This window comes from Panthera pardus, unplaced genomic scaffold (assembly GCF_024362965.1).
Source record: "Panthera pardus isolate Hobbes unplaced genomic scaffold, ASM2436296v1 HiC_scaffold_3, whole genome shotgun sequence".
In the NCBI taxonomy this organism is placed as follows: Eukaryota; Metazoa; Chordata; class Mammalia; order Carnivora; family Felidae; genus Panthera; species Panthera pardus.
Window position 1 is genome coordinate 37821375 of NW_026526876.1, and position 60948 is coordinate 37882322.

The following is a 60948-nucleotide window of genomic DNA, read 5'->3' on the forward strand; positions in this document are numbered from 1 at the left end:
TCAATGAAAATAACAGCTCTGATTGGATTCCTGACAAACAAGCTTTGCTTGGTGGGGGTGGGGGTGGGGTGGGGGGCGGATTCGAGGACACACGCTCCTAATACCGCTTAATCATATTTAACTTATTATATGGTTGGGCTTATTTTGAAAAAAACAAAATGAATGACAACGTCTTAATAAGTAATAGTAACAAGAACAGAATGGTACTAGAACGTGGCTAGATGTGTCAATGGAGTCCAACTGGAAACCCAGAAACGACCATGTTAGAATTCTACCATGTAACGAAGGCAGCTTTTCAAATTAAAGGGCAAAAAAAGATGGATTAGCCAAGAAATCCCATGGGACAGCTGTGGAGCTACGTGGAAGATAGAAAGTTGAATCTGTCCTACAGCTCATACCAAGAGAGATTCCAAATTGATTAAATATCGCATATTTTTAAGTGCCAGAGCAAAAAAAAAAAAAAAAAATCCATGGAGTGAAAAAAAAGCAATCCTAGAGTATAAGACCTTTCTAAATACGTCACAAAACACAAAGGCCAGAAAGGAAAGACTACCCACGTAAAATACCCAAAATTGTTCAATGTTTTTATGGCAGAAACCCACCAAAGGCAAAGGCAAATGACAAAGAACAAATTGGGAAAAAAAATATATCTTCAGCACGCATTAAAGTCAAAGGTGTGCTTTTATTTGCAAGCGCCTGTGAATCAATAAAAACGCCTAATAAGCCAGGGCACCCGGCTGGCTCAGTCGGTGGAGGGTGTGTCTCTTACTCTGGGGGTTGGGAGTTCGAGCCCCAGGCTGGGTGCAGAGATTACTTAAATAAATAAATGTTTGAAAAAAACACCTACTTGGGAATGCAAGCTGGTGCAGCCACTGTGGAAAACAGTATGGAGGTTCCTCAAAAAAGCTAAAAAGAGAACTACCCTACGACCCAGCAATTGCACTACTAGGCATTTATCCACGGGATATAGGTGTGCTGTTTCGAAGGGACACATGCACCCCCATGTTTATAGCAGCACCATCCACAATAGCCAAAGTATGGAGAGAGCCCAAATGTCCATCGATGGATGAATGGATAAAGAAGATGTGGTATATCTATACAATGGAGTATTACTTGTCAACCATAAAGAATGAAATCTTGCCATGTGCAACTGCGTGGATGGAACCGGAGGGTATTATGCTAAGCGAAATTAGTCAGAGAAAGACAAAAATCATATGACTTCACTCATATGAGGACTTTAAGAGACAAAACAGAGGAACATAAGGGAAGGGAAACAAAAATCATATAAAAACAGGGAGGGGGACAAAACAGAAGAGACTCATAAATATGGAGAGCAAACTGAGGGTTCCTGGAGGGGGTGTGGGAGGGGGGATGGGCTAAATGGGGAAGGGGCATTAAGGAATCTACTCCTGATATTATTGTTGCACTATATGCTATTTGGATATAAATTTCGATGTAAATTTTAAAAAAGAAAAAAAAATTAAAAAAATAAGAAAAAAATGCCTACTAAGCCGATGGAAAAATACACAGCTTGCTACAGATTAAATCCAACAATACTTTCAGCCATTAAAATATGTACTCAGTCCCACGCTTAAAAAAAAAGCACAAATGTGAAATACATTCATATCAGAAAGGATTGGAGGAGGAGTGGGGGGAAGGCACTCTTTGAAAAAATTTTTTAATCTTTATTTATTTTTGAGAGAGAGAGAGAGAGAGAAACAGAGTATGAGCGGGGGAGGGGCAGAGAGAGAGGGAGACAGAATCCGAAGCAGGCTCCAGGCTCTGAGGTGTCAGCACAGAGCCCGATGCGGGGCTCGAACTCACGAACTGCGAGATCATGACCTGAGCCGAAGTCAGACACTTAAACGACTGCGCCATCCAGGTGCCCCAGGGAGCAGGCATTCTTATGCCTGGTGTAAATTGGCATAGCCTTTCTGGAGGTAGTTTGGCAATATCTATCAACATTTGGGATGTGTACTCCCTTCGGGCCAGCAATGACACTTCTAGAAGTTATCATGCTATACTTATATCTGTGTGAAATGACGTTTGTTTGAGGTTCTTTATTGCAGCAAAAACCTGAGTAGTGGGATGCATTGGTTAGATCAAGTGGGGTCCATCCATATAATGAAATTCCACGCAGTGGCATTCTGAAGGAGGGAAGGGGGAAAACAGGAGGAGATTTTTTTTTTTTTTTTATGCTGGTACAAAATGATTTCCGAGTTATAGGCGGGTACAGAAGAGAGGGAAGGGTAAGCTACCATGTCTGTAAAAAGGAAGAGAAGAAAAAAAATGCATCTACATTCATTGCTGGATTACGGAAAAACGAACAAGACGTTGGTAACATTGGTTGCCTCCTGGTTTCCTCATTGGGGGACAGAGATGGGAAGAAATTGTTTCATGGTATAACGTTCGATATATTCAGAATTTTGAACCGCTTGGCATTTTTTGAATATATTATGTATGTATTCAAAGTCTACTCTATCCAAATAGAGTCTATTCAAAATACAAACTGAATTACTATTTAAGGGTAATAGCATGAAATATCCAGGGAGAAGGATTTAAAATATTTGCCTAACACAACTATCTCAAAAATAAGAGAATTAGTACAAGAAAGTCACATAATTTGTTTTTGTTTTTTGGCTTCAGGTTTGCTTTAAAGACAAGGTGTTATTTTTAGGTAGAAACTTCCACAATCTTATCCCCCTCCCTTCTGTTAACAAATGATCACATACATCTTTCTTTTACTGGTTTTTGTACATTTCATATGTAAATTTCTATTCCCACCCGCATGTGTGTGCGCGCGCACACGCATAGAGCATTGAGCGTGGTTTTGAGCTGTTCATAAAAGTTATCGTACCTTATGGTATGAAGTTCTAGATTCTGACCTTTTGTCAACCTGCGGCTTGTCTTTTGATTTTGTTTCTGGCGTCGTTTGTTATGTGAAAGTTGTATCCTTTAATGTAGTAGAAGTGATTTTTTTTTCTAGCTTTTGCTTTTTGTGCTTTGCTCAAGAAACTCTTCCCTACCTTGAAGCCATAACGATATTCTCCTGTATTTTTTTTTTTTCAAAGTTGTAGGTTTGGCTTTTCACATGTAGATATTTAATCCCCGCGCAAATTATTTTTATGTGTGACATGTGCTGGGGATCTGATTTTTTTGTATATGAATAGCATATTGTCCCCACACCATATATTAATGAGCCTATCTATCCTCCTCCTCCATGGCTTGTGTGACCAGTCTGTCACATACCAAGTTTCATATATGCAGGGGTCTGAATCTTGGCTTTGTTGGGTTGCATTGGTCTGTTTCTCCTTGGGCCAATCCCATAAGACTTCAGTAAGCTGTATAATAAGTTTTACATCTAGTGGGGATAAAATCTATACTTCAGGGGGCGCCTGGGTGGCTTAGTCAGTTAAGCATCCGACTTTGGCTCAGGCCAGTGATCTCGCAGTTTGTGAGTTCGAGCCCCGCGTCCGGCTCTGTACTGACAGCTCGGAGCCTGGAGCCTGTTTCCGATTCTGTGTCTCCCTCTCTCTCTGACCCGCCCCCTCTCTGTCTCTCTCTGTCTCAAAAATAAATAAACATTAAAAAAAATTTTTTTTAAATCTATACTTCAGGATGACTGTACTTCGTTTGCACCATTTTCTTAACTCTTCTTGGTGTTTGACTTTTCCATTAGAATTTCAGGATCCTCTCATCAAGCTCCTCCAAAATCCCTTGAGATTTTGATTAGCATATCATAGAATTTATAGATGATTTAGAGATGAGTTGGCAACTTGGTAAAGTTGAATATTCTCAGTCACGAATCTGGTGTACCTTTCCATCTTATGGTTTCTGCGATAGTCTCTTCATAAGCTCTTCAATAATTAATTTATTTTGTAATTTTATTCGTAAAGAAATTGCACACATTTTGTTGGATTTAGTCTTAGGTGCTCTATGTTTTTTATTGTTACTGTGAATTGAATCTTTTTCTTCTTTAAAAAATTTTTTTTAATGTTTATTTATTTTTGAGAGAGAGAGAGGGAGTATGAGTGAGGGAGGGGCAGAGAGAGAGGGAGACACAGAATCTGAAGCAGGCTCCAGGCTCCGAGCTGTCAGCACAGAGCCCGACGCGGGGCTTGAACCCATGAACCGCGAGATCATGACCTGAGCCTAAGTTGGACGCTTAACCCACTGAGCCACCCGGGCTGTCCCTGGATCTTTTTCTTCTACCTCTTGATTCGTTGTTGCTAGTATACAGGACAGCAGTGTTTTTTGTTTTTTTTTTTTTTGAGAGACAGAGAGAGAGAGCATGCAAGCGGGGAAGATGGGCAGAGGGAGGGAGAGAGAGAACCTTAAGCAGGCCCCATGCTCAGCAGAGACTGTGACGTGGGGCTCGATCCCGTGACCGTGAGATCATGACCTGAGCCAAAATCGAGAGTTGGACGTTTAACTGACTGAGCCCCAGGACATCAGTGACTTTCGAACGTTGGACTCATAAAAAGCATCTTTGCTGCCCTCTTATTGATGATGTGTTTAAACACAGTCTCTTAGATAAGTACTGATTTTTTTTTGTCCCTTCCTTTGCTTTTAATTCTTATACTTTTTTTTTTCTTGTCTTACTCCATTTGGCAAAAACTTCCGGTATAGGGTTGAATAGTGGCAGTGAGTCCTAGAGGGTGATTTGACTTGTTCCTGAGCAATCTAGTGCTACACTATTAATGTTTGCTGTGTGGGAGTGGTAAATGTATCAGGCTAAGAAAGTTATTTCCTTCTGTTTCTATTGCCAAGGCTTTTCCTGTTTCTACCTTCTATTTTCTGTTTTCTTACTAAGAGTTTTTATTATGGATGAGTGTTGGATTTTAATCAGATAATTTATCTGCATCCGTTGAAATAATTTTTCTACTTTAATTGGGTTCATGTAGTGATTTACATTGGGTGATTTTCTTTTTTTCTCTTTCTTTCTTTCTTCCTTTTCTTTCTTTCTTTCTTTCTCTTTCTTTCTTTCTTTCTTTCTTTTTCTTTCTTTCTTTCTTTCTTTCTTTCTTTCTTTCTTTCTTTTTTTTTCTTTCTTTCTCTTTCTTTTTCTTTCTTTCTTTCTTTCTTTCTTTCTTTCTTTCTTTCTTTCTCTGAGGGAGAGAGAGCACGTGAGTGGGGGAGAGGGGGAGCTGGAGAGGGAGAGAGAGAATATTAAGCAGGCTCCACACCCAGCATGGAGTCCAACGTGGGGCTCGATCTCACGGTTGTGAGATCATGACCTGAGCTGAAATCAAGAGTTGGACCTGTAACTGACTGAGCGACCCAGGAGTCCCTGATTAATTTCCTGCAGCGGAATATCCTCACGTTTCTGGAACAAACCCATTTCTTTTTAAACTGTTTTATTCTATTTATTTATTTCAAGTAATCTTGATGCCCAATGTGGGACTCTTGATCTTGGGCCAAGAATCACATGCTCTACAGATTGAGCCAGCCAGGCGCCTCTGCAACAAACCCATTTTTTTTTTAAAATATAATTTATTTTCAAGTTAGCTAACATACACTGTGCTCTTGGCTTTGGGAGTAGATTCTCATGATTTATCGCTTCCATACAACAGCCAGTGCTCATCCCAACAAGTGCCCTCCTCAGTGCCCATCACCCGTTTTCCCCTCTCCCCCACCCCCATCAACCCTCAGTTTGTTCTCTGTATTTAAGAGTCTCTTATGGCTTGCCTCCCTCCCTCTCTGTTTGAAACGACTTTTTCCCTTTCCCTTCCCCCACGGTCTTCCGTTAAGTTTCCCAAATTCCACATATGGGTGCAAACATGTGACATCTGTCTTTCTCTGACTTCACTCAGCCGAATACCCTCCAGTTCCATCCACGGCAACAAACCCATTTGGATGGCAGTGTGCCATTTGACCAAATGCTGAATTAAATTTGCTACTATTTTGTTTAGGATTCTTGCGCCTGTGTTCAAAACTGAGACTATCTTTTCTGGTAATGTCCTTGCCTGGTTTTGTTATCTATATTATACAGTCTCATAAAATGAGTTGAGTAGCTCTCCTTTTTTTTTTTTTTAAACTAATTTTCTGAAATGAATTGTAACAATACAGGAATTACAGGTCCCTTGAAGTTTTTTTTCTTTTAGCTTGTCTGGTCCTTGTGTCTTTTTTCTTTTCTTTCTTTCTTTTCCTTTCTTTCTTTTTTTCTTTTTGTCTTTGGTCTAAGTTTGCGGGGGACGTGTTTGGGGGTTAAGGGAAGGAATGTGAATGGGAAGAAGCGAGAGAAAAAGGAGAAATTTTAAAATATCAACACCCTGTGTCTTTAGTGCTTATTGATCTGTATGTACATTGAGTCCGTTTTTAAGTGTTTCTATAGGATTATCCATTTGATATAAAATCACCAATTTGGGGTCATAAAAGTTGTTCATAGCATTCTCTTTTGCTTTTAAAAATATTCTAATACATGTGAAGTCACGTCCCTCTTTTGGTTCTTACCATTTATTTTCTATAATTTTGAGTTGTTTTCATATCCAAATATTTTTATTTCACTTATGCCTGATTTATTTCATATTTTCTTTTTTCATACGTGTGAGTCTGTTATTTCTTGCTTCAAAGATTAAAAAAAAAAATGGGGCACCTGGGTGGCTCCGTCGGTGAAGCGTCCGACTTCGGCTCAGGTCATGATCTCACAGTCCATGAGTTCAAGCCCCGCATCGGACTCTGTGCTGATAGCTCGGAGCCTGGAGCCTGCTTCAGATTCTGTGTCTCCCTCTCTCTCTGCCCCTCCCCCACTCATGCTCTGTGTCTCTCTGTCTCAAAAATACATAAACATTAAAAAAAAGAACAAAATATTAAAGATTAAAAAAAATTTTAACGTTCATTTTTGGGAGAGAGAGAAAGAGAGAGAGAGAGAGCGAGCATGAATGGGGGAGGGGCAGATCGAGACGGAGACACAGACTATGAAACAGACTCCAGGCTCTGAGCTGTCAGCACAGGGCCCGATGTGGGGCTCGAACCCATGAACCGCGAGATCATGACCTGAGCCAAAGCTGGACGCTTAACTGAGCTACCCAGGTGCCCCATATTGCTTCAAAATTTTAAGCATTCTCATTTTAAATCGTTTTTGGATTCCTCTGTTATTGCCAGTCTGTCCGGAATGGGTTCGTCTCTATGTGGTCGATCCATGGTGGACTCATTGGCTGTTGTTCATCCTAATTTTTCTTTGGGTGTTTTGTAATTTTTGTGGGTGAGCTCATCCTGAGTAGGAGATTTTGCTTGCTTGTTTTGTTTTCTGTCTCCCTTCCCTCTCCGGACTCTGCCTCATGGTGATATTGGGGTTATGGAAGACCCAGTTTCTGGGCCCGACGGTGGCGTGGCACAGGTCATGGCTGGGGGGGGTGGCGTCATTTCTGTTTGGGCCCAGACGTGTGTGCAGGGCTGATAGCCGTCCTGGGGTTCCTTGCCGGCAGGGAGTAGGTGGTGAGGGATGGAGGGTGTGCAACTTAGCTCCATTCTGTGGCTTCTAGCAACAAGCCCGGCTCTGGGGGCGCCTGGGTGGCTCAGTCTCTCAAGCGTCTGACTCTCGATTTGAGGTCGTGATCTCAGCGTTTGTGGGATGGAGTGCACCACTGGGCTCTGTGCTGACATCGCGGAGCCTACTTATGACTCTTTCCCTCCCCATCTCTCTGTGCCCCTCCCCCCAACACGCACAAAATAAATAAATAAACACTAAAAAAAAAAAAAAAAAAAAAAGCCCGGCTCTGGACCCGCATGTCCCATGAGACACCTTAATTCGGTCATCCCTCAGAATCAGCCTCCGCCGCTGCTTCTGGTTCCAGAATGCAGCAGGCCCCAGCTCCAGCCCCGCTCAACTGCTTTTTATTTCTGTTCCTTGGGAACTAACGTGTGCTTTGGAGCATGGCTATATCTTTGTATCTTTATGATGGCTCTATATTGGGAAAACTAAGGAATCTCGAACAGAAAGCTACGCCACCAACTTAGCCAGGAGTCCCCTACCTTGACCACATCCTACAGTAATTCGTGCCCCGGGTTCTCTCTTTCCCGCAGAACAAAAGAACCAGAGGTGTCTTGTGGGCCAAGGAAAGGGAGGAAATGATTCATTTGACAGGCCCTTGAACACGATTTACTTGACCCTTTCCACCGCTCACTTTTCTCTCACTCCCTCAGACCCGAGGGGAGCTGACGTAATGGTGCAACAGGTGTTTACAAAAGGGGTTTCTGGAATGATGACGTCTGTCATTCCGAGAAGGAGCGCTGCAGTAGGGATCTGGAGCTGTCGCCCACAAGCCATGGGCGGGGTGATGGCTTTCAGCATGTTTTTATAATATTTTTGCTTCCCTTCCCTTATGTTCATCTGGGTTTTTTTTTTTTTTTTAATCTTAAGTTCCTCAAATGAGTGAAGTCATATGATGTTTGTCTTTCTCTGACTAATTTCGCTTAGCGTGATACCCTCCGGTTCCATCCACGTGGCTGCAAATGGCAAGATGTCATTCTTTTTGATTGCCGAGTAATACTCCATTGTATAGATATCCCACATCTTCTTTATCTATCCATCCATCGATGGACATTTGGGCTCTTTCCATACTTTGGCTATCGTCGATAGTGCTGCTATAAACATGGGGGGGGCATGTGTCCCTTCGAAACAGCACCTGTATCCCTTGGATAAATGCCTAGTAGTGCAATTGCTGGATCGTAGGGCGGTTCTATTTTTAACTTCTTGAGGAGCCTCCATATTGTTTTCCAGAGTGGCCGCACCAGTTTGCATTCCCACCAGTGGTGCGAAAGAGATTCCCTCTCTCCGCATCCTCACCAACATCTGTTGCCTGAGTTGTTCATGTGAGCCATTCTGACAGGTGTCAGGTGGTATCTCATGGTGGTTTCGATTTGTATTTCCCTGAGGATGAGTGAAGTTGAGCATTTTTTCATGTGTCGGTTGGCCATCTGGATGTCTTCTGTGGAGAAGTGTCTGTTCATGACATCCACCCTTTCTTGGCCAGAGAGGAAGCTCAGAGACCTGGTGACCATCGCCACCAAAACTTTCCTCCGTCCCCACAAGCTCATGACCATGCTCCGGAGCATTCGGGAGTTCTACCCAGACTTGACCGTGATCGTGGCCGATGACAGCAAGGAGCCCCTGAAGATTAAGGATGACCATGTGGAGTATTACACCATGCCCTTTGGGAAGGTGTGTCCCCGGCAGATGGGGAGGCATCTGGGTCCTGGGACCCAGAGTCAGTTCTTCCCTGGAGGGGGCTGCCTGAGTGGCCTTCCCAAGGAAGCCCGATTCTGGGGGGGAGGGGGTGGGGCTCTTCTCTGAGCCCCGTTGCTGACTCTACCTTCACAGAGAAATCGGGTCACTCTTACTTTTCTGCACTAACGAGGTGATCAGTCCGTCTTTCCTCACGCTTGGTGTGGACATTAGTCTTTCTAAGTGACTTGAGGTGTTGGACATCCTAAGGATTCCTGACCTGCAGATTCAAGAGCAGAGAACCTCGTGATCCCTATGATTCCACCCAAGCTAGAGGCACTCTCCCTCTCTCCCTTTCTCTCTCCTTCACATACCCTTTCCTGCAAGGACACACAGAAAGAAAAGGGGATGATATATACCATAGCGTCCTACCCTCCAACACTTTCCAGGCACCAGGAGGGAAAGTGGAAAGAGAGTCACAGAATCAGGCGAGAAAGGACTCCGGTCACCCCACATTGGCCCTGGGACCAACGAAGGGCTTCCTGGCCTTTTTTTTTTTTTTTTTTTAACGTTTATTTATTTTTTGAGACAGAGAGAGACAGAGCATGAACGGGGGAGGGTCAGAGAGAGAGAGGGAGACACAGAATCGGAAGCAGGCTCCAGGCTCCGAGCTGCCAGCCCAGAGCCCGACTCGGGGCTCGAACCCGCGGACCGCGAGGTCACGCCCTGAGCCGAAGTCGGACGCTCCACCGACTGAGCCGCCCAGGTGCCCCTCCTGGACTTTTCTTCATATCAACCTCTGATTCAGGGAGTCCCTGTCCTTCCTCCCGTTTGGGGTGCAGCCTGGCTGTTGGGAATTTAGCAAGCTCCCGGGGGATTCTAACACGCGCCCGGGGCCGGCAACCTCTGCTCTCCCCTCATTCCACCCGCAGGGCTGGTTCGCCGGTAGGAACCTGGCCATCTCTCAGGTCACCACCAAATACGTTCTCTGGGTGGATGATGATTTTCTCTTCAATGACAAGACCAAGATTGAGGTGCTGGTGGATGTCCTAGAGAAAACGGAACTGGACGTGGTAAGGCTGAGATGCCGCTTTTTACCCGCCCCCCCCCCCACTGCAATCTGTAGAGACAGCCAAGAGAGGGAAGGGGAAGGGGAGGGAAGAGAGGTAGGGGCAGGGGAGGGAGGGCTCCCGGGAGGGCGAGGGGCTCATGCAGGAGATGGGTAAGCCAGCACAGCTCGGGTTGAGAGCGCCACACCGGGGATCAGGAGGTGTGCGGCCTCCGTCTCTGCCTCCATATTTACTTTTCTTTGAGTACATGACCCCCCCGCCCCACCCCTGCTCCGCTCCTAACCCTTGTTCTATCTTTAAAACGGTGTGTTTATGGGATCACTTCTAACTTCCTCCCTGGACCGGTGTGAGGGGAAACAGAGCAGTGCTCTCTGTTGCTGTCACACGCCATTGATTTGTTTTATTGTATTATTATTATTATTATTATTATTTGTAAACACTTTTATTGTTTGTTTATTTTTGAGAGGGTCCGAGCTTGAGTGGAGGAGGGGCAAAGAGAGGGGGGAGACACAGAATCGGAAGCAGGCTCTGGGCTCCGAGCTGTCCGCACAGAGCCCGACGCGGGGCTCGAACTCACGGACCTGAGATCCGTGATCTCACGGATCTCACGGATCTCACGGTCGTGAGATCACGACCTGAGCCGAAGTCGGCCGCTTCACCGACTGAGCCCCCCCAGGCGCCCTTCTGTCACACATCATTAAAAAAAAATGTGAAGGGTACAACGTTTTTAAAAGCGTATGTAGCCTTATTGAGGTTAAAAAAAAGAGGAAGAAGGAGGAGAAAGAAGGGACGCCTGGGTAGCTTAGTCAGTTAAGCATCCGACTCTCGATTTCAGCTTAGGTCACGATCTCAGGGTTGTGAGATCGAGCCGTGCGTCAGGCGCTGCTCTGAGCGTGGAGTCTGCTTGGGATTCTCTCTTTCCCTCTGCCCCTCTCCCCTGCTCTCTCTGGCTGTATTGTAATTTAGTCCACTTAAAGCTCAGAGGGTCTATTTGCTGAAGGAAGAAGGAAAGAGGTGGTGATTCTTCTCTCCTTTCAGGGTGGGGGTGGGTGGGTGGGGGGGCCAGGAGCAGAGCAGGGGAAGGGAGGCAGCTCGAGACCCAAGGCCCCTTGCAAGAGGGCCGGCAGTGGTGACTCCACAAAGGGGCCCTTGTGCACGCAGGCTGCTGCGGGCCTGCACCCAAGCGCTGCTCCGCCTCGCGGGAGGGAATGACTTACCTTCTGGAAAGAGCAAGCTTGCTGTAGGGTAAGCAGAGCAGACTTGTCTGCCCTTTGGACATGGTGCTTTCTGCTCCCACCAGCGAGATTTCCTGGGGTGAGCAGGAGTGAAAAGGTCAGGGGCGCCTGGGTGGCTCTCTTGGCTAAGCGTCCGACTTCAGCTCAGGTCGTGATCTCCTGCTTTGTGAGTTCGAGCCCCGCATCAGGCTCATCTGCTGTCAGCCTGGAGCCTGCTTCGGATCCTGTGTCTCCCTCTCTCTCTCTCTCTCTCCCCGAAATAAACATTTTTTAAGAAGGAAGGAATGAAAAGATCAACGGACCTTGCTGGTGTGTGGAAAGGCATGTTGCGACAGCAAAAAGAGTGAATCCAAGGGATAGTATGAAGGGTAGATACGGAACAGGTGTGATCCTTGTTTCTATTTTTATCTTTTTACATTTCTAAAAATGTTTATTTATTTTTGAGAGAGAGAGAGAGAGAGAGACAGAGCGCAAGCAGGGGAGGGGCAGAGAGACGGCGAGACACAGGATCTGAAATAGGCTCCAGGCTCGGAGCTGTCAGCCCAGAGCCCGACGCGGGGCTCGAACGCGGTAACGGTGAGATCATGACCTGAGCGGAAGTCAGATGCTTAAGCCAGGCGCCCCAGGCGTGATTCTGGTAACTGATGTGGTTTGGAGTGTTGGGGTTTGGAGCCGATGGGCCAAGAAAGAATTCTTGAGACACCTTCGGTGCAAAAATGTGTTTTTATTATAGCACAAGGAGGGGACCCTTAGGCGTTATAAGTGTGTGAGAAGCGACTGGTTATATGAGAGTTTCTGTCCTCTGGAGAGGAGGGTGGCATGAGGGTCCCAGGAAATTGACTCTCTATGTTTCTGAGATTACTTTTTTCTTGTAAATCAACAGAGTTGCAAACTGAGGGGGACTCAGGTCCCGCAGGACTGTGATCTCTATCGATTAACCATTTGTTTTCGCCTCTCCTTTGTTCTTGGGCAGGAGTGCCTGAGGAACCTCGTGCACATCCCACCGTGGCTGTGGGGGTGGGGGGTGGGGGGTGTCAGCTTCTGCTTTGCCCTCAGCCTGCCTTTTGCTCCCTCATCAGTGACTGAGGTTCAGTCCAGGAAGGCTTCCTGGCAGAGGCAACCTGAATATCAAGTCTGCGTTCTCTGACGCGCGTCTCTCTGCCCACGGGTCAGGTAGGTGGCAGTGTGCTCGGGAACGTGTTCCAGTTTAAGCTGTTGCTGGAGCGGAGTCAGAATGGGGACTGTCTTCACCGGAGGCCAGGCTCTTTCGGACCCCTGGATGGCTTCCCCCGCTGTGTGGTGACCAGCGGCGTGGTCAACTTCTTCCTGGCCCACACAGAGCGACTGCAGAGAGTTGGCTTCGACCCCCGCCTGCGGCGAGTGGCTCACTCAGGTGGGGAAGAGCTGGAAGGGTGAGGAAGGTTCTGGCCTCTGGACTTGACCTCAGGAGTCTGTTCTTTCCAAGGGACATGCACCACCGATCGTGGTCCTTGCCTGCCACGCTGGGCCTCTCTCCCTTTTCCCCCAGACAAGGTCTCTCTTGCCTCCCTTCTCCCCCCTCGTTTTGCCTCTTATCCCCCAACGGCTGCTCCCATGTGAGACGCCCTCCCCCTATAGGCCGGTCCCCTCCCTCGTTCCCCTCTTGCTCCCTCAGTTCTGGAGTTCATAGTTCTGTCCCGCCAGAAAGCTGATCTGTGTCTCTCTGTGTCTCTCTGTGTCTCTGGCCACATCCCTGAGAAACGTGCTTATGAATTCCTTCGCACTCATCAGCCTGGCAGGTGGCTTTGCATGGGCTCCACCTCCTGAGAGGTATAAACTGTGCCCCGCCCCCCTGCCCGGACCCTGGGATATGGCCCTGGGGTCTCTCTAGCTGATGTTCTCCCTCTCTTCACAGAGTTCTTTATTGATGGGCTCGGGAGCTTGCTTGTGGGGTCGTGCCCAGAAGTGATCATAGGTCACCAGGCCCGTTCTCCAGCGGCGGACCTGAAGATGTACAGCACGTTCCGGACCAACACCCACAACCAGATCCGGTTCAAGCTGGCTCTCCATTACTTCAAGAACCATCTCCAGTGCTCCACATAAAGGTGCCCGGGCATCAGGAATGCTCTAGACGTACCCGTCGTGGGACCCAGAACAGCGGGACTGGTGCTGGGGATACCCAAGTATAGACTCCTGAGAAGACAGATGTTGGAAAGAATAAGCCAGCGGGTGAGGCAGATGGGTCAGGCTCAGGGACGAGAAATGCCCGTCAGAGCCTAAGGGTCGTTAGAAAGGGACCAACCCCCGACAAGGGCAATAGAGGCACATCAACAACAGTCATTATTTGTTTGTAGGACGCGTTACCAGTTAGGGACACACAGCATCTCGCATCGTCTCATTTGACCTCATGCAAAAGAGTCCATTGTGGGTTGTATCCTTGGTTGAAAGGGTGACTGCTGGGGTTTTGAGGGTTATTCGGTAGAAGTTATATCATGGTCAATGGCACCACTTCCGGCATCCACAAATGTTTATTTGTTGTCACCCTGGGGGCTCCGATAATGTGAATGACGCAGGGTCCTTGCCTTCAGGAGGCTGCAGCCTGGTCCAGTCGAGTCCGCTAAGCGGAATCGTGCAGCCAGGTTTGGAGAAGCGGAGGAGGAAGGGTGACCAGTGCCTGGGCAGCTGAGGAAGGTTCTGTGAAGTGAGCTTGTCGGGAGGCTGGAAGCCGAGGGGATTCAGGCAGCAGTGGGGGGGGGGGGGGGGACAGCGCTGGAGTCCACCGTCCGCCAGAACAAAGGTTTCCCTGGCATCAGACTCACCACCGCAAGGACACATTTCCAGAACACCAGGGATTGAACTCCGACCCCGTGCTAAGCAAGGTGCCGTGGTAAACAGAGTAAGTGTGATGGCATTTCCGGGCACTGGACACCAACTGCTGACCACTCAAGTCCCTCGTCGTCTGCAGAGAGGAGCCATCACATGTTGTTGAGGAAGGCTTTTTCTGTTATCTCAGGAGTCAGCAGATTCCCCAAGTGCCCTGCCGTTAGGGTTTCCACTCCTTCCTGCGGAAGATCGTCTAGGGTGGTTCAGGATTTCTGAAAACGGGGCTGTGGGCTGGGTATAAAACGTCATGAAAAAGGTTTTGGTGGTCCGATGATTTTGAAAAATACTGCAAGACGTAGCTCCCTCTTGGAAAGTTGCGATCCACATTAGCACACGTGAATTAGCGTGTCAGTTCGCTAATTCACGTTAGCGTAGGCTCTGAGAAGTCCTGCAATAAAGAAAGCAGGTTAATTTTGTTTAATTCGGGCTTGCCTGGGTATGGATATACGCTGGCAATCTTTTTTTTTTTTTTTTAATTCTCCCAAACCCAGAATTGAACGCATACCTCGTCCCGTTGTGTAGGTCATAAAGATTCTATTGCAAAAGCTGTGACAGCTTTAACTAACAGGGACAGTCATTCGGTGCTGGTCCATGCACTTGACCTCCAATAACATAGCTATATAGGAAGACCATGTTGGATTGTCCCATCCAGCCCTGCCTTTAAAACCAGGCAAGAAAAGCCACTATCTGGAACCTTTAGAGAATCCTGTATATCACATGTGTTTGCTGACGAACATCTGGGCATCTCCGTCACTGGGACCAAGTGCTCTGTTACTCTCGATACTCACTCCTGGGACTAACAGCATTCAGGCCCCGGGGAAATGCTTCTCCACACCTTATGTCTTCAAAAGACGGCTGCATCCGGGGGCCCAGTGAAAGCCTGAGGCCGTTCTTTGGATGCAGGTAAGACTTGAGCTGCAAAATGCTTAGGTAAAAGAAAAAGACGAAAGGTTTAATTTGTTAAATTCTTCCTCTCAGATCCCACACAGAGCAGGAGAGTCGTGGTTCTAAAAACGCTAAAAAAATCAGCGTAGTTTTCACAACTGCACATAGTGTCTTCTGGGACATTTAAAAAGAATAAACCATTTGTACTCTTTAGTTTAAAAAAAATTTTTTTTTAAATGTTTATTTATTTTGAGAGAGAGAGAGAGATAGAGTGTGAGCAGGGGAGGAGCAGAGAGAGAGGGAGACACAGAATCTGAAGCAGACTCCAGGCTCTGAGCTGTCAGCACGGGGCCTGATGCGGGGCTTGAACCTCAGACTGCGAGATCATGACCTGAGCTGAAGTCAGACGCTTAACCGACTGAGCTACCCAGGCACCCTCTCTTTAATTCTTTTATTTTTTTTAACGTTTATTTATTTGTGTGACAGAGAGAGACAGAGCATGAATGGGGGAGGGTCAGAGAGAGAGAGACACAGAATCCGAAACAGGCTCCAGGCTCTGAGCTGTCAGCACAGAGCCCGACGCGGGGCTCGAACTCACGGACCGCGAGATCATGACCTGAGCTGAAGTCGGCCGCTTAACCGACTGAGCCACCCAGGCGCCCCTAAATTGGGTTTTTAAATGAGCTTTTGCCCATCATCATTTTGATTTTGCCTTTTAATCTTAATAGATCATTTTGAGCATTTACAATTTTTTTTTAAGATCTCTTTTTTTTAAAAAGCAATCTCCACACCCAGGGCCCAAACCCACAACCCTGGGATCGAGTCAACATGCTCCAGCAACTGAGCAAGCCAGGTGCTCCAATTTTGAGTATTTCAGAAGAAAACTCATTTTCAAAACATGAAAAATAATTTTAATTTAAAAATTGTTAACATTGGCTTCAGTTTACCCTTAGGGTAAATTTCTTGCAGTTTGAACACAATCATCTTTTATTTTTTCAATTCCTTGGATTATTGCGACTCAGTGTGCACGTCTGTAGATTCCTAAAGAGCATGTGTCAAAACGTAGTCAACACACTGCGTCCTTCGTTGAGAAAGTCTTGCCACGGAAAGCATCAGCTCATCTAAAGCAACGGGCCGAAGGATCTAGATGGTTTTAATTCTGATGCAACCTCCTTATCTCAAGGCAGAGAGGTAGCAAAGAGCTCGCAGACCAGACCTCAGGGCATACTTTGGATTAAGGGTTGACAAAATTTTTGCAAAGGACAAGATGGTAATTATTTTAGATTTTGTGAACCACTTAAGGTCTCTATCACATATTCTTTTTTTTTTTTTTCCATAACCCTTTAAAATATAAAAACAATTCTGAGCCTGTGGGGCCAAAACTAGACCATATAGGCTGTCTTCGGTCCATTGGATATAGTTTGTTGACAGTTTAGCACTGTCATTGGCAAAAAAACAAACCAAGACAAAAAACCGAGGTGCCTGCGTGGCTCGGTCAGTTATGTGTCCAGCTTTGGCTCAGGTCATGATCTCGCAGTTCATGGGTTCAAGACCCGCATCGGACTCTGTGCTGACGGCTCAGAGCCTGGAGCCTGCTTCCGATTCTGTGTCTCCCTCTCTCTCTGCCCCTCCCCTGCTCGTGCTCTGTCTCTGTCTCTCTCGAACATAAACATTAAAAAAATTAAAAAAAAAAAACAAACAAAAAGCCCAAAGTGCCATTGGCTACAAATCACGTGAAAAATGTCGATTATAAAAACATAATTAGTGAATTTCCACAAATTCCAATAATTTGTGGAAACAAAAGCAAGAAAGTTACATTATGTGGCATAAATATATGATAAATTATGAATTATATTCATTATCTATCTACTTTTTCTTTTTTTAAATGCTTATTTATTTTTTGAGTATGTTTATTTATTTTTGAGAGAGAGAGAGTGAGACAGAGCATGAGCAGGGGATGGCCAGAGAGAGAGGGAGACACAGAATCGGAGGCAGGCTCCAGGCTCCGAGCTGTCAGCACAGAGCCCGACGTGGGGCTCAGCCCCACCAACCGTGAGCGCATGACCTGAGCCGAAACTAAGGGTCGGATGCTTAACCAACTGAGCCACCCGGGGGGCCCCTACAATATTTAAATATTGAGACAGCTATTTAATTTGTCCCAGGCCTGCTTCCAGAAAAATGTCTGCCTTCCTAAGTAAATATTGCATTCAGGCTATAGGAAAACACAGTTGTGTGCTTTCACGGAAATGAGAGCGTCCTGCAACGTCCTTCAGCGGGGACTATTCTGACATGCTGTCCTTGTCGTGGGTATGTTCCAGCCGGGCACATTTTTTCCGCCCCCGTCCCAAGATCTGGAACCGTTTACTCCAGCAGGGAAGAGTAGTTCAAACGGAGCTCTTGTAGGGTGTTTGCCTAAACTGCGAGCCAACTTTCCAGGCGGATCAACTACCCGGAGACTGTGGGACTCCACAGCCTGGTCAAAGTGTATCAGACCAAGACCGTCAGGCTCCTGCACCCACGGCCGGTCAGGCTGCGTCTCTCGGAATTTGAATCGGTCCCGCAAAGCAAGGCTCTCCGGGTGGCCGGACGTCAGATGTCACGCACGCAGGAGCTGCGGACGTGCCCCTTCCGCCGCGTGGACTGAGGGGCTGAGAAGGCCGGCCTGCAGCTAGAAAAAAAAAAAAAAAAAAAATGCAACGTGTGCTCAAGGAGAAGCTGAAATGAGAGACGCCTGCCAGCCTTCTGGTTCTTTCCCGAGGTCTGGCTACAGTCCTGCCCTGGGATTTTGTGAAACGCTATACCCTTATAATTCTTCCTTTTTGCTTAACCTAATTTGAGTTGGCTCCTGTTACTTATAACCACAGTGTCCTGAATCATACAACCATCCTGTTCTCAAACCAGAAAAGCATAAACGAAAAGTCTTCTCCTTGGGTGGTTTGGAAGCGGAAATCGGGTCACAGACACTAACGGGCACACAGGCCTCCCTCGAGCCTTGAATTTCAGACACGAGCAAGCAGCCCGGACCAAAGCAATGACACAAGTCTCCTTCCAGGGCAGTGAAAGAAAGTGAAGTGTCCTTTACAATGAAGTGATGGTGAAGGAGGGCAAAGGTAGTGAAGGAATCCTTCCGGATACTTCTGCGAGACACCAAATGGCAGGGCAAGCTGGTGCAAATAATCGTGTTGGCCTGTAGGGGGAGCTCGAGCCTGCTCTCTCCGTCTCCCCTCTATCCGCTGATTCCCAGCGCCTTGCTCAGGAAAATTGCTACAGTAATGACTTTCAGAAAAGAGGAATTTGTTGGCAACCGTGGTACTTGCTTGTTTGTGAGGGTGTGTCCATTTCACGTGGGTAAACGACATGGGGCTGGGAGCTCTCTCCTCCACCCTTAGGAAGGTCCCTCCCCAACTGATTTTGATTTTTAATAGCCCAAAACCATATATAAGCCACTACGAAAAGGTTCTCTAAGAGGGCCACCTGGGTGGCTCAGTTGGTCAGGCATCTGACTCTTGATCTCAGCTCACGTCTTGTTCTCAGGGTTGAGAGTTCAAGCCCCGTGTTGGGCCCCATTCAGGCCTCTCGTTGGGCCCCATGCTAGGAGTGGATCCTACTTAAAAACAACAACAACAACAACAACAAAAACCCGGATTATCTATTAGAATGCTTTTACCGACAAGCACCAGAAACTTGACCCAAGTTGAAACTTGTCTTGAACGGTCTCATATACAGCTTGAAGCCTAGAGATGGGGCAGACCACAGGTGTCCTATGATCGGGAGGGAGATCAGGGAGTCTGAACCCTGGCTGTTCAGACCATCTGGCAACTCCAAGTTCTTCCCTCTCGTAGGAGTCCCCTTTTCCATTATCTTCCATATCCCCGTCTGAGGTCCTTGGGCAGGGTGACCCTTCTGTGGCCTGTCAAAGCTTTAACTGCCCACTCCCTGTTAGGCAGGTGTGCGCCTGCCTGGGACTGGCCCCAGGAGGTAAAACTCATTAGCAGTTATCAGTCAGATTTTTAAGGAAACGGAAATTGCCAGTGAAACCTTGTTAGCTACTCCGTAAAACATAAGAGGTTTTCTGTCATTTCTAGTGGATTCCAGACGTCTTGTCTAGATGTAGTCTTTGAGACGGGGAAACTCGTTCTGGTAACCACAGGTCTCTATGCTTCGTTTATCCTCTGGCACTCAGTTAAATGGCTTCTGCCTTGAGGCTATTCAAAATCTTCTGTCTAAGGTACAGAGAGACTATAATCTGCTCTTTGCCCCCAGCTGTTTCCTCTTTGTGAGCAGAAAATATTTATTTTTTAAAATTTTTTTATTTAAAAAAATTTTTTTAATGTTTACTTTATTTTTGAGACAGGGAGAGACAGCATGAACAGGGGAGGGTCAGAGAGAGAGGGAGACACAGAATCTGAAACAGGCTCCAGGCTCTGAGCTGTCAGCACAGAGCCTGACACGGGGCGCGAACTCGCGGACCACGAGATCATGACCTGAGCCGAAGTCGGATGCTTAACTGACTGAGCCACCCAGGCGCCCCATGTGAGCAGAAAATATTTCAAACATCACAATGTACTAGGCTGGTCTTTTGCTCAAACGGGTCTCCTGCGAAGTCTCTGGTCTCTGTTGGTGCTTTCTCTCGGGGTCGAGAATTTAGCTTTCCCCCGCCCTGCAAGGCTCCAAATTATAGGATTGCCAGTAAGCTTGGATGGTATGCCACCCTTAAAAGAAACATGTTACACCTGCTTGAAAACAGGGCGCCTTCAGCCTGAAACTTGTCTTCCTTTACAGGGCCATCCTAAAAGCTACCGCATGAAGTCACTAATGGATACTGACATCCTGATTTTTCCTGCCAGTTCCCATTCTCAACACTCTTGATAAGCACATAGTCTGTGCTGAGGACACCAGCAAGTTTCAGGCACACCAGTCTTCCAGAGGTCACTGTCTCTACCCCTTCTCTTCCGCTCTTCAGTTAAGGTTTGTGCCTTTTACTTTATGTAAATAATATCTCAATAAAATATCATTAAAAAAATTAGACATATATACTATTATGGAACAATCCTCAAGATGTGGTGCTAAATGAGTAAAACAGAGTACAGAACAGCGTTTCCACTTCTCAAAAGAAAAGGAGGGGCGCCTGGGTGGCTCAGTCGGTTGAGCATCCGACTTCGGCTCAGGTCATGATCTCACAGCTTGTGAGTTCGAGCCCCGCGTCAGGCTCTGTGCTGATGGCTCAGAGCCTGGAGCCTCTTCAGATTCTGTGTCTTTCTGTCTCTCTCTGCCCCTCTCCTGCTCACATTCTGTCTCTCTCTCTCAAAAATAAACATTAAAAATTTTAAAAAAAGAAAAGAAAAGGAGTATGGGGTGTCTGGCTGGCTCAGTCAGTAGAGTTTATGACTTGATCTCAGAGACATGAGTTCATGCCCCACGTTGGACACAGAACTTACTTAAAAAAAAAAAAAAAAGGAAAGAAGTATGCATATTCACGTATATTTGTATAAGAATAAAATATCTCTAGGGGCACCTGGGTGGCTCAGTCGGTTAAGCATCAGACTTTGGCTCAGGTCATGATCTCATGGTTTGTGAGTTCAAGCCCCACGTCGGGCTCTGCGCTGACCGCTTGGAGCCTGGAGCCCGCTGCGGATTCTGTGTCTCCCTCTCTCAATGCCCCTCCCCACTTGTGCTCTGTCTCCCAAAAATAAATAAAAGTGAAAATAAATAAATAAATAAAATGTCTCCAGAAGAGTATCAGAAGTTGCCTCTGAGAGCAGAAAATTATAGTGAAGAAGTTTTATCTGTGCATTTACTTTTGAATTTTATATTGTGCTCGTGTATTACCCATGTAAATATTTTAAGCTTTTGAAGGAAAGAAGAAACAAGGTTTTTAGGTAACCTGTCATTATTATGTTAAGTGCAAAAGCGGAACATGAAATTGTACAGTGAAGATTATGTAGAAATGCATTTTAAAAAGGGAAATGAAAAAAAATCCAATGTCAAAGGTGCTTGTCGGCTCAGCTGGAAGAGTGTGGGGGCTCTTGATCTCGGGGTTATGGGTTTGAGCCCCACATTGGATGGAGAGATTACTAAAGAAAATAAATAAAAAACAAACAAACAAATAAATAAAAGGGCTTGTTGGAATTGTAATTATTTTCAAATCTTTCGCCATCCTTATCAAAATAACACCCGCCATCTTCACAGAGTCTAGAACGAACAATCCTAAAATGTGTATGGAACCAGAAAAGACCCCGAATAGCCAAAGCAAAGAGAAAAAAGAAAACCAAAGCCGGAGGCATCACAATTCCGGACTTCAAGCTGCATTACAAAGCTGTAATCATTAAGACAGTATGGTACTGATACAAAAACAGATACTCAGATCAATGGAACAAGAATAGAGAACCCAGAAATGGACTCACAAATGTATGGTCAACTAATCTTTGACAAAGCGGGAAAGAGTATCCACTGGAAAAAAGACAGTCTCTTCAACAGATGGTGTTGGGGAAACTGGACGGCGACATGCAGAAGAACGAAGCCGGACCACTTTCTTGTAACACACACAAAAATAAACTCAAAATGGTTGAAAGACCTACAGGGGAGGCAGGAAGCCATCAAAATCCTTGAGGAGAAAACGGGCCACAACCTCTTTGACCGTGGCCGCAGCAACTTCTTACTTGGCATGTCTCCAGAGGCAAGGAAAATAAAAGCAAAAATGTACTATTGGGACCTCATCAAGATAAAAAGCTTCTGCACGGCGAAGGAAACAATCAGCAAAACGAAAAGGCAACCGGCAGAATGGGAGAAGATATTGGCAATTGACATATCAGATCAAGGGTTAGTATCCAAGATCTATAAAGAATTTATCAAACTCAACACTCAAAAAGCAAATAATCCAGTGGAGAGATGGGCAAAAGACATGAATAGACACTTTCCCAAAGAAGACATCCAGATGACTAACAGACACATGAAAAGATGCTCAACATCACTCATCATCAGGGAAAATACAAATCAAAACCACAATGAGATATCGCCTCGCACCTGTCAGAATGGCTCACGTTAACAACTCAGGCAACGACAGATGTTGGCGAGGATGCGGAGAAAGAGGATCTCTTTTGCATTGTTGGTGGGAGTGCAAGCTGGGGCAGCCGCTCTGGAAAACAGTATGGAGCCTCCTCAAAAAGTCAACAATAGAACTACCCTATGACTCAGCAATCGCACTGCGAGGTATTTATCCGAAGGATACAGGAGTGCTGATTCGAAGGGACACATGCACCCCCATGTTTATAGCAGCGCTATCGACAATGGCCAAAGTATGGAAAGAGCCCAGATGTTCACTGATGGATGAATGGATAAAGAAGACGTAAAAAAAAAAAAAAAAAAAAGAAAAAAAGAAAATGTGGCGTATATATACAATGGAATATTATTCGGCCATAAAAAGAATGAAATCTTGCCATTTGCAACAATGTGGATGGAACTAGAGGGTGCTGAAATCGTTATTACTCTGTATGTTAACTAACTTGGATTTAAATAAATAAATAAATAAATAAATAAATAAATAAATAAATATCTTTCTACTTGGGGCGCCTGGGTGGCTCAGGTGGTTAAGCATCGAACTTTTAAAAAATTTTTTTTTTTTTAACGTTTATTTATTTTTGAGACAGAGAGAGACAGAGCATGAACGGGGGAGGGTCATAGAGAGGGAGACACAGAATCTGAAACAGGCTCCGGGCTCTGTGCTGACAGCTGACAGCACAGAGCCCGACGCGGGGCTCGAACTCACGGACCTCGAGATCATGACCTGAGCTGAAGTTGGCCGCTCAACCCACCGAGCCACCCAGGCGCCCCAAGCATCAAACTTTTGATTCCGCCTCAGGTCAGGATTTCACAGTTCTTGCGATCCAGCCCCGCGTTGGGCTCTGCGCTGACAGCACGGATCTTGCTTGGGATTCTCGCTCTCCCTCTCTGCCCCTACCCCGCTCACATCCGTGTGCCTTCTCTCTCTCAAAATAAATACATAAACATTAAAAAATCTTTCCACTTTAACTGCCTTTTCTACAGTTTCCATTAGAAATGCTTTACCTTTTTTAAAATTAAAAGAATTGTTTTTAAATGTTTATTTTTGAGAGAGAGAACGTTGAGAGAGGGAGACACAGATCCGAAGCAGGCTCCAGGCTCCAAGATGTCGGCACAGAGCCCGACGCGGGACTCGAACCCACAAGCCATGCGACGATGACCTGAGCCAAAGTCGGACACTTAACTGACTGAGCCACCCAGGCGCCCCTACCTTTTCTTTTTTTAAGTTTCTTTCTTTATTTTGACAGAGACAGAGACTGCGTGAGTGGGGGAGGGGCAGAGAGAGAAGGAGAGAGGGAAAATCCCAAGCAGGCTCCGCACTGTCAGCCCAGAGTCCAACATGGGGGTCGAACTCACGAAAGCACGAGATCATGACCTGAGCCAAAACCAAGAGCCAGACGATTAAGTGACGGAGCCACCCAGGCGCCCCATAGAAATGCTTTACCTTTAACATCTGAAATGATAAGGTAATTATTTTAAAAAGAGAAAGTGAAAACATTCGAGAAAAGGATAAAATGTGGATGCTGCTTTGTTCACAGAAAGTAAGCAGCCAGATTACCCCATCAGAGCCTCAGGAACGCGAGGCCCAGAGCAGGGGGCTGGGCAGGAGGCTCAGAGACTCAGGGCATCACGGGTCACCTTGCACGAGGTGGCACTTAAACGGCTTGTCTGACATAGCTGGGGCTCCCAAGGCAAAGTAGGGGATTCGTGGCAGGTGTCACCTATCCTGGGCGCAAGGACACAGAGAGTCTATTCTCCAAGCCTTCACGAGATGCCGTGTTTGGGGGGTCACGCATGATGCATTTACGTTAAAAGAAACTAGTTATGCTGGGGCAGGGAGATTACATATCGTCTCTGTTTTCTCTGGTGTCTCAAAAAGAACAAATGTGATGTTAAAGGAAATGTAGCTTCTTCCTCCCCAGTTCTCCTGGGCCCTCCCGAGGGGGTTCTGTGAACGTGTTTGGTATGGCACTAGCCACATTTAAAAACCAGCAAGTCCTGGACCCTGCCCCCCAAAGAGTTCACAGTCCAACCCAGGGGAAGGAGGGGGGGAGGGAACATGGGAGAGACTGAGCCACAGAACACAAGTACCTATCATCCCAGCAAGTAATGACACAAGCTGTAAGGGAGATGATGCTTTTCTGCCACTTGACGAATTCACGAGTGGGGATTTCAGCGAGGGTGTCTGGCTGGTAAAAGTTTTCAAGCTGAGGAGGTGGAGGGAAGCGGAAAAGAAGTAGGGAATAGGAGGAGGGTGAAGTCCTCCCGCCGGACAGAAGGAACCATCTCCTGTCCACTTCCAAAGGGTATAATCGCAACTCTTTAGGGTTTCTATAGTAGCTTTTGAAAAATTAATTCCAGTACACGTTCACCGGTACAGAAGGAAATAGATGGGAAACCAGAGATGCCAAAGTCCTTTGATATTTAGTCAATTCGATACTGTCGCTCCAGCCTAATAAAGAGACACCCTTATCTCACCATAGAAACTCAACGGGAGTTTGGTTCGTTCCTCAAAATGGAAGATCTTTAATGTTTCTTCTGACAATATACAAGAGTTATATTTGTTCAAGGAATACAGAAAATCGTAAACTAGGAGAAAAGAGCCTCATCAATTTATTCCCCAGGGCTCTCTGTCAACAGCAGACCTTTTTGGATCTGGGCTCAGCAGATTTTTGACCCAATGCAACACAAAAGGATTCTGGGTAACTTACACAGGAAAGGTACTTTGCTGGAAGGAAGTCAGATAGCTCTTAGCATCAGAGAAGCAAACTCAGGAAAATGGACAAGAACCAAGGGGAACTAGGCAACCAGGAACGGCCCCAAGGTCAGGACCCTGGGCTGTCTGTCTCGGGCGCCACTTCTGGGGCCAGTGGGCATGGCTGCTACCACTGACCCCGAGGCACTGGGTGTCACAGCAACTGCCAGCTACAGGCCAAGTTCTAAAACGTCCCCGTTTCTGGGCATCCGTCCCTTTGGATTCTAAGTCCAGCAGAGCAAGCTAAGTACACACTCACTGTCACTCTGGAGAGCGAGTGTATCTGTCTTGGAGCACAGCCGTGCTATCAGCCAGACCCACACAAGGCTGGATCCCTCAAGACAGGCAGTCAGATGACACAGGGCAAATCAATCAGTGGCAAATGTCTGTCACACACACACACGGACACAGCTTTTCTGCTTCTATGTAAGTGGGCATTCTACACACGAATTAGTAAATAGATTTTTGTTTGGGTTGGGTTTGTTGAGGCCTGTCGCTCTTTTCATGTCAATACAACAAATCAAAATAATGCAACAAACCAAAACGATGTCAATGCAATAAAAACGCATCCCCCCAATACCTGCACAGCATTCATCGTACAGAAGCTGTCAATATCTACTAAACCGATTTTCAACTGACGGACTTTTCTCTTCTGCTCTTTCCCATGCTGAACATCACCGCCGAGAACACCCCCGAACACTCCGCCGCACCGGTCTTAAAGTAGTCCTTTAAGGATAAAGTTAACAGAAGTGAAACCGCTGAGCCAAAGGTTCTAAAAGGCTATTCAAAAGTTGACGCGAAAAAGCCCAGGAGCCAGTCTGCCTCCCGCGGACCCCAGATCCACAGGTTGAAAGGAACTACCGCTGCCCCCACGGGGGTCCCGCCGAGCAGGACGCGGAAGCGCCTGATCCCGGGTTCCGCCGTCGCCCCCGAGTTCCGGTAGGAACCCCGGGCTCGCGTGCGCGCCCGGGCTTTGAACCGCCGTCCCGCCCCGTGCCGGGCCGCTTCCCTCCCCGCTTGGCCACCGTGGCCCGGGCAGAGGGCGCCCCGTGGAAATAAATAAATAAACAAGCCCGCAGCCCAGGCAGCGTGCGCCAGGCTTTCCGCTCGGGGCAGGGGCCGAAGCCGCCCCGCTCCGCCTTCTCCGCCCCCCAGCCCGCCGTTCTTCCGGCTTCCCGGGGGCGCACGTCAGGACCCCCGGAGGAGAGCCGAGGAGCAGGAAGAGCGGCGGCAAGAGATGACACCGCGGGACTCGCAACGTCGGGGGCCGCGGAAGCCCTTGCTGGTCCGCTTCCGCCCACCCGAGCGGTCTCGGGCCCGGAGCCCAGCGCCCAGGCCGGGAGAAGCGGGCGTCCGCCGTCCTTCCCGGCAGGCAGCTCCGCGCGCCATGTGGCTTGAGAAGCCTCCCGGCCGCCTAAAGCAGCCAGCAGGTCCCATGGTGTAATGGTTAGCACTCTGGACTTTGAATCCAGCGATCCGAGTTCAAATCTCGGTGGGACCTCACCAAACCTTTTGGTTTTGCAATTTCTGTTTTGAGGACTGCTGGCGGCGGCGGCCACCTCGGGCGGGGTCGCTACCCCCGTGACCTAGGGGATCGCGGTTTAGGGTCCCTCCCCCTCTCGTTTCACTGCCGGCCTGAGGGTCGCAGTGCGCATGCGTCAGAGTCTGGGCGGAAAAGTGGTGGTGGTTGACCGAATGTGACTTTACCCTGGAGGGGACGGCGGGGAAACCCGAGGGACCCTGGGAGCCTGCTTCGGGCGGCAACCTGTGGGTCTAGGGGGACACCCCACCCCCACCCCCCAGCCAAAGCTGCTGGGAATCCTTCTTCCTATCGGCTAATGTGCAGTGTGCGCTCAATCACTGCTTTGTAAACCTGGAATGAAATGCCGGGCGGTGGCGAGGGACGCGGGAAGCAGTAACGGGCTGGGAAGTAGGGTGTGTGTTTGGGGCCAGTCCGCCTGGGAGTCGGTCACAGAGTGAAGCGGGTCTGATTGGTTGTCTGTTACTCAGGCAGTGAAGTTGTCCGTGTTTGCTCATCAGGCCGTGCCAGCGGGTCAGAGGATCTCCGCCGGCGGTTTCTCCCCATATGGATGGGGTGTTTCGCCCTCAGACGGTTAGAACCTCAACCAACAGGACTGAGCACGTCTATTGGCGAATCTGTCCGGGATCGGTATTTTGGGCGCCGGCCAGACGCGCGGGATTTGCAGCAAAGGGTGTGCCTCCGGGATGGAAGGGAAGAGACGCGCCTGGAGTGTTGTCTGCTTCGAATTGTATCTGGGTTTTGAGAGCTGCGTGGCCCTCTGGGATGAGAGACGACGGAGCCCAATGACGCATTTGTGATCTCCCTACAGGGTGATTGGCACTGTGGCTGTCCGCGGCCGCCCCTTGGGAGGGTGCCATGGAAACAGAGGATCCTTGCCCTGCTCGCGGCCCTGAGCACCTCTCCTCCCCACCCCTCCCGCACACTGCATAAACGTTTGAATGGATTTGTGTGTATGAGCGATCCCGGCCTCAAAAATATCTAGGTATGAGAGGTGGGAGGGCTTACTCTACCAGATATTAAAACTTACTATCATCAACTATAAACTAGGAATTCAGATAGCGTGGTACAGGTGCAGGAGAGACAAGCATCCCAGTGGAACAGAATAAAGGGCCCAGATACAGCCCCACACGTACTTGGACAAGTGATTCAAGACAAAGGTAGGACAACAGAGCAGCAGGGAAAAGAATCTACGTTTCAATAAATGATTCCGGGGGAATTGGGCGTCCACATGGAAAAATAATGAAATCAAATTCCTCCCAACTTACACTAGACACATCAATACATTCCAGGTGACTCATAGACCTTAACGGGAGAGGAAAAGCAGTAAAGCTTTTGGAAGAGAACAAAGACTATCTTCATAACCTTAGGGTAGGGAAAGTCCTCTTAAGACACAAATATTTCTAAAAGCTTAATATATGTCACCATATTAATATGATGCTCTATGTTCTCCCTGTCAAAAGACCCCAATAAGAAATTGAAAAGGTAAAGCACAGGATAAGAAGAGATCTTGTAGGACCCCCTCATGTATGACTCTTTGTGATACATAACTGGCAAGGAAATTGTATCTAAATTATTTAAAGAACTTGTCATAATAAGGCCATAAAATTAAAATTTAAAAAAATCGGTAAGAAGAAACACAAACAACCTAATAGAAAAATAGCAAAATACTTGAACTGGCACATCACAAAAAAAGGAAAGCCAGGGGCACCTGGGTGGCTCAGTTGGTAAAGTGTCCGACTTCGGCTCAGATCGTGGTCTCACGGTTCGTGGGTTCGAGCCCCGCGTCGGGCTCTGTGCTGACAGCTCAGAGCCTGGAGCCTGCTTCAGATTCTGTGTCTCCCTCTCTCTCTGCTCCTCCCCCTCTCATGCCCTGTCTCTCTGTCTCTCTCTCTCTCTCCTTCAAAAATAAATAAAAACAAAAAAAAAAGGAAAGCCAAAATAACTGTTATAGGGCCTCCTGGCTGGCTCAGTCGGTAAAGCATGTAACTCTTGACCTTGGGGTTGTGAGCTGGAGCCCCAAGTTGGGTGTAGAGATTACTTAAAAATAAAATCTTAAAAAAAGTAACAACATACATATATATATATATATATATACATATATATGAAAAATATATGAAAAAAATTTTCACTAATATATATATGAAAAAATTTTCATATAAAATTTCCAAAAAAAATTTCACTAATATATATATGAAAAATATATGAAAAAATAACAAAATACTAATATATATATATATATATATATATATATATATATATATGAAAAGCTGCAAAGCATCATTAATCATCAGGAAAATGCAGATTAAAAGCTCCACGAGATACCATTACGCACTCACCCGAATGACAATGCTGAATATTAGTAAGGATAGGGAATGTGAACCCTCAGAGAAATGTAAACTGGTAGAAACTAACTTGGCATTAGCTACTGACACTGAAGATACTCCAATATCCTGTGATCGAGCAATTTCAGTCTTGGACATAACCTCCACCGAAATGGGCGCGTTTGCGTACTTGGAAACGTGTATAAGAGCGTTTGGGCAACATGATAGCAAAAAATTGGAAAGAACGCAAATGTCCGGCAGTAGAATGGGTAAGTAATTGACAGGCCGTACAATGGAATATTATCCAGCAACAAAACGGATGAGTCTTAAAAAAAAAAAAAAAGTATGGAGCGAAAGAAGGCCGATCTAAAAGAATAAGTCATGTAGGACTCCATTAAAAAAAGGTGCTAAACAGGTAAAACACAACTACCATATATCGTTTAGAGTTGCAAACTTAGATGGGAAAACGATTAAGCAAAGCAAAAATTCCCCCGTAAGTGAGGATACCCCTGGGGAAGAGAGAGGGCCATGATTGAAAAGGGGCCAGCAACAGTCTTCTGGGGCTATTGGTATTATTATTATTATTTTATTATTTTAAGTAATCTCTATGCCCGGTGTGGGGCTTGAACTTATGATCCCAAGATTAAGAGTCACACGCTCTACCAGCTGAGTCAGCCAGGTGCCCTGGTACTGGTATTATTCTATTTCTTGTCCTGGGCGGAGGTTACACAGCCTGTTCGCTACAAAAATCTGTTAAAATGCACAATAAGTTATTCATCATTCTGAATGTGTATTGTATTTTGACATTTAAAAAGTCAAAAAAAAAAAAAAGGGGGTACCTGGGTGGCTCAGTAGGTTAAAGTGTCTGACTCTTGATTTCGGCTCAGGTTATGAGTTCATGGTTCGCGAGCTCAAACCCCGCGTGGGGATCTGGGCTCACAGCATGGCACCTGCTTGGGATTCTCTCCCTCTCTCTCTGCCCCTCCCCTGCTAACTTTCACTCTCACACACACTAAATAAACAAACTTAAAAAAAAAAAAAGTCAAAAAAGTACTTATCTAGAGACGTGTTTCTGCCCTGGTCACGGATGAGGAATCTGAGATCAAGAGTTTGCCCACAGGGGCGCCTGGGTGGCTCAGTCCGTTAAGCGTCAGACTTCGGCTTGGGTCATGATCTCTCGGTTTGTGGATTCGAGCCCCGCATCGGGCTCTGGGCCGGCTGACAGCTCAGAGCCTGGAGCCTGCTTCCGATTCCGTCTCCTCCTCTCTCTGCCCCCACCCCCCACCCCATGCTCATGCTCTGTCTCTCTGTCTCTCAATAATAAATAAACGTTAAAAAAATTGAAAATAAATAAAAATACCAAAGTTTGTCCACAGACTGGGAGCTTGGGGAGTCACGAGAGCGATCCTTCCCACTGAGCCAGCCCAAGGGCATTCAGAGGATCAGGTTCAATTCTAGGCATTGCATGAAGACATTGATGAATTTCCCCCTGCCACTAACTGGCTGAGTGCATTTTCGTAAGCATTTCAAATCCTCTGAAGTTGTAACTCTGTGAGGTGATGGATGTGTCAATGAAGCTTACTGAGGTAGCCATCTCACAATCCATAATGATAACAAATCATGATGTTGTACACCTTAAACGGACACAATCATAGATGTCGATTACGTGTCAATTATCTGGGAAAAAAGATTCGGAGCCTCACTTGTAAAGGAAAAGGGACGACGGTGCCTTTTGCATAGCAGTGTGGCAAGAACTAGTAAAATAGTAAGCAAAAGCCCTTTTCTCTGCTTCTGAGCCAAGACAGGCTCTATAATAGTAACTGCTAGAAAGACTATCAGAATAGTGAGGATTCCGGAAGCTCAGATCCTTGAGCAAAGAACACAGGCTTATATGGGGAGGAAAACAAAACTTGGAGGGTAGCAACAGAGGCGGAGAACGAGAACGTGCGGGTGGAAGTTAGAGGGACAAGAGGAAGAAGTTTCTAACAATTTGAGCTGTTCATCCACAGAACAGGCTTGAGAAATTCTGAGCTTCTCATGCGTGGTAGTCTCCCCGGCGCGTTCGAAGGTCTTTGTCACCTGGAGGTGTGGGAAGGTTTCTAAAAGTGGGTCTTGATTTCACAACTCACTAATGGCTCTTAACCTATGCTTAGTAAAACACTAGCTCCCCAGCCCCGCCCCAGACCCCTCTGTCCTTCCAGATTTTCTGAGAGCCTCTCCCCATTTCCTTCTCGGAGCCTCTCTCTCCTCCGACAGTCTGAGGAGCCCTTTGCAAGGATTTTATTCCCACGAAGGGCCCCCAGAGGCAGCGTTTTTCAGAAGGTAGTGACTGTAGTATGTTGTCCTTGACCAGAGGGACCAGGAGCGGGCAGAGACCAGGGCCACCAGGGAAGCCAGGCCTGTGCCTAGCCTGGCCTCCCCCTTGTGCTAGATTCCCAGGGCGATCGGTTTATTACTGTCTTTGGCTATTGGTTTACACGTGGCATGATGTGTCTCCAACGCTTCTCACAATGCCTGGCCCCCAGAAAGTCTATAAATGCCGGGACACACGCGGTCATTTAACACCCATTGTTGTGTGCCTGCGATGCTCAGGGTGCCGGGAATACAAAAGGCAAAGACTTGACTTCTGCCCTCAGGGTGCTTGAAAGCTGAGCGGAGACACTGAGGACAAGAGTATAACATGAAAAGGAACAGGCCGGGGAGTAAATGTGGACACAAAGGTCAGTGAAATCCAACCAGGGAATAGCAAAGCCAGAGGGGCCCAGGGGATGCTGAGAAACGACTTCAGAGTCACCTCCCCTCCCCCAGCTTCTAACCTCAAAGATGGTGGAGGAGGAGGAGGACAGGGAGGAGGACGGTGAGGGTGCTATTTTGAACCCTATGTTAAACTCTGCTCCCCACCCCACCCCCCCTGCTTCTAAGGCCTGGGGATCCCACCCTGGGAGTCTCTGGTGAACGTGGACTATGGAAGGAAGAAGACAGAGAATTTAAGAATTCTTCAGCTTGACATTCGTTGAGCAGGAAATCAGGAGTCCGAGTCCCTCTCTGCCTCCCTTTTCTTGACTTGGTGTCATTTTACTGCTCAGGGTCATCAGAACTTCAGTGGCCCGCTCTGTGCTTGGCCTCCTCGCACCTTGGCCTTCCCTTCTTGGTCCTTTTCATGGCCCTTCCTCCTCCTGAGTCGCTGATGTTCTCCAAGCTCCATCGTTGGCCTCTTCCCATCCTGCCCCACGCAGCCATCCCGCACGGACTCACCTCCTCTTTCCATAGAATCAGCCGCCACCTCCCAGTGGTTCTCAACAGGGTACGAGGGGAGGGAGGAGAAGCCGAGGGGAATCACCTAGAATCATTTGGGGAGAAGGGCGTTCCCACTGGTGACACCACCATTCGCTCGCTCAGTCATCCCAGAAAGAAACTTGAGGTCATCCGTGAAAGTTACCTTGCCGTCCTGCTGGGAGTCGAGCGACCTCCAAGCCCTGAAAACGTTACCTCCCGAGTATCATTCCAATTCATCACCTCCTCTCCGTTCTTACTCCGATCCCCCAATTCGGGTCCTGAGCAGGTCTGCGTACCTGGATCCCCGTGGTTCCCCTTTCTCTGGGAACCGCCCTTCTCAGAGTGGCCCAAAAATCAGCAGGGAAAGGAAACTCCTTCCTCTCTGATTCCTGGGGAGCAATCAAGGTTCTGGTCCGATGATCAAGGTCTTAGAGCCCAATGGAGGGACTGAAGACAACGGTATCTGGGGAGGGCCGTGTAGTTGGTCCACTTAGACTGAGTTCAAGTGGCATGAGATTTACCAGAAGGCCGCCCCTGCAGAAGAGGCTCTTTATAACCCCACAGACGGGGGGACCCCTGGGCCGACGGGGGCTCATGAAACAAAGCAGCCAGAGAGGCAGGAATAGAGGCTGTGTTGCACGTGCCGTGGCTCTGGAAGATGCTAACATCAGGCGAAGCTGGGGGAGGGGGACACGGGAACCTTCTGTACCACCTGTGCAAGTGTTCTGTAAATCTCAGGCAAGGGGCGAATGCTCTCAGGATTTGCTGATCTCACCGTGTGTCCGTCTGTCCGTCCTCTGGACCCTGCCGGCTTTATAAAGCGAAGGAGGGGTCCGGCGAAGCCCGGGCTTGGTGCCAGCTGGGAGACACTTGGCAAAGACGAGGGGCGGTCACAAGACGGCTGCTTGCGCTCTGAAGTGAACCAGTCACGACGCACGGGGCTTTTCTCTCATGGGTGTGAACCCCCCGGATCTACGGGACTGAGGCGGGGACGGGGGGGCTTAGATGACACCCAGGCCTCCCCCCCCCCAGCTCATCATCATGCTCATCGCTGACCTCGTGAAGGTTTGGGCATGCGGGGAAGGAATGCGGCCACCAGGGCACCAACTAATAATTCCTTTGAGGCTGATAACTCCTCGGCCCTTTGAGGCCCCTTCTGGCACAGGGAAAACAGACAGGAGGGGGGCTCGGAGCGGATGGCTTAGGGATCTTCTGGTTGCCCCCACACCTCGGGGTGGACCGGACAGGTGTGGGAGGAGCCAAGAGCACACCCGGGGCACCTGGGCAGTGTGCCCTGAGAGCAGGTGCGCAGGAGAAGCTGCTACTTTGTGCAGAGCCCCGTCCGGGGTTCAGACGCCCCAGGAATAACGGTTAGAGTCACCCCCTCGACCGAAGACGCCAATCAGTGAGATTCCGCCTGGCGGTAGCAGAGCAAGGACCGGGCGGGTGGGAGAAGGCAGCCACAGCCACAGGGCCTGTGGCCCTATCGCCGTAGCCCCTACCTGCTTTTCCTTTCCTACCGCTAGAACCTTCTGGAGTGTTCACCCTCCCCCCCCCCGCCTTAAAAAAAGAAGAGTTCTTGGGGCTCCTGGGTGGCTCAGCCGGTTAAGCGTCTGACTCTTGTTTCGACTCAAGTCGTGCTCTCACGGTTGGTTGGGTTCAAGGTGTGGGTTCAGGCCCCACATCGGGCTCCGCGCTGACGGTGCAGAGTCTGTTTGGGATTCTCTACCCACCCCCTCCCCGGCCCCTCCCCCCGCCTCGTGCTCGAGCTTTCTCTCTCCCTCTCAAAACAAGTAAACATTTTTAAAAAATTAAAAAAAAAAACACCAAGAATTCTCGTATTTACGTCTTTGCCCTTTCTCGTCCCTCTTTTCCTTCTCCCAGGCCGGATATGTTGCGAGTGGCTCAATTTATTCAAGGCTGAATCGCAGAATGGCGAGGTGGGGTCGGGAGGGAATTTTCAGGATGGCCTGGGGAAAGCAGTGGACCCTTCCCAGGAGGTCCCGGATTCTGACCAGCGGCCATGACCTCACCAGCAGGCCCTGGGTGCTAAGAGAGCGGGCAGCCCCAGCGGGATCACTGTGTTACGCTGGGTTTGTTTTCCCGTGGGTGACCGGTCATATCTGGTCGTCTCCCAAGCCAGGAACTCGTCCTCCTCGACAGCTCCCTCTCCCTCGGCCACCACTCAGCGAGGTGTCAGGACCTGAAAACCTTATCTTACCCAAAGAACTCCTCACCCCCATCTCCCCGCTCTAGACCTACGACGGCCAACGCCCCGGATCCAGTGATCATCTCCTTCATTGTCTCTCTGTCTCCGTGCTTTCCCGCCTTCAATCTTGCCAAACACGTTTTCTTCTAACTGCAAACACCCGCCAACCCGCTCCCGGCAGACGAAGGTGGGTTACACCAAGACCCCTCTGCTCACCTCCAAGCCCACATCTCTAGCCGTGAACTCCAAAGCTCTAGGCCCCTCTCTTGTTCCCCCCTGGACCCTGCTTCGGATTCTGTGTCTCTGTCTCTGTCTCTCTCTCTCTCTCTCTCTGCCCCTCCCTTGCTTGTTCTCTCTCTCCAAAATAAATAAATAGACATAAAAAAAAAAAAAAGAATATGAAATAAACCATGACATCATGAGGCTATCACCTCCTTCTAGAGGCCTTTCCTTGTTTTCCCTCCCAGGATGCAACTCACTCATTCAGCTGGATTAGGCTGTCCTCCTCTGGGTCCCCTCATCCATCCCCCCCGCTGCCCCCACACGTTGCACTGAGCGCCCTGTATCACGTGAGTCCGCCTGTGGCTCCCTAAGACCGTAATCTCCTTGCTAACAAGGCCCAGGAATCAGCATCCTCCTTCGTGGGGTCCAGCCTCCCTTCTGCGAGTCAGTTCCTGTCCCTTGGCTGCTTAATGCCTTCGCAGGCCTTCTGCTGCAATGAGAGTGAAGAACAAAGTTCTTGACTGCGCTCGCAGAAGGTTCTTGAAGGCTTGACCCCCTTCTCCCTCTTGGGCCTCTGTCTGCCCGGTTCCGCCCTGCTGCCCACCGGCCCGCAACAGTTCACGCTGACCTTGCCCACAGTCCTGAGTGTCTGCGCTGTGCTCCTCCCTACACCGCCCTTGACCCCTTGACGTCCCCTCCCGCTCAGGTGCACCTAATTGCACACCTTCTCCGCTAAACTCCGTGAAAATAGGAGCCACGTGAGCGTCGTCATTCTTCCCCCCTCGTGCCCAGCACGGAAGAGACACTCAAGAATCTCAACTACAGGGGCGCCTGGGTGGCTCAAGTCGGTTAAGTGTTCGACTTTGCGCTCCGGCCGTGATCTCACAGGTTCGTGAGTTCGAGCCCCGCATCGGGCTCTGGGCTGACAGCTCGGGGCCTGGAGCCTGCTTCGGATTCTGGGTCTCTGTCTCTGTCTCTCTGCCCCTCCCTTGCTTGTTCTCTCTCTTTCCAAAATAAATAAATAAGTAAACATAAAAAAAGGAATATGAAAGAAATCATGACATCATGAGTTGCCAAGCTCTTTTTGTCCTCAAGCCCTTCTGGGGCGATCTAAAGTGACTAGGGGGAGGACCAAGGGATCGGACACACGACAGAGAAGAAGGACCCCCCCCCCCCCACCCCCTACTCTGGCCGTCAACCCAAACTACTCTGAATAGGAATGCCGGTTTGCGGAAAACAGTAGAGGGGAAGACAGGACGGCCCTGTGGAGGAGTAAATGTCTCTAAGGATTCCCGTCTCGGGTCTCAGGGTGTCGCACGCTCTTCAGACCCCCACCGCACAAGGTGCCAGCTGCTGAGCCAAGGAGGCTCTCCTCAGAGGGTCTCCAGGCGGGACCAGCAGTGACCCAGCAGGTGGAGGAGGGGAGAGTCGAAGGGGTTGGGGAACGGACCCCCAAGTGCACGGCCAGGTGTCTTTACTCATGCTGTGGCCCAGAGACGGTGAAAACTGCCTGGCTCCCTGGGCGTCCGGGGACACTCGCGTCCTGGTGGAGAGTGGGGCTGAGGAGGGACGGACGTTCAGGGCAAGGGGGCCCCAGGGCCGTCAGCTTATCACACAACCCCCTTTCTCCTTGAAGGGATTCTTGTCCTCGGGGACGCCTTTGAGAAGAGGGTCATTTCCTGCTTCAGCCTCCACAAAATCCTTGATTTCCTTTCCCGTCTTGGAAATCTGTGAGGAAACAAAGTGTGGCCCTAGAGCCCTTGTTTGTCTGTCGGGATCCATGATTCGCTCGGTCCAAGAAAACAGGTCCTGGGCAGGGTGGGGACAGAGGCTGCAGAGGAAAAAGACCAAAGGGACAGGCAGGGGCTGGGGGGGGGGTGAGTTCTTGCCTCCGAGGGGCGCTGGCCGGAGCTGGGGAGGCCCGCCAGGCCGCGGGCCTTGCTCCTGGCCACCCCCATGGGGCTGACCCCCAGCCTCCCTCTGCGTCCTACCTCTCCTGCACCATCCACCCCACCGTCTGTCCCTTCTTCCTGGGGTCCCGGCTCCGAAAGGACCGGGCTGTGGTGGAGAAGAGAAGAGGGGCAGGGGAGGGAAGACGAGGCTTACCGGAACTCTTGTGTTCTTCACTTCCTTCTTGAGCTGTTCAACGTTCATCTTCAACAGGTCCTTCTCGCTGAGCTCCTGGGCCATCCTGCCCCCCGGGACACCTGGGTCCCGGAAAGGATTTCGCAGCTGGGATCGCGGTCCCCGTGAGCCCTCTTCCCTGCCCTGCCCTGCCCCTCACCTCAGGCCCTGCGTATTCACACCCTAGACTCCCTCCCACCCCCTCCCCATCTGCAAAATGGGTATAATGATGGTACCCCCCCCTCCTTGTATGATTTTTGCGCGTCCTAGGAAAATAAACGCATCTCAAATATTTTTAACACTCTGGCTGGCGCATAATGAATCGTAAACGCATTTATTATGATGACGATAGTTGCTACAATCAGCACCATCACGACAGGGTCATCGGGAAGGCCTGCCAGGTGCCTCACTTGAATAATTCTAAGACTAAAGCCCAGCCCAGCGCAACCTCAGCCCCTCTCACCTGCCCGGAAAGAATGTGCACTTCAAGTCCCCGACTCAGACAAGACGGTGTTTGAGCTTCCCCCGCTTATCAGCTGGAAGTCTTCAGATAAAGCAGATGGTCTGGAAGCCAAAACCTCTGATGCCTAAGCTGATCAGGGGCTCAGGGTTCTAAGCCCATCCACTGGCCTGAGCCTCCAAGCCCTCACTGCCCCTGGAGCAGATACCCTGCCCCGTGCACCGACCCTGGTCCCTTAGTGACCCTCCTGGCTTACAGCCAGTCCTCACCCTCCGGCCCAACACACTCCCCTCCCCGTGTCTTCTCTCCCAAGCCCTCCCCTCCCCTCCCTCTGAGCCTCCTCTGAGCCTTTTCCTCTCGGTGAAGCAAGTCCTAGACCAGCTCCTAACGTCCCTCACCCAAGAAACGGTGGTGTCTCCCCCTGGAGCCCTGCGATGACACCTCACAAGTTCCTTGCAGCTCGTCCAGTCCTTCCTTTGCTTACTGCAAACAACAGACTCCTCACTTAGGAGGCTGTGCCTGCCAGCACTTGGGGCCACGGCCACCTCTAACGTCCGGGTCCGTGCTTCTTGGCCTTCACGTGTCCCTCTGAGCCCTGAGTGCGGGTCTCCCTCTCCAATCGCTGAGCACGGGGCCCACATCCCGATATTTCTCTCGGCCTCCTTCCTGAACCACCTAAGGGCTATGCTGTTTCGTAGATCCTGAGCTCCGGCTCAGGCCAACACCTGTCCCACGACAAAGGGACCCTGTCGAGAAGCAGATGCCGGAGACACCAATATGGCCAGTAAGGGATCCTCTTCTTCTCCTCCCTCTGGGTTGACACAAGGGACGCTGGAAGGGGCTGGGAGGAGGCTGGAGTCCACCCTGACTACCCCCCCCACCGGCTCCAGATGCCGAGCCCCACCCCCAGCTGCGAGTGCTAAGAATTTAAGGGCAGGCCAGGGCCCTGCAGGCCTCCAGTCCAACCACCCTGTCCACGCAGGATGGAAAGCACGCACCTCTTGAGACCAGCTCGCTGCTCTGTCCGCCGATGCTTCCTGAAATCCACAGGCTAATCTGGATCTTACACCTGGTGCTTCTCAAAGCCAACTCCTTCCTGTTGTCTAATCGGAGTCCCTCCCACGTCATCTCGTCTTACCTCCATCAGGCACAGGGCATGGGCCCCAGGTCTCCTTCACACATAAGCCTTCAGAGGCTTGGGAACGGTGCTCAGGGGGCCTCTGGCTGTGTCTTCCCCGTGTCTGAGCCGACTCCTCTTGTGCTGGCTGTGTTCCACTGTTGCTCAACACCCTACGGCCCCCAGCGCGACTGGTCTCCATAGCCTCACCACCCTCCACTCCCCAGGCCCTTGGTGACTCATCCCTGAGCTTCCCAAGGAAACCCCCACCCTCTGCCCTTTCCTCCCCTTCCATGAGTGGAAAATCCACCTCCACTCCCCAATCCCCCCAGAGCAGGCCAGCCCCCTTCCTCCTCCGTCTCCCACCCCACCCCCACCCCCCACCCGCCTAGCAGTTTCCTCTCCAGGCCCAGGGAGCAATCACAGCGCCCCGACCTTGGCTTCCTCTGCTGGGAGGGATTGGGGGGCTGGGCTCCCAGAGGGGCCCCTGGCTTCCCCCTTCCTCTGGGCAGGGGGCAGAGAGTCTCAGGCCCAGGGAACAGGGACTCACTTCCTCTTGTCCCGGAATGAGCCCGCCTGCCCTTTGCAAGCAGGTTTGGGTCTCTCACGCAGAGGAAACCAAAAGCGGTGGGGGGGGGGGGGGGGAAGGGAGAGCGACCAATCAAGCACAGGGTGAGGCGCAAAACCGGCCGGCTCCCAGGGGAGCCAGCCAGAGGCTGGGGGGCCATGGCCGAGCTACAGCAACTGCAGGAACTTGAGATCCCCACGGGCCGGGAGGCCCTGCGGGGCAACCACAGCGCCCTGCTGCGTGTCGCCGATTACTGCGTGGACAACTACGTGCAGGTAGGCAGACGGGGCACAGGCCCCGAGGGGCCCGGAGCCCAACTCCAAGGCAGGACCACGGGAGCCATTCTGACAGGTGCTGGTGCGTCCTGGGCCCCGGCTGGGAAATACTCCACCCCAGGCCCCGGCTTCTTTCCAGGCCCCCGAAACTTCAGCCCTGGTGCTGTGCTACCCAGCCCATGCCCACCCCCCCCCCCAGGTCCCTCCTCTCTCCGGGAGCCTCAGAGACGCCCCGGGACAGGCCACTCGTCTCCTTCCTGGGTCCCGCTCGCACCCAGAGGCCCAAAGCCGCGTCCACATGCAAATGCTGCCGTCGTCCTTCCTTTCGCAGGCTGTCTCCAGGTGAGACCTCAGAACTCTCCAAACAGTGAACTTGAGAGAGACCGGGGAGAGAAGCCTCTCCCCGGTATCTGAGTGAGAGGAGACAGACCTCAAGACCAGGCTGGGTTAAAGAGACGGGGTCTGACGCAGAGGCAGGGGAAGGACAACGTGATGGCTGGGAGCCGTCTCCCAGCAAAAGACGACCATCGTGGCGTTTTAGAACAGTTCCTTACATTGTATAGTTGTTCCAAGACCCTCAACGTAGATTCGTGGATCGAGGGAAGAGGGCCGAGGGAAACTTGGCAATGACTGAGCACCTCTGTGTTTTCATTAATGCTCGTAAGCACCTTATGAGACAAGTAGCGTCATTCCTCTTTCGTAGGTGAAGAGCCAGCAGCTCAGGGAGGCAAGGTGATTTGTCCAGGGTCACACAGCTCGGATGTGACAGAGCTCGGCCTCGGCCTCCCGACTTCTGAAACCGGGCTCTCTCCTTTCCCCCTTTCCCCTTCCCTGACATGCCCTATGAGGCAAAGCCAGCTCATTCGCACTGGAAGGCCCGGGGACCTCCCGGCGGGGTCGAAGTGTTGGAAAAAAAAAAAAAAAATGAAAGTAGCAAGTGCTTGGGGGAAAATGGCAGATTAAAGAGGGTCAATGATAATAGCAGTTAAAACGCTCTGCACCCTTCCTTTGCGCAGGCATGTGGCCCGCATGGCCTCTGTGGGTCCTCACCCCCCCGTCCTGAGAGGGGAGAGGGGCTCTCACTTTACAGCCAGGAGGCTGAGCCTCAGAAAGCCGAGCTCGCTTTCCCGAGGTCTCCAAGCCGGTGGCCGAATCCGGATGCGAACCCAGAACTCTGACTCCAGAGCCCATCCCCAAACCTCTAGGTGAATGTGCGACCCTGAGAAATAATCGGTTTGCGGAGATGTTGAGTGACCCGTTTGTGGAGGACACGGACCGTGTGGCTCGGAAGGCAGCCGGGTTCTCGTGGTGCTGGAGGGCATTCTCTTCTGGACGAGGGCAGAAGGAGTTCTGTCCGTGGCCTCTGTGCACCCCCAGGCCCTTTCAGATGGGTTCTCGTTTCTATTCACCACGCGCACAGGGGATTTAGGGGTCACCGAGACCCGAGTCCCAATTTTTTTCTTTTCTTTTTTTAGTGTTTATTCATTTTTGAGAGACAGAGAGACACAGGGCATGAGTGGGGGGAGGGGCAGAGAGCGAGGGAGACACAGAATCCGAAGCAGGCTCCAGGCTCTGAGCCGTCAGCACAGAGCCCGACGCGGGGCTCGAACTCACCAACCTCGAGATCATGCCCTGAGCTGAAGTTGGGCGCTCAACCGCCTGAGCCACCCAGGCGCCCCGACCTGAGTCCGGTTTCTAACTCCGCCGCCTACCAGAGGCAGGACCCGTGGCAAGATACCCTCTGATTCTCACCCCTTTCTTCGGGAAGGTCACACGGGTTCAGTTGTGATCATGGTCAAAGCAGGTAGCCTGGCACCTGGCCCTTAGTGGGGGCGGGGGGTGATAAATGGAAACGATTACCATTGCTGCCATCATCATCATTCATCGGAACGATGAAAGGCACAGGCAGATAATGAAAGTCAATTCCAGCGAGGTGAAGCGGCCCTTGTAAAAATACCGAGGGCATCGAGAGCCCTGACCCAGGTCAGAGACCCCGGACCCCTGCTTCCTTCACTAACTAGTTGACCTCGGTTACCTTACCCGGCCTCTTTGAGCATCTCCGTCTGGGGAGCAAATGCCTATGAGGGGCTTGGGCAACTTCTCAGAACTGCTCTTTTTTTTTTTTTAACATTTATTTATTTTTGAGACAGAGAGAGACAGAGCATGAACGGGGGAGGGGCCGAGAGAGAGGGAGACACAGAATTGGAAGCAGGCTCCAGGCTCCGAGCCATCAGCCCAGAGCCTGACGCGGGGCTCGAACTCACGGACCGCGAGATCGTGACCTGAGCTGAAGTCGGACGCTCAACCGACTGAGCCACCCAGGCGCCCCTCAGAAGTGCTCTTTTTTTTTTTTTTCCAACTTTTTTAAATTTTATTTTTGGGACAGAGAGAGACAGAGCATGAACAGGGGAGGGGCAGAGAGAGAGGGAGACACAGAATCAGAAACAGGCTCCAGGCTCCGAGCCATCAGCCCAGAGCCCAACGCGGGGCTCGAACCCACAGACCGCGAGATCGTGACCTGGCTGAAGTCGGACGCTTAACCGACTGCGCCACCCAGGCGCCCCTCAGAAGTGCTCTTAAACCAGGCCTGGTTCCCATGCCCTCGGGCCTCCCCACCGCCCCCTCCCTCAGCCCCAAGGCCCCAACCAGGTGTCAGGAAACCCGTGGGGAATGGGGGAGGGCAGGCTGGGGTCAACTGCAGAGTTCTCGGTCAGAGTCCACTGAGTTTACAGACAAGGTAATTTGCATCATGAATAAGCAGCGGGCCATGAAGGTGGATCTCACACCTGCGTACCTCCAGGCCCGACTGTGGGCCAAGCCCAAACCAGGGGTCAGCAGGTATCCAGGCCCCAGCCTCCCAGAGCTGGGCCCAAGCAGACACTGTGCTATCTGGGCTAACCGTTCCACACATCGGTCCTAGCAGGGGACCTGGGGGGGAGGAATCTGGGTGGGGACCAAGGAGGAGTCGTCATTGCCCCATTCTGGGCCTTTGTGTCCTCACCTGTTAAAGAAAGGTCTTGAACTAGAAACTAGACCTGCTATCCTTTCTGGTTTAAACACCCCAGGTTGATTTCAGGTTGATTTCTTCGCCTTTTCAAGGCTCTTGGTTACATACGCTGATGAGGTATAAACTCTGGGCAAATGAGTATCTAGCTGCTGGAACAGAAAGGCAGGGAAGGGCCGCCCACAAGGATCTGGGCCTGCCCTTTGACTCCAGCCTGGCTCAGGCCACCCCGGAGGCGTCCTGCTCTAATGGGTTCTACGCCTTCTCTCCGCCGTCGGGCCCTGAGGAGCACGCAAGGGCCTTTAGCAAGGGGGCAGCATGGTGCAGCCTTGTCCGTCAGTGCTCGGGCCTGGCCCAGACTTGCCCTGGACTCACCCCTACCCCCTAGAGAGGGGGACAGGCTAAATCACAGCAGTGTCATGATCTGACCTGAGATGAGGAAGCTGCGTGGGGAACCAAGTAACCAGAGAAGTTTTGCTCCAGTGCCCGTGGTCTGACTGGGCACTGAAAACAAAACAAAACAAGCAAGACAAAACAAACAAACAAACAAGCAAAACCCTCTTCTGTCTTCGGCCATTCCCTGCCCACCGTTCCACGGCTGACTGTCAGTATGACTCCGGCCAGCACCTGGCACAGCGCCTGCCATGCACTAAGGAGATGCCCAGAAAGTGTTTGGGGTCACAATTCATTACTTAACTCACAAACGCGTATTTATTAAATCTCGTCTGTGCGTTGGGCACTATTCCGGGGTAGGGTACAGAATAAAACAGACAGGCTCTCTGCCTTCACCGTGCTTACGTGTTAGTGTATGGGAGGGCGGATGGGAGGGGGAGCCAGGTAATAAAGTAAATAGATCAATCATTTCTGACAGTGCTAGGTGCTATGAGGAAAAGGCTACAGGGGAAACAGGGAAGAGAGCCAATACAGAAATAGGCTAGGAGAATCTTAAGGTGGTAACAAAATATGTCTCTAAGGAGCTGAGACTTAACAACAAGGGTCCTGGAAATAAGTACAGTAAGTGCAAAGGCCCTGAGGTAGAAACAATCTTAGCTTGATCAGGAACAGGAACCTAATGGCCAATGTGCATGGAGGGGGGCGGTGCGTGAGAGGGGGTGGCAAGGGATGAGGGGGGACAGAAAAGCAGAGCCCACCCTGTGGGGCTCTATATAGGCCATGGTTGGAAGTCTAGATTTACCGGATTATCAGTGTATTGTTCCCAATACTCTGAGGGAATGAATGAATGAAGTCACTCGTCTCTGGGCCTCAGTTTCCTTGTCTATAAAATGGACTAGGTCACTGGTTCCCAAACACCACCCCGCGGACTGGAGAAAAACAAGAAACCCGAGAGTCACCTGGGGAGCTTTTAAAGGCACAGACTCATTGACCGCATTTCCAGGGCTTCTGGTTAGAACGGCTGGGATTGGGGCACCCGGGTGGCTCAGTCGGTTAAGCTTCCCACTTCGGCTCAGGTCATGATCTCACGGTTTGTGGGTTCGAGCCCCGCGTCGGGCTCTGGGCTGACAGCTCGGAGCCTGGAGGCTGCTTCGGATTCTGCGTCTCCCTCTCTCTCTGCCCCTCCCTGTCTCTCACATTCTGTCTCTCTCTCTCTTTCAAAAAGAAAGAAAGGAAGGTCTGGGGTGGGGCCTGATGTCAGTTGGTTGCTTCTTAAGTTTGAGACCGTCTCTTCCAGCCAGTACTAGCCTCCCCTTTCCTTTCTCCATTTCCCCCTTTATCCCCAAAGGTCCTCAGGAGGTGGTGGGGTCCATCTTCAGCCCGTCTCTTCCAGGAGGGATATCTTTCCCTCCCCTTGCACCCATTCCTCAGGGCTGCACGTTCGCTCCCCTAATGTCCCCGAGCCCCTCTTCCTACACCATCATTCTTACGGAAACCACGGCAAACCTCCAGCGTTCCCGCTTTCTCCCAGTTCAGCCCCCACATTCCCTCCACCCTCTCCCACCCTACCCGCCCAGCCAAGGATCCAGCGGAATCCTTGGGCTGGCCTCAGACCGGGGCCGTGTGTGTTTCAGGCCACAGACAAGCGGAGGGCGCTGGAGGAGACCATGGCCTTCACCACCCAGGCTCTGGCCAGTGTGGCCTATCAAGTAGGCAACCTGGCCGGACACACTCTGCGGATGCTGGACCTACAGGCGGCCTCCCTGCGGCAGGTCGAAGCCCGTGTGAACACGCTGGGCCAGGTAAGGGGCGTTTCGGAGGGCCTCTTGCACCGGCCCCCCATTCTTCAGCCCCACCCTGCTCGGCCACTTCCTCTGGCGAATGTTTTTTCTCGCCTTCCTCCAAATGCCTTCCTCCACCACAGAAGCCTGGCGCTTCCCAAGCATTTTGAGCCTCCTCCTCTCTGGTTATGTCTCCGTGCTGGGCCTTGCCGCCCTCCCAGACTAGGAACTCCTTGAAGGCAGAGCCTTTTCCTGCTCTGAATTCTCGCCGGCGCCGTAGGCAGCAGGCCTGACCAACCCCGGTTGGCCGTACAGGACAAGAAAGAGGAAGAGGGGCCTTGTTTGCATCTCGACCCCGGGGTGGTAACGGGCTAAGTTGTCCTAGACCCGAAGTGTTTGCTGGGCAAGGCCGTCTTCAGCCCTGAAGACAATGCCACCACGAGACAGTGGCCCCCCGCCCATCTAGCACACTCACCCTCCTCCTTCCTTCCTGGATCCCTGGCGGAGGAATTGCCCCATCAACAACACGCTCAGATCCACTGGCACATCAGCCTGGCTTGCCCATCACCCACGTGTTCGCGGCGGGGTGTGTCTTTTCCTCTCCCCCCCCCCCCCCCCCCCCCGCGGACCGGAGTTCCCACCCTCTGGATGCTGTGAGTTGCCCCACAGAACATTCCAAGAGGAAGCGAATTCACTTATCCGTCCCCCCAAGAGAGTCAGCTGATACAGCCTCGATTCTCCGCCCCCTCCACGTGGGCCACACCGTCCACCTCCGCTACCGAGCCAACCCGGGGCTCCGGTCTCCTCCCAGCATCTGCAGGGATGCCGGGTTTTCTCTTTTCCGCTGGATCCTGCTCCAGCTAATAATAACCCTCATGCTCTTCCAGCAGGAAGTCTCTCCAAAGTGGCTCCTTCCTCCCCTGGCAACTCTTTTCCCAAATGCTGCGTGGCCTGGGGGGGGGGAGAAAATGTACTCTTTCTCTGGATCTCTCGGCCTCCCATGGTCCCCACCCCCACCCCAAGTCTCTAGCCTCCTCCTCCCTTCAGAGGAAGGGCACTGGGGCGGAGGCCACCTCCCCCCTCTGTCACCTCAACCCCTGTCGTGGCAGATGGTGAGTATGCATATGGAGAAGGTGGCCCGAAGGGAGATCGGCACCTTAGCCACTGTCCAGCGGCTGCCCCCTGGCCAGAAAGTCATCGCCCCCGACAGCCTCCCTCCCCTCACGCCTTACTACCGGAGACCTCTCAACTTTGGCTGCCTGGATGACATTGGCCATGGGATCAAGGTAGAGAGAGGGCCCCTCCTCTTCCCCACAACCCACCCTCTCCTGTTCCGTGTCTCCCTTCTCCCCGGGCCCCCAGTTCTCTTCCACGACCATGTTCTTGTCCCAACCCGCAGCCCTTTTTCTCCCCTCACTCTCTGAAGCCATCACCTTAGACGGACCCTTACTCTCCGAGCCCCCTCCCCCTCCTTCCCGGCCCCTCCCTCCATGGCCGCCTTTAACCCTGTCCCCAGATGGTCTGCTGAGGGTGGGGTCCGAGCAACCCCCTTCCGTGGGGGCTGGGTGGGTGTGAAGGGGAAGAGGGGAAGGGAGGATGTCAGGGGCGTGCATGAGAATCGTTCCCCAGCCACACACAGAGAACAGCAACTTCCTCTGTCTGGAGGTTTGAGGTCACCGTGCAGAGCACTCACCCCGGGGGCTGCTGTGGGGGTGGGAAGGGGCAGGGATGTGGCCACTCAGAGGGGACCTGCGAAGCCAGGGGAGCACGGCCACTGACATTTTCTGCTTAGCTCATCTCCTGGGAGGGGGGAGAACACACACGGTCCATTTCGTCAACATGCCAGGCCAGCTTAAGGCTCCCCTGGATCTAAAGGACCTCTCAACACCCTTAACGGCCCGTCTCCCCCAAAAGGGGTCTCGAGAGGGCACTCCCTCCTCCAGCCACCAGGCCTCCCCACCAGTGAGCTCTCCTCATTGTCCAGCTCCGATTCTTTCTTTGCGCCTCAGCTCGGGTCCTTTTTGTCTCGTGCCTGGCGGAGTACAGCAGAGGGCAGCTATCCCCAGGTCCGCGGACTTGGCGACACCCCACCAGTAACGTGTGGGCTCGCCCTTGCCCTGTGTGCACTTTAAACGCCCTGCCCCTCTCTGTCCTGAGCTGCCCAAAGCCAGCTCTGCAGGCCCATCCAAATGACGGGTGGGACATTGCTAAGTGTGATGGTCCCCTCCGCCCCCACCCCACCTCCTGAGCCCCGCGCGCGCGCGCCTGCCGGGTTAGGATCTATCAGAATTAGAGACCACCAAGCTGGCCACGGAGATGCTTTGGGGAGCGAGGTGCGAGGTGCGGATGCTAGGCTGGGTGGAGGAAGTGGCCGTCAGACCGCGTCTGCTCAGGCTTCCGTCGGGCCTGCGGCCCCGGACTAGAGGCCTGGGGCCCAGGCAACAGCGAGCCGGGCGTGGGGGTGGGGGGGGGGGGGGTGAGGGGGTGGGAGAGGGGGCTGGGAAGTGGAAGTGGGAACTTGCTGTGAATGCGCTCTCCCTCCCAGTTCTCGGTGCCTCTCCCTCATTTCCTTTCTGGGACCAGGGAGGGTACTGGGGAGGGGTTCCCATAGACGTCAGCCCTGTCCCCTGCTTCCTCCTCCCCTCCTCCCCCCCCCCCCGCCCCCCCGCAGGATCTGAGCACGCAGCTGTCGCGGACGGGGACCCTCTCTCGAAAGAGCATCAAGGCGCCTGCGACGCCCGCCTCCGCCACCCTGGGGTGAGGCCTCGCCATCCTCAAACTTCCTCCTCCGCCAGCTGCCCCCCTCCTCCTCCCCGTACCCGACCCCCGCTCGCCCCGGAAGCCTTCCCGGCTCCCCTGACGGCACCCCTCCCCTCCGCCGCCAGGAGGCCACCGCGGATCCCGGAGCCGGTGCAGCTCCCTGTGGTGCCCGACGGCAAGCTCTCCGCCGCCTCGTCTGCCTCTTCCCTGGCCTCTGCAGGGTGAGCCCCACAAGTCCAAGTGAGGGGGTTGAGGGGGCCCCCTACCGGTTGTCAGGGGGACTACTAGGGTCCAGAGGACTCTCATCACAGGCCCCGGGGCTAACGACTGGAGGGGCGGGGCCAGCTGGGGGATGCTGTTAGGGGAGGTGTCCCCCAACCTAGCCGAGCCCCGCTTTCTCTGGACTTCAGCAGCGCCGAAGGTGTGGGTGGGGTGTCCGCGACCAAGGAGCAGGCAGCACCCCCACCCCCACCTCTCCCCAGCCCCGTGGCTCCACCTCCTCCACCGGCCACCACGGAAGTCTTCCTGCCGCCCCCTCCGCTGGAGGAAGTGTCCCTGCCCCTGCTGGGTAAGGAGCCCCGCTCTCTCCTGGCTCCACCGTCGGGGGCGGGGTGGGGGGGGGTCTCTTCTCACCTCCTAACACCCCACCCCACCCCACCCCTATCCCTCTGCCTGGAATTGGCTCGCCTCAACCCAGCGCCTGCTTTCTACCGGGCTCTGTGTTCAAGCTCCCCCTCCATTTTCTCGCTTGACCTTAACAGCCCTACGAGGGTGTTCACACTCTGACTTAACAGGTGCAGTCGGGGCTGACAGGTTAAATTAAGTCGCTTGCCCCAGGGTCACCCAGCTCAGTGGCAGAGCTACACTGCTCAGTATTTTTGTGTTTGCTGAGCGCCGACTGCATTCTAGAGACCCGGTGGGGGGGACCGTGGTGGTGGAAGGCTGCAGAAAGATGACCTCCGATGGGTAGATCCTGGAGCCTTGCTTCCGAACAGTGAAGTTTTCTGGGGCCAGTGGAGGGGGTTCCCGGTGCATATTTGCAGGCTTTCTGCTTTCCCCTCCCAGCACCAGAGCTGCCCCTGGACCTGCCCCCTCCTCCACCCCTGGACGTCCATGAGCTGGGACTGCCACATCTGCCTCCACCAGGCTTCGGGCCAGAGGAGCCTAGCTGGGTCCCTGCCGCATACCTGGAGAAAGGTACCTGACTCCCGGGACTAGGGATCCCCCCACCCCTAATACTCTAGAATCTTCAAGGGTGTGAGCCTGCTACACACACACACACACACACACACACACACACACACACACACACCCTATTTTCTGATGAGCTGACCGAACGTTCACCCAGGAGTGGTGAACCAAGCTGGACAGACAGGCAGCTGGCCCGGCACTGAATAGTAATCCGGCTGGGGAGGGGTCCCAAGAGTTTTGGAGAAGACACTCCCCCCCCCCCGCCCCCATCCCACTCCCTGCAGCCGCCTCCCCTAGACGTTGCCTGGAATCCCGTCCAGGGGCCCCTGCACCCCCCATGGTAAGGCAAGAGGCGCATCTCACAGCACCCTCTCCTCCCGCCCTGCAGTGGTGACGCTGTACCCATACACCCGCCAGAAGGACAACGAACTCTCCTTCTCTAAGGGCACCGTCATCTGCATCACACGCCGCTACTCCGATGGCTGGTGTGAGGGCGTCAGCTCGGAGGGGACTGGATTCTTCCCAGGGAACTACGTGGAGCCCAGCTGCTGACAGCCTGGGGCTTTCTGAGCTCCCGCCCGCCCGGAGCACTGCGCTGCGAGCCTCTTGAGCTCCAGTGCAAAGTCAGCTCCAGAGTCAAGGCGGGACCCGGCCTGCCCACCTGTGAGCTGTGCCCGCCCCTTCCCCCTCCTTTCGGTGGTGGGAAGGGGTCCTGGGGAGAGAAGGGATGTATCCGAAGGCCTGCCGCAGACAGGAAAGAACCGGAAGCCAAGGACTTTGGTGATCTTGTCCACAGAAGACCTACCCCTCCATGCAGCACTGAGTGCCAACTTTGAATAAAACTCTGATGACCTCCTGGTGATTGCCCCGCAGGGCTGGGGGGCCAGAGAGGAGGGAGTTAAAGGCTCCTGCTCATTACTGAGCCCCCACTCTGCTGCCGCTGGCAGCAGTCTGTCCCCGTCTCTTCCGTCCTCGTGAGGTGGCCCCTACGCCAGCCCCCTGGTGCCCCCTCTGCATTGACTGAATCTCCTTTTTTGGCCCGTTGCTCGCTGTGTTACTGTTCGGGTTGGGCTGCCCGAGCCGGGCGCTCTTCCCAGAGTGGGGACCAATTCCCCCGCTGACGTGGGGCTCTCTGGGAGCAGGGGTCGCCTCACCCTCACCCTCCGGACACCGGCGCGAGAGACCTCAGTCAGCTCTTTGCCCTTCACCTCCTTTATAGCGGTAGAACACCAAAGAGGGAGGAGGGGCTTGGCTTTCGCTGGCTCTGCTTGAAAACATCATGGCTTTCTGTTCCATACGGGAGGAGGGGGGCGCAGAGGGCTCAGCCCGCGGGGCGACTTTGGTAAAGTCCCTGGTCTTTTGCTGCATAGACGAGGCTGGGGTGAGAGGAGGAGACACCGTCGCGCGCGGCGAGGTCCCTGGCTGGAAGGACCCGAGCCGGACTGTGCGCTACCTCGTTCCACCACCAGGAGGCGACTGTTCCCTCCGGCTTTTTTTTTTTTTTTTTTTTCCTTCCCCCTTTGGGGAGGCTGGCAGGGCGGGCGCGGGAAGGGGGGCAAAAAGGAAAAAGGGTGTAGTGTGGGGACGCAATAGGTGAAGCGAGATCTAGGCCTGAGGCCCTCGGCAGAGGGCTTCCTCTCTCCCCGCCGGGACTGCGGCGCGGCCGGGAGGATTTCGGGACCGGGGTCCCCTTGACAGAAGACTGGGGGAGAGGGAAGGTTTCGCGGCCCAAGGCAGCAGTGAAAGCAGTGGGAGATATTCCTTTCCCCCACCCCGCCAGGGAACCCCTGCCTCTCCGTTCGGAGGGCGAGGTCTTTTTGGAAAACACGGCTGCCTTCCAGGCATGCGCACCACCCCGGTGGGGGGCCAGACTCCAGAATTTAACATTGCAGTGGAACTGGGTCGGGGCGGGGGCGGCCGAGCCGGGTTAACTGCATAGATAGGGACGGCTCCGAACTCTCCCCCGGCCCCCAGGTGGACGAGCCCGGAGTTCCCGAAATTCCCGGAGGGACATACCAAAGCGAAAGGGAAAAGGGAGTAGGAAAACTAGGTTTTGTACTTCCCGATCTCCCCGCCCCCACCCCGCCCCCTTCTCCGCCCGGGCGCCCCCTGCAGGCCGCGGTCCTCAGCACGTCTTCAGCACCTGTTGGAGGTGGAGGCGCACGTCGGTGGCCGTCTCCCAGGGCACCACGCCGGCGCGGAAGGCGCTGGGCTCGGCCTTCTGCGCCTCTTGGATCAGGCGGTGCATGGGGTAGCCGCGGCGCGGGAAGGCCACGTCGCCGCCCGCCAGCAGCCCCATGGGGCAGAAGTCGTTGGCGCCGTCGCCCACGTAGAAGAGGCGCTCGAAGTGCACGCCGTCGTGGGCCCGCTCGCGCAGGTAGTCGCTGAGCACCTTGTGCTTGCACATGTTGGCGGGGCAGCGCGCGCAGCTGTGCGTGTGGAAGGGCCGCAGCGCCAGCAGCCCCCGCGCGTCGGGCCCCGACGGGTTGCTGAGGATGCGGCGGAACAGGCCGTGGTGGCCGGCGGCGCGCAGCGCGCTCTCCACGCCGAAGGTGTTGGCATCCGAGATGAGAATGACCTCGAAGCAGGAGCCCTGCTTGGCCACAAACTGCAGCAGGTCGCTCATGCCGGGCGACAGGGGCAGGGCCTCGTAGATGGCGCGCAGGTCCCGCGGCCGCACGCCCTGCTCGCCCAGGTACTGGAAGACGCGCTGCATGTATTCGTTGTAGAAACCCTCGCGGTAGGTGGCCCGCAGGCTCTCGGGCAGCCGCTGGCCCGGCGCGGCGCGCACGATCGAGTCGTCGCTGTTTTCGTCCACGATCGTCTCGTCGAAGTCGAAGGTCAGGAGGAAGCGCGGCGCGCCCTGCGCCGCCATCCCGCCGTCCTGGGAGCAGGGGGGAGAGGAGCAGGAGGAGGAGGAGGAGGGAGCAAGCGAGAGGGGGCGCGGCGCGAGCCGGCCGGGGAGAGGCTGGTTAGCGGGCCACGGCCAGAGGCGCTGGCACATCCAAGACCTGAGGAGGACCCAAGGCTGGTTAAGCTGGGCGGAGTCCCCAACGCCGCCGCCCTCTCCCCAGCCTTCCCTGCCCACCCCGTCGGCACCTCTCTGCGAACTGTGCCGGGCGTCTGGCCTCAGAAGACCATCCTCCTCCGGACCCCAGGAGGGCGTCCTTGGCACCTGTCTCTGCTACTCTCATCTGGGGCCACTGAGACTTAACGGGGTCAGCTTAAAAGAGGGGAAGAGCAGCTTCCAACGGGTCACTCCTTTGGGGAGGTTTCTGGACGAGGCCGTTCTGGAGGCTCCCAGGGACCCCGGTTGGTGGTGTGGAGTCCTCTCCGCACCCTTCTTCCCTGACAAACACAGGCAAGGGAGGCTGGGCGCTCATCCCACTGAAGCAGCCTCCTCCTTCCCTTTTTGGGCCGTGCCCCCTCGATGGGACTGTGGACAATAAGGAGCCAGGCGCCAGGGAACACTGTTGGTATCATCCAAGGCATGTGGATTGCGAATGCCAGGTCCTTGAGCCTCGATAGGAGCTAAGGGCTGCCAGAGAACTGAAGTTTAGCTCTTGGAATAACCAGGCCGGCGAGGTGACCCAGGACGGCTCTCTGGGCGCTGTGGCTAGCGGGGGTCCAAGGATGGGACACTGCTTCTCCAGGGAGTTTCTAGGGCCCTGTGCTGACAGCTCATCGTCACTAATCACTTGCCAATTCCCTGGGAGGAACACGTCAGCGGGTGGGGTTTCTGCCAGAGTCCGAAGGAAGTGGGCACCAAGAGAAGCAGTGGGGCCTGGGGAGGTAGGAGCTTCCCGAGCCAGGCTGCGACATACCTGGGAGACAGGTGAGGGAGAGGAAAGAGAGCAGCGTGGCTGAAAAGGCAGAGGGGAAGGGGAAGGGGGCGGGCGCCTGGCAGGGAAGGAGAAGGCTAGGAGGAGGTCGTGCCAGGGGAGCCTAGAGGCGGACCGGACAGGGAGACAGAGTGGGGATGGGGGCTCCAGGAAGTGGGGGCCTCGGGCCAGCGTCCCCCACCTCCAGAGGACATGGGAGAGGATAGGGGACAACAGGGCATGTGTGAGGCACAAAGAAAGGCAAGCAGATGGAGACCGCAGAAGCCCTCAGAGGCCTGTCCCCGCCACCTTGCCTGCCCGCCGCGGTACATGACCGGGTGGCAGAGAGCAAATCGCGTGCAGCTTCAGAATATCCTCCACGCTGCCTTTCTCCCGCCTGGCCTCCCACCCCAGTTAGTCCAGACGGGCCCACTCTTCCTTCTGGTTTCTTCCTAAGTCGCTCTCTGATATTCCTGTGATGCTTCTGGCCCGGCCCGCCTTGTGAAACAGAAGTCCAAGGTCTCAGTTTCGGAGCTGGGATGTGAACCTAGCTCTCTGCCTCCCTAATAGAACTGTCCCTTTGAACTCGTCCCTGGGGTCACCCTCTGGTCTCACTGACTTCCATCTGGGAGTCTCAGGGGCCCCGGATCCCTGGAGTTGACGATGTAAATAAAGCCTCAGGCCCCCACACCTGGGATGGAAATTTCCAGGGATTAGTGGAGGCCCAGGAGAGACGAGGATAGGCCAGAAAGGGGCTGGATAGGGCTGCTTCCACCGCAGCAGGGGAAGGGGGCTGAGGCCTCATCCTGAGAAATCCCCAGAGGGACCCACTTACCCTAGACAGGCATCGGAGGCCAGCAACTGGAAAACACCCACTCATCGTTGGTACATAACCCTGGGCACCGCCTGCAGGGACTCTGTGGGGCCTCCAGCCGTCGTCCAGAGCTCCTGACAACCACACAAGGTCTGTTGGAGGGTGCCCGCAGCTAGCTTTGTTTCCACCATGAATGATGGCCTGCTTCCGTCTCCTCTGCTGAGGATGAACCACCCCCAGGGGCTCTGTAAAAACCCCTCAAATAGACACAGTTCTCCCAGGCGGCCAAGCCCTTGCGAGACATCGTCTTCACAACCCCCCCGGCAACATTCGAGAGGTTAAAGGTGACACTATCGGAGACCCAGAGAGAGGTTAACCGACATAAAGGTCACTCACTGTAAGTGGCAAAGACAGATCGCGAAACGAGAACTTGGTGTCTGAGGTGAACGTGCCCCAGGCTGTGCTGTTTCCACGGGGAGCCTGGTTCACGAACTGCTGGCCACAGCCTTGCGTGCTCTCTGCCCTTAAAGGGGGAGGGGCAGGTGACCAGGCTCATTGTACCACAGGTGGCCGGGGGTGGGGGCAACAGGACCCCTGGGCATCACAGGTGATCAGAGACTGGCCTCCCTGGTGCCTTCAGAGCTTGGCAATCGGCCGGGAGTCAGTTTGGAATTTCTGCGGGGCTTTGCTGTGTGGCTCTGGGGACACGGTTTAGCTTTGTGGGGGTTTCACCAACTCGGCTACAGAGGATGCCACCTACAGCTCCCACTGCCTCCCCATGCCCCATCCCTCCGCTCTGCCCCTGGGGTTGAATGAGCGACTAGAAGAAGCTGGGCCAGATCTGGAAAAATATTGAGAACCCACGACTAGCCGCGCAAAAGAACAAGTGTCTGGCTGGTTGCTGCCCTCTGGTGGTGACAGCGGATGACACTGGAAACCCCTGACTTTGTCAAGGTGACACTCACCCCAGATCATCCCAGAACATCAGGGAGAACCTCTTGCCCCCAAGACAGAGACTGGGACATCCCAGCAACAGGACACAGGTCAGAGGGACAGGCCGTATCACCTCGAGCCACCCCAATCCCACCCCCCCATTCCTGAACCATACGTGCACTGAGCCCTTATGACAGGGATGGATGTGGGTCTCAGCCTTTCCCTTAAGAACTTTTAATCTAGGAATTGGGAAAGGCAGCCGAAGCCGAATGGGGCAGGGGGCAAAAAAGGGAAGCAGTTGGGGGGGAGGGATCAAGAAGATGGGGGGGGGAAAGGGGAGGGAGGCATGGGGACGTTGGAATGGCATGTTTTGGAGGATGGGAGGGGTGTCCCCAGGCCCTATCTGGAGGGAGTTCCAACCTTCCAGAAGCCTGCCTGATATCCTGTGTCCGTCCCCAGGCCTAGTGCATTGTAGGAGAAAGGTCAAGGGATACCCCTCCCGTGGTAGAAACAAGCAGGGTCAGACACAGACACGTGCCGCGCCGGGCTCGGGGAGACAAGTGAGCGGGAAATACAAAGATACAAAGAGAACACAGGCCACTCAAGCAGAGAGCAACTTTCATCCCATAGAAAAGGGTCTCCTTGTGTCGGTTGCCCCTTGTTTCTCTTTCTTCAAAAAAAAAAAAAAATTTGGTAGAATATTCTACCGATTTTCAGTTGTGTACAAAACTTATGCATCAGAGCAAACGATACATTTCATCTATTCAGGGAAAATGAGTTGAATATTTACTGTTTGGTGAACTGCCTCTGTTTCTTTTCGTTCCCCAGAGCAGAAAGCCAGGCATCCTGGGTTTCTTCCCCCGGAAACTGAGCAGGGCCAGGCAGCCACCCCCCCCAACCCCCAGCCCTTACCCCCACAGCAAGCAGAGGGTCCCAGGCCCTCCTGGGATCTCATTCTCATGACGTTCAAAAAGCGAACTCACCTCTGGCAGCTTTGTCCTAAGTGACCAAATTCTTTCGTGGTCACCAAAAAGAGTCCCTCAGAGAAAAGGGAGACGGGGTCTCTGAGCTTCTCCAGATGGCTAGAGCAGAGAGAGGAGAGAGGGGGTTTCGTTAAGGGTGGCAGGGGGTCCACATTCTAGTCCCCTCGAAAAGCGGCGCCTGCCTACCCGATTCCGTATCAGATCGCCGGATTCCTCCTTGCTCCCTCCTGCCTTTTACAACAAATGCTTATAGATGACATTTGTGGGAATGGGGTGGCAGATGGGGCAGGGAAACAGGCCCCTCTTTGGCATGGGCCCTAAGTTTGAAAGTCCCCTCTTAATGAATGGGTGGAGCTCACAGGACAGGCTTTGGGGACAGTTTCCCCCAGGAAATGTGCCGGAGAGGGATGGGGGTGGGGAGTGAGGACCCTGGAGATATCATAGTGACAAGCCCCCTGCCCAAGACCGAACCTTCTGGTATCAATCACTAGGAACTGGATGTCACAACTAAGCTGAGGTTTTCTCCCTTTCCCGGGCAGTATTCCCAACGTCACCATGGTCTCTTCCTTCTCGCTACCACCAGCAGCAAATAGGAAAAAACCCGAGGCCCAGAGAGGTCAAGCTAACATCCTGGAGGTCGCACAGCGTCAGATTCAGGATTAGAACTTAGGAGTCCCTGGTGGCTCTTGGGACAGCGGCAGCCAGAGAGCGTCCCCTATCGCCCCGGAGACCCCCTTGAGCTGTGAGCTTACTGTTCTGACTAGCTGGCGTGATGACCTGTAGCCCCGGTGTCGGTGCAGAAGCTGAGACCAGGAGCCTCCTCTGGGCTCACCCTGCCTGGGTGGACAAGCTGGAAGGGGATCCTCAGTGGACAGGGAGGTGGCAGCTGCCGGTGGAGTGGGGGGAGAGATATTTTTAGAGGTGGCTGGAAAGCAGGCACTCTGGCACACCCCCAGCTGGCGGGTGCTTCGCTCCAATGCGGGGCGGGGGGGGGGGTGCGCAGCTCGGGGAGCCCAGGGGGGCTCGTGGGTGGCGGGGAGCAAGGGGGGGGCACAGATTCCTTCGCTTTGCCCGAGTAGGGGACAGAGGGCTACCCGGGCACGAGGTTCCCGGGGTAGCAGGAAGAAGGAGGACTCATTTCTCCGCTCCAGGGGCTCCCCCCACTGACACGCGTGAAGGAGCGCCCTCAAACTCCACACAGCCCCCACCCCGCACTGGGACCCCAGCCCTCCCCTATACCTCCGGGAGCGCAGGACTCACGCGGGGAGCGGCGGCGGCAGAGGTCTGTCCCGGCTTAGTTTGGAGTGCAAAGAGTGGGGGAGAGGGGCTAGCTGAGGTATCTGGGCGCAGGATGGGCTAAGGGGTGCTTACGGGAATTGGAGGGGACGCGGTGTCTTGTCCACCCCCGGATTTCTGGGCTCCGGCTCACGAGTCCCTCCAGTCCCGAGGGGCCGTGGATGATGTGCGTCTGGGCCGTCCCCTCCACCTGCCCCCCATCTCCCCCCCCCCCCCCACGGGCTGCCGCCGCGTCCCCTTTAAATGCCCGGGAGCCGGAGCCCGAGCCGCGGCTGGCGCTGCGGCTGCCGCAGCACCCGGGCCCACCGCAGTCCCCTCGCGTCACAAGCGACTGTCCAATCACAGCGGTGCCGGCGCACATCAAAGGGGCGGGCCGCCCGCGGGCCACGCCTCCCGGCTGCCCGGGAGGCTCCCGGAGCCGGAGCGAAGGTGGGATTGCGCGCAGGGCGGGGAGAGGGCAGGGGAGAGGGCAGGGGAGGCGGGACGGAGCGCGTCCCTCCCGAGGAGCGTGGGTGGGGGACACCCTCGCTGGAGCGGCTGCGGGGGTCTACGTGCAGCCCCGCCCGTACACCCAGAAGTGTCAGGGCTGTGCCTCCAGGGCGCTGAGCCCTGAGCTTTGCAGAAATGCACCCCCACGCCCAGCCCTCGTTCCCTTCTTCTCTCCGAAGCCTGGCGGTAGGTACGGCTTGACCCAGCCCGGGGAAAGCAGTTCCTCTCCCACGTGCGCGTCGCTCTGTCCTCCGCGCGCGGAGTCCCAGCACCTCGCCTCTTGGGACCCTTCCCCCGTTACAGGTTACGGGGGATGGCCGGGAGAGAGACTCTCCCACTCCCCCTACCCCATAAACCCTGATTTAAGGACCCAACTGTTTGCCCTTTGCAAGTGATGTTGTAAATAAAAAAACCCGCTTTCGAGAGTCCGTGCCTAGCCACGCTCCCCTGCTCCCCTACCCCCGACTGCCCTGCAGCCGGATGGTTGAAGAGAAGATTCTGTTTTGAGAGCAGAGAGCTGAAACTTGTATATACTGAGAACGTGCTCTGAACCAGACGCTGTACTAGGTCGCTGCACTTACGGTTGAATATTCACAACAGGGGAAATTATTTGCCCCGGTTCAGACCCAGGCACACCTGGCTCATGGGGTCACAAAGGAAATGTGTGGATGCAGAGATTAGGCGCTGCCTGGGTCTAACCGCCCCCCCTCCCCCACCCCCACCCCGCCCCTGCTCCACTCCTCCAAGAGAGCCAGCAGATGCAAAGGCCCTGTGTGATGTGGCATCCGATGGCGCTGGAAACCAGAGAGGGAATGCGGGTCAGCAAGGAATTACCCTGTGTCGGGGGGGGGGGGGGGGGGGGGGGAAGGGGGGGGAGCTGGGGGGTACATGAAAGAAGCGGACAGATGTGTGCCATGTTTCCACATACACAAAGGAGAACGAATGCTTTACAGCTGCTTAAAACCCTCGACAGTGACTTCTAGTGTCCCAACTCTGTCCCTGGCTTGCTCATGCCTCTGTCCTCACTGCCCACCCTTTCTTCCAGCACTCCGGCACACCTGATCTTTCCTGGGGACCTCTGTCCTCAAGTACGCTCCTGCCCCATTTGCTGGGCAAGTCCAGCCTCTCCTGGAGCTCCTTCTGGAGCTCCTTCTTTTTTTTTTTTTTTTTTTAATGTTTGTTTATTTTTGAGAGTGAGAGAAAGCGTGGCGGGGGGGGGGGGGGTGGGCAGAGAGAGAGAGGGAGACAGAGAATGACGGGAAGCAGGCTCTGTGAGGACAGCAGACAGCCTGATGCGGGGCTCGAACTCACGAACCGTGAGATCACGACCTGCACCCATGTCAGGCGCTCAAATGACTGAGCCACCCAGGCGCCCCCTGAAGCTCCTCCTGAAACTGACTTGTGTGCTTCCAGAACTTGTGGTTAATGCCGTCAGTATGTTTCCATGTGTCAGTTGGTGTGATCCTCACCACTCTGTGAAACCGCTCCTTTCGCTGTAGGGAGATCAAGGCAGGAAGAGTGGAGCTGACCCAGCCGGGGAACGCTGGAGGTGGTCTTCCAGCCTGGTTGTCTCAACCATTACCCCACACCTTCTGGCCTGTAAGCAACAGGAAGGCGGAGACCACATTTGTATTATTGGTTCTACCTAGTGCCTCGTTTGTGTCTGCTCCATTGTTGAATCTCCTCGCTACCAAGTCCCTCCAGTATCATCCCCATTTCACAACGGGGAAATTGACACTCAGAGAGGTCAAATGGCTTGCCCAGGGTCACATGCCCCAAGGAGGTACCGATTCAAACCCTGATCCTGATGTAATTAACAGCCCTCTCAGCTATTTCCAGATTCACTGCTGGGGCTGGGGCTGGGGCTGGGGGTGGGGTGGGCAGGTAACTTTTCTGGCGCTGCCTAAGCGAGTTCTTACTGCCCACCTCTGCCTGCCAAGCCACGGGAGCACCAAAACTCACAGGAGCCACGTGCAAGGCGCCTTTGTGGAATAAATCTAGAAACTCCCAGTTCCCCCTACACGGAACTTTTCCGGACACAATCCTGCCTCTCTTAAACTTTGCCCCCTCGTTGTGCCAATGAACACAGTTGGGCGATTGGACAAGCCTCCTCCCGTGGGATTCACCTTAGAACTCTCCGGTCAGTCAATCTGGCAGAGAGAGCTTGTGGGGACAGGGGACTCTGGTGAACCCTGATTCAGGTGGCCAGGTACGGGGCTTTCCAGGTGGCCTTCACAAAGAGGGTGTGACTCTTTTTTTTTGTTTTTTTTTTTTTTTCTTAATTCAAACTCTTGTGTCTTTCAAACTCTCGTGTCTGACTTGCAATAGGTCTCTTCCAGGGAGCTGAAGAGGGCGTGACTCTCGCCTCAGGTTTTGGTGTCACAGCCAGAGAGGCCAGGAATCCAGGACCAGGGACTCCAGCTCTGCAATAGACCTGGTGGGGGGAGGGGCCAGGGCTAGAGGGAGGGGCCGATCCTACACTCCACCTGCGGGAAGGAGGATTTTGTGCTGGGCACGGTAATCAATCCCCACAACAACCCTGGCAAGATGGGTTTTTAATATTCTCCGTAATACAAGTGAAAAAGCGGAAGCTTGGGGACATTAAGAAAGCGCCTTGCCCAAGGACGCTGTGTGGCAAGTGGCGGTCAGCCCAGATGTTCAGGTCTGCACTTCTCTGTAGAAGGCGGAGGGCCTTCAGTGACCTGGCACCGGACGCAGGTGGGCTTAGCGCAAGAGGCCCCCGGGAGCGCCCCCTTCAGGCAGTTCTGCGAGTTCTGTTGTGGGTCCCTTGGGTCTAAGGCGTTGTGCTGGGGGGGGGGGGGGGGGGGCTTAGGGACCAGAGCCGAATACATCCTCTTTCAGGTCTCTTGTCTTCTTCCTAGCCAGCAATCACTAGCATTGATGGAGCGCTCGCTGTGCGCCAAGCGGTGTTCTAGAAGCCTCAGGTCTCTTCCTGCTCGCATCAACCTAGGACCTGTTAGCCCGGCCATTTTACAGACGGAGACAAATGAGGCACAGAGTGGTATGTAATTTGTCGAAGGTCACAGAGCTAGGCAGTGGCGAAAGCAGGATTTGAGCTCAGGCAGTCAGCTGCAGGGTTCCTTTTTTTTTTTTTAAGTTAGTTAATTAATTAATTTGTTTGTTTGTTTAGAGAGGGGAGGGCAAGGCAGAGAGAGAGAGAGTGAGAACGGGGCTCCGTCTCATGAACAGTGAGATCACGACCTAAACTGAAATTGAGTCCAATGCTCAACCGACTGAGCCACCCAGGCGCTCCCCGTGGGTGCTTGCATTCATTCCGCGAGTATTAACTGTACCAGGCACTGGGAGATCAGACACTGAGGAGACATGGACCCTGCCCTCAAGGAGCTTACAGTCGAGAGAGGAGACGGAGACCAGCCAACAGGCCTTCCCGAAAGAGTGGCGGAGAACAGATCTGTTCTACCTGTGACCACCAGGGTGATTCTGTCGCGGACTTCAGCAGGTAAAGCAGCTGGGACCTGAGGTGCCTCCGGGAGAAGGAGGAGACTCATAATCCAGGGCTCAGTTCCCCCAGGGGTGCCCCCTTCTGACCACTCTCCTTCCCTGTCCCACCCCAACTCCTGCCCTTGCTGTGGCTGCTGGCTTCCCCTCCTGTCTTTCCCCACGTCCCCCTCCCCAAGCAGCCTGGAGACACTCCAGGGCAACCTTCTCCCCACCCCAGGCAGTCCCTCTCCCACAACAGACTCACCCCTACAGGGCTGTTCCCTGTCCCCGCTCAGTAAGCAGCGAGGATAGGGCATCAGGAGACAGTGAGAGTGCAAACACCCATTCTGCTACCTGGGACACACACACAGCAGGTGGAGTGAGAGAGTAACCCCCCAGGGTCCCCTCTGGGCCAGGAAGTCCTTGCAGTCTGACTCAAATCCCACCTGCTAGGGCACTTCCTCTCATTTGGCCTCTAAGACACCTTCCCTCGGGGTAACGGCTATCGGAGACTTGAAATACGCCACTCCAATTCCTTCATTTTTGCAAATGTCACATTAAAGTGAACAAGGTGATTTCGCCTCTGCCTGCTTCACGTCCTTGGTTACTTCTTGCATCCTTGTCCCCCTCCCTCTGTGTAATAACCTTCTTTTGGACTTACAAATGTGCTACCGCAGGCCCTTTGCACTTGCTGTAGCCTCTTTCCAGAGGACTTCCTAGCCCATTGATGGGCTCCCACTGAGTTCAGGGCTCAGCTCATCTGTCACCTCTTTTTTTTTTTTTTATTTAATTTTTCTTTTTAACGTTTATTTATTTTTGAGACAGAGAGAGACAGAGCATGAACGGGGGAGGGGCAGAGAGAGAGGGAGACACA

General features: G+C 52.8%; 3 protein-coding genes, 1 long non-coding RNA gene and 1 other non-coding gene across 18 annotated transcripts; 3 read left to right on the forward strand and 2 right to left on the reverse strand.

The window, feature by feature from the left end:
* The first annotated feature begins 26461 nt into the window (after positions 1–26461).
* Positions 26462–26533, forward strand: TRNAQ-UUG (transfer RNA glutamine (anticodon UUG)). The gene has a single exon. It is a non-coding gene; the product is annotated as a tRNA-Gln (tRNA).
* LOC109247333 (uncharacterized) lies at positions 26471–32933 on the forward strand. Of its 2 annotated transcripts, none has more exons than XR_002071699.2 (3): positions 26471–27732; positions 31533–31616; positions 31819–32933. It is a non-coding gene; the product is annotated as an uncharacterized LOC109247333 (long non-coding RNA). The 2 variants fall into 2 exon arrangements; XR_002071698.2 differs by having other exon boundaries at positions 31983–32933.
* Positions 32934–35641: 2708 nt separating this feature from the next.
* On the reverse strand, positions 35642–38942 carry GNGT2 (G protein subunit gamma transducin 2). Of its 3 annotated transcripts, XM_019415860.2 has the most exons (6): positions 38740–38903; positions 38186–38477; positions 37586–37670; positions 37191–37291; positions 36710–36810; positions 35642–36331 (listed from the first exon to the last, which is right to left on the reverse strand). In XM_019415860.2, the coding sequence occupies exons 5-6, from the start codon at positions 36791–36793 to the stop codon at positions 36206–36208; spliced, it is 210 nt and encodes a 69-aa protein (XP_019271405.1). In that variant the 5' UTR covers positions 36794–36810; positions 37191–37291; positions 37586–37670; positions 38186–38477; positions 38740–38903; the 3' UTR covers positions 35642–36205. The 3 variants fall into 3 exon arrangements, with proteins under 3 accessions (XP_019271405.1, XP_019271406.1, XP_019271404.1); XM_019415861.2 differs by lacking the exon at positions 37586–37670 and having other exon boundaries at positions 38855–38942; XM_019415859.2 differs by lacking the exon at positions 37586–37670.
* A 1-nt stretch (position 38943) lies between these two features.
* ABI3 (ABI family member 3) lies at positions 38944–49179 on the forward strand. Of its 2 annotated transcripts, none has more exons than XM_053892359.1 (8): positions 38944–39147; positions 44179–44346; positions 45435–45611; positions 46997–47082; positions 47211–47306; positions 47499–47653; positions 48151–48282; positions 48665–49179. In XM_053892359.1, exons 1-8 carry the CDS (start codon positions 39031–39033, stop codon positions 48826–48828), a joined length of 1095 nt encoding a protein of 364 aa, XP_053748334.1. In that variant the 5' UTR covers positions 38944–39030; the 3' UTR covers positions 48829–49179. The 2 variants fall into 2 exon arrangements, with proteins under 2 accessions (XP_053748334.1, XP_053748333.1); XM_053892358.1 differs by having other exon boundaries at positions 38946–39147; positions 47496–47653.
* A 293-nt stretch (positions 49180–49472) lies between these two features.
* On the reverse strand, positions 49473–56344 carry PHOSPHO1 (phosphoethanolamine/phosphocholine phosphatase 1). 10 transcript variants are annotated; one of them, XM_053892361.1, is made up of 6 exons: positions 56199–56343; positions 55580–55713; positions 54828–54926; positions 52933–53063; positions 51376–52100; positions 49473–51287 (listed from the first exon to the last, which is right to left on the reverse strand). In XM_053892361.1, the coding sequence occupies exons 5-6, from the start codon at positions 51468–51470 to the stop codon at positions 50402–50404; spliced, it is 981 nt and encodes a 326-aa protein (XP_053748336.1). In that variant the 5' UTR covers positions 51471–52100; positions 52933–53063; positions 54828–54926; positions 55580–55713; positions 56199–56343; the 3' UTR covers positions 49473–50401. The 10 variants fall into 10 exon arrangements, with proteins under 10 accessions (XP_053748336.1, XP_053748337.1, XP_053748335.1 ...); XM_053892362.1 differs by having other exon boundaries at positions 52933–53045; positions 56088–56343; XM_053892360.1 differs by having other exon boundaries at positions 56088–56343.
* Positions 56345–60948: the final 4604 nt, after the last annotated feature.

What these genes read in the sequence shown, in the direction of transcription:
- GNGT2 (XM_019415861.2), bottom strand. Translation starts at nt 36,793, where the DNA reads ATGGCCCAGGAGCTCAGCGAGAAGGACCTGTTGAAGATGAACGTTGAA. An exon ending in TGAAGAACACAAGAGTTCCG is followed by an intron (nt 36,332 to 36,709) that starts GTAAGCCTCGTC and finishes GTTTCCTCACAG; the next exon opens with ATTTCCAAGACGGGAAAGGA.
- ABI3 (XM_053892358.1), top strand. Translation starts at nt 39,031, where the DNA reads ATGGCCGAGCTACAGCAACTGCAGGAACTTGAGATCCCCACGGGCCGG. An exon ending in ACATTGGCCATGGGATCAAG is followed by an intron (nt 45,612 to 46,996) that starts GTAGAGAGAGGG and finishes GCCCCCCCGCAG; the next exon opens with GATCTGAGCACGCAGCTGTC. An exon ending in AGTGTCCCTGCCCCTGCTGG is followed by an intron (nt 47,654 to 48,150) that starts GTAAGGAGCCCC and finishes TTCCCCTCCCAG; the next exon opens with CACCAGAGCTGCCCCTGGAC.
- PHOSPHO1 (XM_053892367.1), bottom strand. Translation starts at nt 51,470, where the DNA reads ATGAGAGTAGCAGAGACAGGTGCCAAGGACGCCCTCCTGGGGTCCGGA. An exon ending in CCGGCACAGTTCGCAGAGAG is followed by an intron (nt 51,288 to 51,375) that starts GTGCCGACGGGG and finishes GGTCCTCCTCAG; the next exon opens with GTCTTGGATGTGCCAGCGCC.